This window comes from Oryctolagus cuniculus, chromosome 1 (assembly GCF_051225735.1).
Source record: "Oryctolagus cuniculus isolate XC-2025 breed Fujian yellow rabbit chromosome 1, ASM5122573v1, whole genome shotgun sequence".
Taxonomy (NCBI): Eukaryota; Metazoa; Chordata; class Mammalia; order Lagomorpha; family Leporidae; genus Oryctolagus; species Oryctolagus cuniculus.
In genome coordinates, this window is record NC_142867.1 from 222,806,748 (window position 1) to 222,878,836 (window position 72,089).

Here is a 72,089-nt window from a genome sequence, read left to right on the forward strand (position 1 = left end):
CAAATGGCCACTAAGGCCGGCGCACTGTGCTGATCCGAAGCCAGGAGCCAGGTGTTTTACCTGGTCTTCCACGCGGGTGCAGGCGCCCAAGCTCTTGGGCCATCATCCACTGCCTTCCCGGGCCACAGCAGAGAGCTGGACTAGAAGAGGAGCAACCAGGACTATAACCCAGCACCCTTATGGGATGCTGGTGCCGCAGGCGGAGGATTAACTAAGTGAGCCACGGCGCCAGCCCCCATCTAGTTATTCTTAAAAACAGGTTTCATTCTGTATTGCATTATTGTAAACATTTATAAGAATTTATAAAAACATTTTATTCAAGCTTCTCAACTTAACAATGTAGGATCTCAAGCCAAAGGTATTAAGAAACTTTACTCAAATCACATTGTTAAAGACAAAACAGTACTTAAACCTCTTTGTCTTTCCTTACTGAGAATCCCACAAGGACTACAATTATACCATATTTTTTGTTGTCTTCATTCCCTAGGGCTGATAGTAGTGATAAGATCATGAAGTAAGTACTCAATGCACACTTGCTATGCTACATTTTAGTGATTTTTACATACAGGAGGGGTTTCCAATTGTGCCTGTGCACTAGATTCACCTGGACCCTAAGTAAAATGTTTAGAATCCTGACCAGATTCCCAGAGATTCTGCTTCCATAGCTCTAGAGTAGATCTCAGGAATCTATATTTGCAGTAGATGCCCAGAACGAATTGACATTAATGATCCAAGAAGTAGTGCTTGAGGACCACTGACTAGGATATGTACTCTGTTCTGGAGCATTTCCTGGGGAAAATGTCTACAGTTTTGCTTAGCAATATATTTGGTGTGTAATAGACCTTGTAGCTTAAAAGAAGTTCTTCATAATGCTCTTCTTCATGATTCTCACAACTGCAATTTCCTCCTGACTATCCTGTGTAGAAATGGGTAACAGCTGGTACTTTAATAACTCTTGCAGATTATTATTAAGTTACTTATCCACCTTGTCTTCTCCCAGTTAAATATCTCCAGTGTTCTTAAGTTATCCTAGAGACTCTGTTTCCTCAACCTTCCTTTCTTCCTGAATTGCCTAACTTTTGAAGTAAAATTGGCAGTCTATTATTATGTTGTGCTACATCAGATGTAATGAAAAGAAATTCAAAAATTTTTGAGAAGTATCATATGACTGGTAGGGTTGGGTTGAGTCATATGTTTGGGTCTACATGGATAGAGGCAGCACAGTGCCAGATGTAGAACATCATATAGCCAGACAAGGCACTAATTAGCACTTCTACTAACTGCATATGTGACTCGGAGCCTTTTAAGTTGCCTTTATATTATTTATTTCTTTGCAAGGAGAAGTGGTCTCTGTTTGATTTAAACTCCTAGGTTATTTTGAAGTTTCAATCAGATCAGCATAATGAACTTTACGTAATATGAAATTTAGTCTCTATCCAGACTTAGGGGGTTAGACACACAGTAGGCTGTTTTTATGGAGAATGCAAGAGAATCAGTACAGTATTAGTAATTTGGGAATATAAATTACAAGATTACTAAATAAACTCCAGTGTCTGAAACATAATTAGGGCAAAAAACAGAAAAAGTCATGGCTTCAAATGACAGCCTTCATCCTCCAGCCAGTGAATCAGTGATTTTCTTGTAAGGCAGATGCATTTCTGAGTTCTTATTCCTGCTCTGTCCACTCTGTAAACGCTTTTTCTGTGTGTTCTTCTTCCCCATGCCCAAGTTGTTTTATCATTCCTGCTGTGACATCTCCATTGCAACCTACCCCCAAGCCATTGTGGTATATACCATAATGATTTAGACATGGTTTCAAAGCAAATCAAAATCTATTGTCAAAGAAAAAAATCAGCTGTAGGAAAAAGACTGATTGGCAGCATCACCAGCAACCTCCAAGGTCAGTCATTATTCAATAATAGCTAACATTTACTGAACATAACTCAATAGCTGATTGACCTAGGTGATGAGAATGTCAGGCTGTATTCTAAATGATGCAATATATTATGTCATGTAGTCATCATATAGTGCTATGTGTTTGGATTATAATTATCTCATCTGACTAATTAAGAAACTGAGATTAGAAAGCAGTGAACTAACTTGATTGAGAAACCAGTTAACCGAGCCTTAAAAATAGACCACTGGACTTCCATCCCTGTCTCTTGGACACTGTTTTCTGGTTCTTTTTGGTTGATATAACAAAGCACCATAGACTATGTGGCTTATAAAAACAGATATTTATTTCTTTCCATTCTGGAGTCAGGAGATCTAAGATCATGGTGCCACTGGGGCCATTTCTGGTGAGGACTCTTCTCTGGGTTGCAAATGGCTGGTTGCCTTCACACTGTTTTCTTTCATAAGGGAAAGAGGACGCTATCTATTATAACCACACTGTGAAAATTTAAGGTTGGAGATTTCCCAATAGCCTAATAGAAAAGAAGTGAAACATTCCCTAACCGACTCAAGGAAACCCTCATGATAAATTTAGTACTAGAGATCAAAGTCTTACAGATTGACCCAGAATCCTAGACTTCCCAACATCAAGATCCTAATTTTTCTCAAAGTGGAATTTCCTGGCAAGATACTAGCCATAACCACATTTCCTAGTCAAAGACAAACAAAGCAAGTTCGTGCTTGCTGCTTCTGCCCAAAGGCTCCCCACTCCCAAACTTCCTACTTCACCTTTGTCCCTATTTGTAACAGTCTTTACAAAGCCATTATGGCCAAATCCTAATATTTTCTCAATAAAAAATTTCAGTGTTCCTGATTCATTTCCTGATTTATGATTTAAAAAATGTTACGTTTGAACTCCTCTCTCCTGAATTCCTAGCTTGTTTTTTGATCTTATAACGTCATGTGAAAATACCTTATCACTCTTAGATATCAATGATTTTGAAGCATGTACAATGTGCTATGCACAATGCCACAGGCTTTTCTACCTCTCACATAAATCCTATGGTGTTGGCATTATCATTTCCATTTTATGAGATGGAACTGAAATTCACATAGAGAACACAAGATCATCACACCTCACTTTACATCTAGGTAGTTCTAATAGTAAAACTTGTGCTTTCAATAATCGCACTGTACTATCTCATATTGTTTATAGACTTCTTGAAAACGAAATCTGCATCTTGCTCATATTTGTTTTCCAACACATTACATGTGGCAGACACCAGGCATTTTACTTCCTTTCATTTCTTTGCAAATTGATTCATATTAATTTTTGTCTCAGAGCATGAGATTGCATGAAGCTGGGTGCTCATTCCACACACAGCATAACCTGAAACGTGTTTTTGCCTTTGTTCAGCCCTGATGAGTGTCTTTTCTTTTAGTTACATTAAACTCCTTTATTCATCTCTGCTGTAAACTGGCTCCCCATGTTCTTGCTGCTGAATTGACAATCCTTCATTTCAGCTGTTTGACAGTTTGCACGCCCTGCCTGCCGGCATCAATATTTACTGATGGACTCTTTCTCTTACAGAGGCCGTTTGCAATAAAGAAAGATAATGAAGAAATTACTTGACCCCAGACATGCAGCTAGCAGTAACCATGGCCCGTGTCATTGGGCCTATCTACCATCTGTGCCCAAGTAACGGGGCAGGGTAAGGAGAGGAGAGAGTAATAGAGACAGGGGAGAGAATATCCTAGGAGAGAAAAGGTTGATGATTCAGAAGCAGCAAGAGAACGACATTTTGTAAGTTTCCTTCTATGGCTCAGCCATTTTATATGCATGATCCCACTTAATTCTCAAAACAGTGCTATGAGATTCTGAAAGCGGTCCCTATGAATTTTTTAATGAAAAAAAAAAAAATCCTGGACCAGTATTGTAGTTTATTGAGTAAAGCAGCTGCCTGCAATGCCTAAAGCCCATATGGGAATGGATTCTGCACTGGCTGGTGTACTTCCTATCCATCTCCTTGATAAAGGCTTGGGAAAAAGCAGCAGAAGATAGCCCACGAACTTGGGCCCCTGTCCCCCATGTGGAGACCCAGAAGAAGCTCCTGGCTCCCAGCTTTGGTCTGGCCAAGCCCCTTGTTGCAGCCATTTGGGTAGTGAAATAGCAGATGGAAGTCCTCTCTCCCTCTTTTTCTCTGTAACTCTTTCAAATAAATACATAAATCTTAAAAAAAAAAATACCAGTGGTCAAAAATATGAGTGAATGTTCCAAAGCTACAGAAACATAAGTTAAAATACGAAAGTGAAAACAAAAAAGAATGTGAATTATAATGGCTTAAGTCCCTGGAATTTGATCCAGGTTACTGTCACGAGATTGGTATGTGACATTGAACAAGATGCGTGCATTTGTGTGTAACTGTGTGAGCATACCTGGGGAATTTTCAATATTAACTTTCTCACATGTAATATGAAAATAACAAGGTTAACTTCAATGGTTTACTAGGAGGATTACATGAGATAATAAACATAAAAATTTTAGGCCAAAATGACTGTGGCACATATGATTGGAATTCTTATTTTCATTCTTCTTATTAACACTACAACTAAATGATGGATACAACATTTAATGAGAGCTTATTTCCTGCTGTGACTTCTATGTGACTTGTATGTGACTTCTATGCCATGATAAAGTCTCATCAATTGATAATGAAAAGGAATAAGTAGGAAGGGCAAGCACAAGGTATTGAATACTTCATTTGCTATTTTTAAAAAGATTTTATTTATTTATTTGAGAGGTAGGGTTACAGACAATGAGAAGGAGAGACAGAGAGAAAGAACTTCCATCCTCTGGCTTACTCCCCAAATGGCCACAATGGCTGGAGCTGAGCCAATCTGAAGCTAGGAACCAGGAGCTTCTTCCAGGTCTCCTGCGTGGGTGCAGGGGCCCAAGGACTTGGGCCATCTTACACTGCTTTCCCAGGAGATAGCAGAGAGCTGGATTGGAAGAGGAGCAGCTTGTACTAGAACTTGCACCCATATGGGATGCTAGCGCCACAGGAGAGGGATTAATTTACTGTGCAGTTTTGGCCCCTCCATTTGTTAGTAAAACAGACTTCCTTTGTTATATCAATTGGGATACCCACAGAGCCCTTATTCCCCAAATTTGTACTTTCAAAATTTCAGAGACAAACAGGTTTAGTCAGACTCCATCCTTTTGTGTGTTTGTTGGTAAACTTATATTCACATCAGAGTTTTATAATAAAGTTAGCTCTTTATCAATGAATAGAATATGATCATAGAAGTGGCAGAGCACAGCATATTAAAGTAGAGAAATTAAGCACCTTATTCATACTATTTTGAATTCGTAAACTTCATTTTTTATTCTCTACATGAAAATTTTTCTGATTTTAATTCTTTAAATATGATTCAATGTAAGACATCTAAATATATAATCTTAACAGGCTAGAGTTTAGAATCTACTTCTAACTCAAAATTGACCTTGATCAAATTGCTTGACCTCTCAGTTGGATCTTAACAAAATTTTTAAAATGGGAAAAATGAGTTCCTAATTTTCACTGTCAATTATGATAATACATAACAAAGCATCTTGCATGCCTCTAATTTATATATTTGATGAACATATATCCTCTTTAATTTCTGCTTGTTTATAAACATGACCAGGTTTATTAGTCAAACTTGGCCTTAGTTTGTAAAAAGTGGATGTTGTATAATCAATATTTAATTACTAGGAATGTTATTGTCATTGATTTCTGGAGAATTTGACAATAATAACAAAATCCCACTTCTTAAAAAAGTGCACATGGGCATACGCTCACAGAATGAGGCTTGAATTTCAGTAGAAGTATGCACTCCTGGGAACCCCTTCTATTGCGGAACCAGAGGATTAAAATTTAGTTTACCTCCTCCTTTCTGGCACAGGCTCCCACCAGGAGCCTGACACTGCCATTATTCCACAGCAATTGTGTTAGTTCCTTGATCTGACATTGGTTTCATGAAGAGATGGTGCTCTGTATTTGAACTAGAGTGGGTCTGATTTGGCTGAGAAGCCAGCAGAGAGAAAATGTGGCAAGAGAGTCTCCACAGGCACACAGGCACACAGGCACACAGGTCCCAGGGCAGTGGGAAGCTCGGAACCATTCTAGCTAATGGCAGAGCTCTAGAACATCGCCCAGGAACAGCCATTCAGGTTTGGTTGATTACAAAGAAGCACAACATTCTCAGTCCTCTTGCTTCCAATTTCTAGCAGTCATCTCACACGTGTGCCCTGGACTGCCATGGGAAGATGAACGATTCTGAACCTGGACTCAGTCATTTCTATGATGATGCTAGATTTTGGGTTATTTGTCATGACTTCCAAGTAAGATGGTTTCATATTTAAGATGACATATGTGAACTGTCAGCAAAGCTAGCACAGAGCTATGTATATATGTATATATGTGTGTGTGTACATATATATATATATATATATATATATCAGCTCTGTGCTAGCTTTGCTGACTATATATATATATATATATATATATATATATATATATAGTAGGAGCCAGTGCTGTGGTATAGTGGGCTAAGCCTCTGCCTCAGTGCCAGCATCTTATAAGGGTGCTGGTTCATGTTCCAGTTCTTCTCTTCTGATCCAGCCCTCTGCTATGGCCTGGGAAGGCAGTAGAAGATGTACCAAGTGCTTGGGACCCTGAACTTTCATAGGAGACCCAGAAGAGGTTGCTGGCTCCTGACTTCGGATTGGCTCAGCTCTGGTCATTGCAGTTACTTTGGGAGTTAACCAGCAGGTAGAAGACCTTTCTCTCTGTCTCTCCCTCTCCGTCTGTAACTCTACCTCTCAAATAAATAAATATAATCTTTTTTAAAAATTGCTAATTTTCTTCTAAGCTTTTTCCTGATAATCCTCCAAGAATAATTTTACACCGTCTTGGGTAATGCTTCATGGCTCCTATCAGATCTCACGAACCTTCTTCCTTTATGCACCTGCCTCCACTGCCTTCTAACTGTGTATTCCCAGCATGATGCAAAAGGTCTGGAATAGAACTGCCACGAAATAAACCATGACTGAATAAGGCCATGAAGGAAAACCGGTAAGCAGATAATGTCTGTGTTTTTCCTGATACTGCAGTTGTAGAAAACTCTTGGCGAACGTCTCTTCCTCACAGAGGCCTCCTTTGCCCACGTAATGAATGAAGCACTCCCACTAGGTTACAGTTATATGTTTCTTTCAGTTATTTCTAAAATATTTTCTCTCCTACAAATCATACAAAGGCAGTGATACTGTATTATAGTTGCTGCTATTTAATCGGGAAGAGTGCCAGTCTTAGAGGAAGCACAGTGTCAGGGACAAATCTTGGTCCTTAATATACGTGCAGAGAAACAAGGAGCCAGATGCTTCTTCCTTCAGTCTTCCTTCTCTCCTTATTTTCTTCTATTTCTTCTATTTCCCTCTATCTTTTCTTTCATACTTCTTATTAGTCCATCTCACATTCTCAAGTTTATTCACTTTTTAATTTCTTTGTTTTTTATTTTAATTTCTTTGTTTCCTTTTGTCTTTCCAGCAAAATGAAAGAGTAAACTTGAGGACAAATAAAAGGAGATGATGATAACGAAGTCACTAGTAACCACATTTTACCTATACTTACTTACTTAATAGTTCAAAAAAATCCTGTGATCTAGGTATTATTCTAATCCCTAGTTTAATAAAAAGAAATTGAGGCTTGGAGGGGTTAAGCTGGTACTCAAAGTTATGGAAACAATAGGAGTCAGAGCTAACTACAAATCAGGGTGTTCGACTCCAGAATCTAATATCTTTAACCATTGAGATACACTTCCTCCCAAAAGCCTCAAAGGCCTTAAATAATATATTTTAAGAATATTTGCAGAGATTTGGATTTAAGGGTGAAGTAAGATCAGATGTTTTTGATTTTTTTCTTTGTTACTCTTGCCAGTTTCTTAGAAAATTCACTTCACATTATCAACTTGAAAATAGATCTGACTGAACTGAAACTCTGAAACACTCTGGCCTCCCCTGCTGTCAGAGGCAACCTGACAGCCTCCATAGTTCTTAATCTGGGGAATTATGGGAGAATCTTGAACCTGTCATGATGCTTGACCAGGCCGTCATCCAGTGGATGAATGACAGCAGCAACATTTCTGCCTCTACTTGATGTTCTCTCTTGGAGAGCTTTGAGCAGGATACATGCAACCAATGCCCTCATTTGAATGCTTATGTTATCAACGAAAGTGGGCATGGAATAGGAAGATCACTGGTGGGGAGTCATCATACCTGAGTTACCATCATTCTTCAAGATCCCCAGCTGTGTGATATGGGACAAGGCACTTAACATTTCCAGACGTCCATTTTCCTAATTAGTATCTAAAGGGAGTTAGCTAGTCCATCTGTCTCAGTCTCATTCAGCTTAAAAACTCTGAAAAATGATTTAAAACAACCACAACAGAAGAAAATCAAAATAAAGAATTGCTAGATCAGATAGTTTGACCCCAATGTGGACAGCTGCAGCTCTGAAACATGTCTCAGAGTCTAAATAAAATGATCTTCTCCTCTCCAAAGGATGCTCCTACTGAGTATAGAATAACAAGAATAATAAGCTAGGGCTTATGCAGGCCAGTAAAACAAATGAAAATCAGCTGTGAAGGTGAGTCAGGCGCTGTGAGGTGGTGGGGATCTGTAGGGATTAAGTATTAAATGAGGAACAATAAAGAAGAAAGATGGGCCTGGTGTGATCTGAGAGATGGAGTCAGAGACTTTATGTAGACAGCCGGTGGTGAGTGGGGCAGAACTGACCCACGTCTGAGGCTGGAGGTGTTGTTGAATTTGGCTTTTAGGAACAGTCCTCCCAAACTGACCCAGAGAACAAAGAGGATTTATTAATTCATAAAGCGGAAATCCAGAAGTAGGAAATTCTTCTGAGGCATTTGATTCAGAGGCTCAGGGTTGTGTATGAGCAAGCAGTTCCCTTCAGTTTCTCTTCTCTGCCTCCTTTGCCGATTTCAATTTCATTATAAGGCTGACTCTAAACTCAGGGTCAAAATTTTCAAGCACTTTCTCATATTACATTCCCTAGGAACCACTAGAGACATGGTTTTGGAGAGCTCAGCCAGAAGAACAAGGAACTATTTCTCAAAGCCCTTAGAAACTCTCATGATTAGTTGACCTAATATCAGTCTCATTCCCACTCCTAAATCAGGGTTTCTGGACTGGGCACAATGTCTTATGATGGGCTTAAGGCTTTGCCAAAATCAATTAATATATATATAATTAATTTACCAAAATTAATTACTATAACAATGGGATGATGGTTCGTTTTTGGACTAGATAAATTATGAGTAGTGCAAGAGCTAGGGCATTTAATATTCCTTAAACTCTTGGCTTCTCCACAATGGAGGAGCGATAACATTGTATATTGTGAGGCACATGAAAGGAGGGACAGGTAGAAGTTGGTAAATTATTGTGTTCAAATACTGACTTCAATAGAATATGTCTAATATTAGCTGAATACATACTTTTCTACAAGGCAATCTAGCATGTATTTATTTACTCTATTTAGTTTAGTCTATTTGAGATTAGGGTAGAGATTGGCTATATCAATAAAATTTCAACCAGGAAAACAGGAACAATTCTGAGAGTAAATGTGGTACAGGAAACTTGCTACAGTAACAATGGAAGAGGTTAGAAGTCAATGAGGGCTAGTGAGGCAATCCAAGGTCAACAGACAGAATATTCTGTCATGCTTAAGCTTTAAAGGGATAGAAGTGGTGTTGCAAGACATGGGGTCAGGGTCTCATGATACCAAAGTTAATCTGTTCAGTTGAGCATTTGCAGGGAGAAAGGAGACAAAGTTATTAAAATGGTCACATCCAAGGTAAAAATGGTGGTAGGGGTTGGAGAGAGAAATGCTGCAGGTTCATTTTTCTTCTCATCCTCCTCCAATCCTATTTGAATGCTTCATTGGCTGAATATATATTCTTAATAGTTCACATGGAAGTTGAGAATGTTCTGTGTGCATTGCTCTAATGTGGAGGAGCAAAGAATAGATCTCAGAAAAAAAAAAAAAGACAGGACTAACAGAAGAACAGCCATAATAGCTACAATTTGTTACTTACTCTTTGCCAAGAACTATGGTAAATGTTTTTCATCTTATTTTATCTCATCCTCCCAGCAGACATAGGAGATAAATTCTATTATCATCCCTATTTTTAATGAGGAAACTGGCTTAGAGAAATTAAGAAACTTTCTCAAATCATGTATATTGTGAGAAACTGAGCCGAGACTCAAATCCACGTCTGTCAGTCTGTCAGATCCCTGTTCTCCACTCCAAGTGGAAAGTAAGCTGATGCTTAGAGCTATGGGAAAATATTCACATTATTCAAGGCAGATGGCAGAAGTTCTCACTGGGCAAATACAGGAAACAATCATACAAAGTAGGGTACAGAAGTTCAAAATTGAGGCACAGAAATAACTTTCACCAAAAGAGGATATGATGGTGATGGAGAGTGCTTCATATACTGATGAAGAAATGAGAGGGCAGCACAGAAATGAACAATGATAGAATAAGGCAGGACACTTTATCTTTTATCCCTTTTTAAAAAGACTTATTTAGTTAATCGAAAGGAAGAATGAAGGAGAGAGGGAGAGAGAGAGAGAGAAAAAGAGATAGATTGATTGACCACGTGCTGGTTGACTTCCAAGTCACTTTAACAGCCAGGCTGAAGCCCTGAGCCAAGAACTGCATCCTGATCTCCCACATGCGTGGTAGAGGCCCAACCACTTGGGCTATCTTTTGCTGCCTCCTGGGCACATTAGTAGGAAGTTGTATCAGAAGCAGGGCAGCTGGATTCAAACTGACATTTTGATATTGGATGCTGATGTCAAAGCAGTGGCTGTTCCAGCTACATCCCAATACTGGCCCCAGATAATGAAGGACATTTTAAAGAAAGGTGGCATATGTCATCTACAGCAATTGTACAGAACAACATACAAAATATATTCTGAATTTAAGCTTAGAGGACCTCTATTCATATTTTATAATTATTTTTACTATTTGCATAATTCATAAACCTCTTATAAATACATTATGTAAGAACTAGCATTTGAGGGCACTCAGACTATTATTCCTGATTAGGGGTGATGACATTGAGGCTAAAGAAATGTACATAATTTGTCAACTATCACACAGGAAGACTTACAGGGAGGTCCAGGGCTAGAATTCATGTTCCTCATCTCAGATATCTTCTCAAATAGTCCAGGTGATTTTCTAAAGAAATTCTATATCTGTGGTTTCAAAACATGGAAACAAACTCTATGAAACTTAAAATAAAAATAAACTTTATTATGAGCACTAATGAGAAATTTCTGAATCCTTAAGCCAAAGATGAAACTGACACATAGCACAGTAGTAGGTCTGGGAAGAAGAAACCATTTTAATTCTACCTTAGTCTATTTTATCTTCTTCCTTCTTCCAGCACAAAATCTTTCTTTACTTTTACTTTTCCATTTCACTCAGAAAGAGAAAAAAGTTGAAAGATTCTCCCATTATCATGGAAGCTTAGCTGTCAATTCTTTCTCTCTCTCTCTCTCTCTCTCTCTCTCCCTCTCCCTCTCCCTCTCCCTCTCCCTCTCCCTCTCCCTCTCCCTCTCCCTCTCTCTCCTCTCTCTCTTTCTAATATCTATATCTATATCTAGAAAGAAGAGCTCTACTGTCAGGTGGAAGACAAAGCCATGCTCCAACTTATCAATAAGCAAGCACAGAAGACAATCAGGATGCTCATTTGCCCTGATTACCTGATAGAACAGGCCCTTCAAACAGAGTAGAGAGGCAGTCTTCAGTTCTCTCCCTTATTTTTACATTCATCCTGGTGACTTTGAATCCTCCAGAGTGTTTTGCCATGCAAGAGGAGGACTTTCACCCGACGGTGATTAAGAGAATTCACTTACACTTTGCGATTTCATTCAAAGACTGGAGAACTGGGATCTCTGCGGTATACCACTCTTTAATAAATGTAGAAACACTACTGTTTAGGTCATTCAGGGATCAATGTTCTATAATAAAAATACCTCTTACGTGTATAGAGTTAACAAAGCACCTCTATTGCCTTGATCCCACTTGATTCTTGCAGCAACGTTTTCATAATGGGAAGAGTAAGAAAGGTTATTTGTTTCCCTATTTTACACACGAGTCTCGGAGGCTTGTAGAGGCTCATAGCATCACAAGGTAGTTTGGTACCATTTCGATTAGATGTCAAGTCGTTTTATTCCCAATCCAATGTGCTTTCCTATTATGCCATGATTTTCACTTTACAAGATCTCTGTTGTATTCCCTCCTCTTCTTAAATTTCATCAAGCATCCCTCTTTGGCCTCTCTTTATCATTTGAAATGTCTTTTTACTTTTAGAACTCCAAATTATTTATTATAATTGAGTCTCTCCATTTACCACAATGGTCTGTCTGTCATTGTCCATTTTGTCATTTGAGAATACGTTTGGAGATACATGGTTAGTATCACCACAGACATTGACTTGTCAACACTTGTGAAGAAGACCACTTGGACAATTACAATTCCTGACTTAAAAAGACAACCAGTATGAGATATGCACTAAGGAGTCACCCCTCAACCCCATTATTGGGTAATTTACAATATTATTACTTAGATTCATTGCTTACAATTTTACTCTTCATTTATAATTTTATTTTGGTATAAGCATTGTTCATATTTTTACAGTTGCGATCTGAAGTAGAGGCATTCAATATTATAATGTTCAAATTCTGGTTTAGCTTTGGAGCATACCTTTTCTAATTCACTGTCACACAGAGCTGTTACCATTCCCAGGCCATAGGAAGGTAGTTCTTCTCCACAGATCTCTTTAGACATGTACACTATTGAAATTTGCATATCACAATTGAGGGAGACAGAACTTGACTAGTGGGATTAATTTTCTGAAAGGTATAGAGAGTCCAAATAATGAACACACAATGCAGAAACAAAGGCATTGTAGGTGTTTGTATTAACCAGAATAAAGTTTGGAATTCTGAACTTCCATACTCGGAAACAACAGCAATGATCCCTCAGTTTTGTGCCACTGGGGAAACTGAGGTAAAGTAGAGCATGGGGATTGGAGACAGTCTAGCTGCAGAACAGCCTCAGCATCCCCAATCAGCAGGCCATCTAGGAAACTTGCAGTCTCCCTTTAGTTCACGGGCTGCTGCACCATTATGTTGAAAATGAAGCTTTCAGGAGGACTTGGGGAAATTATCTTTGGAACTTTCCAGCTGGGTTGCAGCCTCTTAATACTAGGGTGAAAATCACAGGGTGGGTGTAAAGAGCATTTCCAAAGGGCAGGCTGCAGGGGCGGTGGCGTCAGAGGGAGGAAAGCAGAGTGATGGAAAGAAAAGGTCTTTGTAATGAGACTCACTGGGAGCCAAACTCTTTCATCAAGAGGAGTTTGAGGTAGATTTAATTCTCAGTAGCTATTTAAATGGGGAGTCATGAATTCATGGAATGGTATAACCTTCTCCTTGTCCTTCGGTCAGCAGGAACAATGAGGAAGTGAGTGTGGGGAGGTAGACGGGTGAGGGGGTGAGGTTTAACACAATTGTGAAGTCTTCCAAGACTTCCAGATCTTTCTGCTGAACGATCAGGGCATTTCCTGGGAACCAAAGTGGGCTTGAAGCTGTGCAATACAAAGACTATTGTATCTGGAGTCAGATCCATAAATGTGGACCTCAATTCATAATGAAGGAGTGATGGGACGGTCAGTTTATGAGGGTGTTTGACAAAGTTTGATAAAAAAATTAAAGGTCAGTTTATTTTGCTGCTAAAAATAGGAAATTGATGCATGGCTTTTAAAATTACATTTGTTTCCTTTATTTCTTTTTTGATGATCCCTCATATTATAATATTAACTAACAAACTCAGAGACTATTTTCTGGACATTGTCATTGGCACTTGACCCTAAATTGTCTCATTTACTCATCACAGTTACATTAACCTTATCTACGGAAATTCTGTTATTCCTGTTATAAAAGTATATCAGATCAGAAAAATGACTACATTGCCAAAGTTACAAAGCTACTGAGAGAAGAAATGGGGTTGTATTCCAAGTCAATCGGTTTCAAGGACTGTGGTCAATAACTGGAATAAATAACTTTACAGTGTGATTGCATAAAAGAAATAGCGTGTTAGAGCCAAATGCAAATTCTGACCCAAAGCTGCACTTCAGACTACTATTCCACATGATCCTTTGTAAAAACTTTTGATTTAGAAACCCAAATCACCCCCCAAAACATACCAGCAAATAGGAATCAGACAGGGCTTGGTGAGTAACAAAAAGAGTGAGACGAAAAGAATGAAACAAAATGCTTGGGAAAGAACTGAACAGTGTGGAGAAGCCAAGCAAGCAAGCTGAGAATAAAAGCTCACAGTTATGACAAAGAATTCACTTTAACAAGCTTGTTTTTCCATTCTCTCCCCCCAACTGATCTGATGACAATCTCATTCCAACTCAATTCTCTTGTGTCGTACATCTCTGTTTTTCCATCTCATTTTCCTCTCACCTATTTTATTTCCATTCCATTAAACACCGCCTCCTCTCCCTTCCTGACCACTTCATTTTCTGCCTGATCTCAAGATGCTCCCCAAGCACCAGACTCCCTGCCACAGCTCGTCTTCTTCCTTTGCTGGGTGACTAATAGCTTTATGCTGATCTCCTGGCCATCCCAGGTCAGGGCAGCCACTATCCCCACCGGACCCAGGAAAATAAACTGCTGGGAGTGGCAAGAGGCAGGAGAAAAAGGAGGAAAGAAGGAAGAAAGGCCAGGGAATAGAATAGGGAGATGCCAGAAAGAAAGAAAATGAATGCAGCGGGATGGGGGAAAAGGAAAGGATAAATATTTAAAAAGCCTGTATTCCAAAAATGAAGGAAGGAATATAAGGAGAACAGCATCATGGCAGGGAGAAATTAAGAAGAGAGAAAGCATGAGTGATAGAGGGAGGAGAGGAAAAATGGAAGATAATAAAGGAATAAAAATAAGGAATGGAAAGGGGACCAAGGGTGGGGAAGAGTGAATCTAGACTGAAGGGGATGAAAGAGTGACCTGAAATATCAAGCAAGTTGGAGAAACAGAGAGAAGCACAGACAGTCAGCAGGAAGACCAACAGATAGAGAAAAGGAAACCAACTCCAGCAGGAAGAAGATAAATGTAAGCAAAACAATACTGAGGGAGATTCTTAGATAAAATGAAAAGACTATTTTTTAAAGGCTATCTTTTCCTTTGCCTCTACAAATATGTCATTTCATTTAATAACAAATGAGCACATTAAAATAGCTGAAAAACGAGAAATTCCATAGAGCTGTGTGTGTAGTGCATATAATTTGGTCAGTGATGTCTCTTAGGAAACCCCAGGACTTCATTTAAGCTTTAGGAACTATGCAAACATCAACATAATAACTAATATTAACATAAAACTGAAAATGCATGATGCACTTATTCTGTTTAACACAGATTTTGCACATATTATTGCATGCAGTTCTTAGAATAATTCTGATATAATCACTATCATTTTCTTTGGTTGGCATAGGGAGATTTGTTAACTTAGAGGGGTTAAAGTAACTTGCCAAGGCCAGCGCCGTGGCTCAATAGGCTACTCCTCAGCCTGCGGCACTGGCACACCTGGTTCTAGTCCCGGTTGGAGTGCTGGATTCTGTCCCGGTTGCCCCTCTTCCAGTCCAGCTCTCTGCTGTGGCCTGGGAGTGCAGTGGAGGATGGCCCAAGTGCTTGGGCCCTGCACCCACATGGGAGACCAGGAGAGGCACTTGGCTCATGGCTTTGGATCAGCGTGGTGCGTCAGCTGCAGCGCGCCGGACGCAGCGGCCATTGGAGGGTGAACCAACGGCAAAAGAAGACCTTTCTCTCTCTCTCACTGTCCACTCTGCCTGTCAAAATAAATAAATAAATAAATAAAGTAACTTGCCAAGATTGGGCAGTTTTTGAAGCCATACTCAGCACTGAAACCAGGCAGCTCAGCTCATGCTCTTTATGATAAATTTAAATACTGACTAAGCCCCACTATGTACCTGACATACTGATGGTGGTGGTCAGGGGATCATCAATGATAAGTGAACTAACCTTGACTCCCAGAAGAGTAATAGTTTAGGACTGAGGACAAGAAATGTAAATGCGTGAATCGCGTTATGTAAGAGTAGCTCTTTCCTGGAGGCGAGAGTTAAATGCTCTGTGGGTATAGATGTGGAACGGCATTTCGTGGGCAGAGTATGAAGGAAGGGTATAAGTTCTCAGGAATTATTTTCTCTAAAGGCAAACAATAAATATTTATTACTTTGTGGGCCACACATCCTTGTCACAACTATTGAACTCTGACTTGCTAGCACTGAAGTATCCACTGACAATATGAACCGATAAGCAATTGCACACGTGTTCTAATAGAGCTTGTACGAAGGGTAATGAAATTTGAATTTCACCTGATTTTTCATGTGCCACAACATATTATATTCTTAAAGTTTTTCAATCACTTGAAAATGAAAAAAAGATACCATAACATTTTTGGCATTTTAGTTTATGGCTGGTTAGCTGGATTCAGTTTGGGGGTTTTAGTAGTCCAACATTTATTCTGTTAAAAAGAGAAAAATATTCACAGCTGAGACAAGCATGATCAAAATCCAGATAGGACTTGGAATTTCCCTAGAATTTCTGTTGTCTGTCTCAAGTGCCAGGTGTGGCTTGGGACCTGATGGAGGCAGGGCTGAAGATGTGTCAAGAGCTTAGCCTGGATTTTATGATGATTTTGCAGCCTTTGAAGTGGGTTTTAATAGGATCTTACCACAGCTCAATTTAATTTTAGACATAAAACATTAACAGAGCAACTGGAAGCTTTGTAATAATTCAAGAATGAGTTTACAAAGGCCTCCACTAGTGCAGAGGCAACAGGTGTGGAAGCCAGGGAAATTCTGACCACTGTTTAAAAGGTGACTTTCACTGGTGCTTATGGAAGAAATAATCTAAGACCAATAGTGTATAACTGTTCCCTTTTATCCAAATTCTCACCAACACTTGTTATCTTTAGGGCTTTTTTTTTGTAAATCATTCTATTCCAACAAATGTGAAGTACTATTTCATTGTGGGTTTAATTGGCATTTCCTTGATGATTGGATTTGTTGAGCATTTTTTTTTCATATACCTGTTGGATATGTGTGAATCTTCTTTGGATGAATATCTATCCTGGTCCTTTGTCAATTTTTTCAAAAACTTGTTTTCTTGGTATTAAGTTCCCCATATATTTTTTTTCCCTTTGGACCTCAGCTATCATTTTAGTCATTTTAGCATGAATGGATTAATTCAGGTAACACCTGTCAACACCTTGCCTCAAATATGCATTAGGTACCTCTCTCCTTCTGCTCCAAGGCTTCTCTGACTACATAAGAAGGAACTGTGTGAAATATTCTGCATGTGTTTGTGCAACCTATAAACCAGAGCATTATTGCCCAAATAATTGACTTGACCATTGGAGCTGGGAGGAGTTGTACAAATGATTCTTCTTTTTGTATCATAAGTGAATTATTCTGAGATTAATTTATAAATCTGCTCAGATGTCCTGGTGGGATTGAGCACCAGCTGCCTTCAGTGAGGATTCATTCAATAATGTATACTTATATGGCTCATGTCATTGATTTCTCATACTTGCTCCATAGAACAATTGCTAAAACAACTATCTGCTGCAAAACTCATTTTATGTAAGCCTTATTCTAAGTAGAACTCAGTGGTAACAGATTAACAATAGATACTTTTTTGCTCAGATAACCAGAAAATACAGGTGTTCTTATTTTAGAAGGCAGCTAAATCAGTGGCTCCATTAACTCTAGGACTTCAAAACCTTTTCTGAAGGACAAAGTGGATAGAGAAGTTCTTCTTGCTCATTTAACTATACCTGTCCTCCCTTCTCACATTCAAGAAACAAGCAAGAATTAACATGTACATGGGACTGGAAAATATTCCTAATAAATTACTTTTCTTATTAGAATGATACACTATAGGAGGAAAATTGTGTATTTGGGGAGATGGTTAACCACTTATATTTCAATGTTAAACATGGAAAATTTAGAAACTAAAGAATTACCAAAAAAAAAAACCAAGTTGAATACACTTATAACCCCACAATCTAGAGACATCCATTCTTTCATATTAATGCATTTTTATCTAAACTTTTTTCTGTTTAGTTATTTATATGTTTAGAAATGTATGTTTGTGTATGTGTATATATAAATAAAATATTTCAGTGATTACAGGTTTATATCCTCTTCAATTAACTCACTATTATATTTATTCATTTCATTTTATTCCTCTTTAAATGCCAGAAATGCTCATCTGATCATGTACCAAATAGAAACAAATACCTACATTCTCACATATGACTCACAGTCTATACAGGGAAGAACTAGAAAGACCTACAAACAAACAAATACATGTTCTATTACAGTAAGAGTTAACTCATTAATTGATGGGCTCCTGAAATATGATCACTGAAGACTGTGTGGCCCAAGTCTTGCCACTTCATCTATTATTCTGTCTTTTGAAAGCTCAGTGAAAATAAGTTAATACTTTTTTTGACATTTGACATGAGGAGAAATGAAAGACCAACTAATATTTAATGAATATTTCAATTACTATGGCTACTAGCCCAAAATCTGTAATATATCCCCATAGAAAATTGGGAAGAGAAATAGGAGATATCCCCAAGGCAATATCCCCATTTATACACAATGGTGCCACTCTGAAGAGAAAAATCTGGTCAGTCATGGGATATAGGAGGAGAGGACTAATCCTCCATGAAGCTAAGAATAGGATAAAGAATATCTATTTCTAGCAATAACCAAATGCCTAAAGGCAAATAAAGTATTTTGCTTGGGGCAAGCATTTCTTCTTCCTTCTTATACTTTTGTAACCAATGCAATATAAACATTAATATTCTCACTGAATTGCCTATCAATCTCAAGTAGAGCTAACCAATTCTGGGAAGTTTATGCTGTCTCTCCTATTTGCCCCAAAACTGTTATGCAAATAAATATTCCAAATCTTCACTCTGGGAAAGGAAACTTCCACTATTGTCCTAAGATACTGTAGCATAGATTAATTGTCATGGGAGAATGAAAGAGGAAACTACGACTTCTCAGAATAGGGTTTCGTGGAGATAGTAGAACCTACAGGATTGCAAGGTCCAGTTAATGTGTAATTATTTCAAAACAGTAATGGATATTTAAGAATTTACTCTACAGACAAATTTACTGGATTTGATACCAAATGTGATACTAAGAAAGTGACCCTGGCAAAGTCCTTAACTTTTTTGCAAGTCCTTTGAAATGGTGCTAACAATATGAAGTAATCATGCCATTTCTGTGAGTAATGTGGTAATAAAGCCTGTAAATTATCTAGCACACAGGTTTAATAAAGCATGTAAATGATCTGTACTTGGCTCATAATTAGGGCCCCTTATATGTTATTGACTTTTGCATAGTGCTAAATAGATACTGAGTGGCATTTGCAAGATTGTCTCAAATCCTAGAATAACTGGGAATTTAACATTAGCTTTAACATTGGTTGAAGACTTTGACAAAGTTTTGAAAAACATACTTAGGACAATAAAAGTTTTACAAAGACATAAGGAAACTGTTCAAAAGAAGAGCAAAGGAGGACTCTTCCTAACAGTCAAGAATCTGAAATTGGGGCTGGCACTGTGGCGTACCAGGTTAAGCCGGCGACTGCAGTGTTGGCATCCCATACAGGCACTGGTTTGAGTTTCAGCTGCTCCACTTCCAAGCCAGCTCTCTGCCTTTGTCTGGGAAAGCAGTAGATGGCCCAAGTCCTTGGGCCCCTGCACCCATGTGGGGGACCTGGAAGAAGCTCCTGGCTCCTGGCTCAGACCGGCATAGCTCTGGCCATTGCAGTCAATTGGGGAGTGAACCAGTAGGTGGAAGACCCCTCGCTCTCTTGTGTAACTCTGATTTTCAAATAAATAAATAATTTTTTTAAAAAAGAAGCTGAAATCATAGTTAAAAAGCTTAAAATGGGAGATTCAGCAGCAGTGGGCAAACAGCTTTACTGGATGGGAAGTGATTCAAATATTCTTGATAAAGGCTATGAAGATATTAAAATCTCACCCATTTAAAAGTGACCATTTAGTATATGATGGGAATGGTTTTCCAAATCAGTGGGGGAAAGGATACAGTATTTGATAGATGGTGCTGAGAAGAAAAGTTCACCAAATATAAGCAAATAATGTTAAATCACTTTCAGGATAGACTGGGGATTATACATAAAAGAAGAAAAACATACTATAGAACCTTTTTTATTTTTTTAACTTTTATTTAATAAATATAAATTTCCAAAGTACAACTTCTGGATTATAGCAGCTTTTTCCCCCCATAACCTCCCTCCCACCCACAACCATCCCATCTCCCACTCCCTCTCCCATCCCATTCACATCAAGATTCATTTTCAATTATCTCCCAAATTATTAACTATAAAGTTTGTAATATGTGTCTATTTTTGAATATCAGAATTACAGATTTTGTTTAGTAAAGTGACACCATAGACTAGGCTAACAGATGAACTACATTTTGGTACATGGTATTTGAAATGACAAAACATGTTGACTAAAAAAATCTCAATTTTAGAAAAGTCAGGTCCCCACACTAATCATATATTTTCCAAGAGAAATTTGGAAAAATAAGGAATAAACAAACAAATGCCCATGAAAATATATGTGGGAGAGCCCTAGAGCAAAGAAGGAGCAGAAACTCTCAGAAGCACAAAAACCAAAGGTGACCCCATCAAATAGGATATGAAACACATTACCTGAACACCATCATCCCCGATTTGGGAACAATTCCGGCTAGGAGGGATCCCGTCAAAGGAATGACTTCCCATGAGCTGGCGCCGCAGTTCACTAGGCTAATCCTCCGCCTTGCGGCGCCGGCACACCGGGTTCTAGTCCCGGTCGGGGCGCAGGATTCTGTCCTGGTTGCCCCTCTTCCAGGTCAGCTCTCTGCTGTGGCCAGGGAGTGCAGTGGAGGATGGCCCAAGTACTTGGGCCCTGCACCCCATGGGAGACCAGGGTAAGTACCTGGCTCCTGCCATCGGATCAGCATGGAGGGTGAACCAACGGCAAAAGAAGACCTTTCTCTCTGTCTCTCTCTCTCTCTCACTGTCCACTCTGCCTGTCAAAAAAAAAAAAAAAAAAAGGAATTACTTCCCATGGAGAAAAGAAGAGGAGAAGTAGTGCAGCATATCCCATCACTGCTTTTATACCCGGAGTTTTCACACTGGGGATTGTATAGTCTTCCCAAATGCAGAGACCAGCAGAGCGAGCTACCCAGAATTCCTGGCCTGTGTTTGTCCCAGAGAAGGGGATATGCAGTTACCTACTCTCCATGATCATAGATGATGCAATGCCCATCACCCCAGGGAATGGGCACTGATCCACGTATCTCAGGTCCAAGCTGCCACAGAGAAGCTGCAAACCAGGGGCCTGAGTTATTGGTCTGCCATAGGCCTTGAGATTCAAGTTTCTATTGTGTCTCACCGACTTTATGACTTTACTGCTACTGCACCATATTCCTTAGGATCCGAACTTTTACAGAACCCTGCCATCCCAGGAATCAGAGTTGCCAGTACACCTTTCCCTCCAGGGTCTAAAACACAACTTCAACATTCCTTTGGGCCTAGGCTGCTGGGAAATGCTCAAGAGTCATCTACTTCATTTCTGTAGAAAATCTGTTTTTTCATACACCTCAAGGAGTACTCCGGTGCCCAAGTATGCGAGTGTCTATAGTATTTCCGGAAGGCTCTGTGTCCAGAGCTCTGGCTTCACAGATACTCTGACAGTTTGTGCCATGACACCTGGTGCCACTGTGACTGTCTGAAGACAGAGTCAGAATAGTGCCAAAAAGGATAGCTTTGACCAGGATCTCTCCACATAATGAAAAGGAAAAGAGGAGGAGCCATAAAGGTTCACCACCAAAAAGCCTGCTATTCTTTGCCATGACTGCCACCACATAATACACAGATCTGACTGCCAAGGATCATCTTCTAATACTTTGTTAATGCTGGCCTAAACCTTGGAGTTGCTTCTTTTAAAAAATATATATTCATTTTATTTGAAAGGTAGAGTTACAGAGAGAGAGGGAGAGACAGAGACAGAGAGAAAGAGAGAGAGAGAAAAAGAGAGAGAGATCTACCATCCACTGCTTTATTCCCCAAATGGTCACAATGGCCAGAGGTAGTCCAGACCAAAGCCAGGAGCTATCCAGGAGACTCTTCTGTGTCTCCAATGTGGGTGCAGAAGCCCAAACACTTGGGACGTCCTCCATTGCTTTCCCAGGAGCTTTAGCAGGGAGCTGGATTGGAAGCGGAGCAGCCAGGAATTGAACCAGTGCCCATATAGGATGCGGTGTTGCAGGTGGTGACTCAACCCACTATTCCACAGCACTGGCCCCTGAACCTTGGAGTTTTGTATTTTTGTTTGTTTGTTTAGTTTTTGGGTCTTTTAAAAGATTTATTTATTTATTTGAAAGTCAGAGTTACACAGAGAGAGAATGAGAAGAAGAGACAGAGAGGTCTTCCATCTGTTGGTTCACTCCCCAATCAGCCACAACTGCCAGAGCTACGCCGATCTGAAGCCAGGAGCAAGGAGCCAGGAGCCTATTCCTGGTCTTCCACGCAGGTGCAGGGACCCAAGGACTTGGGCCATCCTCTACTGCTTTCCCAGGCCATAGAAAAGAGCTGGATCTGAAGTGGAGTAGCTGGGACCCGAATCGGCGCCCACATGCAGGCGACGGCCCCTCCCGCTAAGCCACAGCGCCAGCCCCATAACCTTGGCGTTTTGTGCAGAGACTGCATTGCTGTAGAGACTGCTTTGCTGGCACTGTTAAACTGGAAACAACAGCACATGCAAAAATCCTGGAACATGCACAGAGTATATATCTTTTCCCACTGAATCCAGCATCTAAAGTCAGGAAAAAAAATACATCAAAAAATGCACATACATCAACAGAAGACCACAAGGAACATGAAAAAAAAGCAATGAAATATGACATAGGAACATAAAACTTACCCAGGAATCAATACCAAAGAATTGGAGACCTATTAATTCATTGATAAAATTAAAAATAGTAATTTTAAAGGTACTCAGCAAGATGTAAGAGAATATATATAGACAATTCAACAAAATTGAGAAAAACAATTAAACAAAACAATTCATCCAACTGAATCATAAAAAGTAACCAAGAGATCTTAGAGTTGAAGATTACAATGAATATAATTTTTAAAATGCAATAGCACACTTTAACAGTATATTTGGCAAAATAAAAACAATTAGGATTGAATACAGGCTTTCTGAAATTTCTCATTCAGAGCACAAAAAGTAAAAATCATCAAAAAGAGTGAAGAAAGCTCATGAGATGTAAATGACTTGAGGCAGACTTACTCAAGTTAAATCTACACAGTTTTGTTTATCTGAATAATTTTTTTATTTCTCCTTTTCTTTTGAAGGATGATACCACTCCATGTAAATTTATAGGTTAGTGAATTTTTCTTATTTTCATCACATTATTTCGCCACACTCTTCTTTTGTTTCTTTTCTTTTTTTTTTAATTTGAAAGGCAGATTTACAAAGAGAGGCTGAAAGACTGAGAGAGATCTTCCATTCCCCAAATGGCCACAAAAGCTGGGGCTGGGCCAAGCTGAAGCCTTGAGCTTCATCCAGGTTTCCCATGTGGGTGCAGTGGCCCAAGGACTTGGGTCATCTTCTGCTTCTTTTCCAGGTACTTTTTAGTAGGGAGCTGGATCAGAAGTGAAGCAGCCAGGTCTTGAACAGGCACCCATATGGGATGTTGGCATTGCAGGCAGCAGCTTAACCTGCTCTGCCACAGTTCTCACCACTGTTGCATAACTTTTAGTGAGAAGCCAGTTGTAATTATCACCCTATTTGTGCATAAGTACTTTTGAGACCTCAAATACAACTTTTTAAAAAGTTATCTTTGTCTTTGGCTTGAATGTTTTGTGTCTCAATATATAATATTATTATTGCTATTTATTACATATCATACTTTAATTTTTGGGATTCCTAATCTCTGATGTGCTGTCATTAATTTTAGAATATTTTCAGCAACTATTTGTTCAATCACCTCTTTTACATCTTTCTAGCCTTCTCCTTTGGTATTCCAATTATACTTAGGTACCTCTGTTGAAATTGTGCTATTTCTTGTATATTTCTATTCCTTCATGATCTAAACACCTTGAAAAGGCTACCTTTCTAAATACTGTTGCATCAGTAATAAAATTTCCAACGCACCATTTTGGAAATTCATTTAAGACACAGTAATTGCTTATTTATGTCATCCATCTTTCCCAAGAGATTCCTTATCTTGTCAGACATAATCATTTTAAACCCTCTATTGGACAATTTCAACATCCGTTTTTCTGAGATTTCTTCTGCTTGCTCTGCCTTTTTTTTTTTTTTTTTTTTTTTTGGACAGGCAGAGTGAAGAGTGAGAGAGACAGAGAGAAAGGTCTTCCTTTACCATTGGTTCACCCGCCAATGGCCGCTGCGGCTGGCGCGCTGCGGCCAGTGCACCGCACTGATCTGAAACCAGGAGCCAGGTGCTTCTCCTGGTCTCCCACGCAGGTGCAGGGCCCAAGGACTTGGGCCATCCTCCACTGCACTCCGGGGCCACAGCAGAGAGCTGGACCGGAAGAGGGGCAACCGGGACAGAATCCGGTGCCCTGACCGGGACTAGAACCCGGGATGCTGGCAATGCAGGCAAAGGATTAGCCTATTGAGCTGTGATGCCAGTCAAACCTAATCGATTTCAACCTGTATGCCTGTCTACTTCATTAGTATTCACTTCTATGGTTCTACCATTTATTTTTGGGTATTACTCCATGATGGCACTTACTACACTGTTTCATAATTATTTAATTACCTTTTTCTCTCCATCTAGACTGGCCATGTATGTTTTTTTGTGTAGATAAATACTAATGCTGTGTTTCTTATATAGTAGGTTCTCAAAAGATATGCTATGGATGAATATGATTTGTGTCCCCTAAGAGTCTACTGGGATTCAAGACTGGTGCTGTTGGAAGACAGAGCCTAGTGAAAAATCCTTAGATTATTAGGAGTATGAGGTTTTTATTGTGCATTTCCTTTTGTGGTTTGTGTGAATGTGTTGCATAAAAGGAGTAAGCCTGGTCCTGACTGTCCTTTCTCTATGTTCCAATTTGGGGTATCACTACTTGCTACTACATATGCTTCTGCCATGATGTGTTATCATCTGTTGCATTCACCAGAGGCCAAACTAATAGTTTCACTCAATCTTATACTTCGAACATGTAAAACTATGAGCTAAATAAACCTTTATCTTTATAAAGTTAGTTGCCTCAGGCATTTCATTGTATTCACACAAAGCTTACTAATACAGAGGTTAAAACCAAAGCAAAACACATATAGTTTAATAAAACAAGAGAGGTGGTTTGTGTGTACAAAAACTGAGAGTAGATGTGAACTCAGGAAAATTATTCACTCTATGTTTGCATGTGATGACTTACATGTACATTGACTGAATTGATAACCAAGAATGAAATCCACAAATCTGCATTTTTAAAAATTTGTTTTTCAGAATGTTTTGAAGTTACCATAGAGGTCTTTTGTTATACTGCGCCTCGTATCTGACTTCTGTTCTTTGTAAACCAGTGTTTCATCCTCCCCTGGTAAATTCCCAAATTACTCCTCTGAATTTCCACAAAAAGACTTGTGAGTGCCCCTGTCTTTCTCCAGTAGTCAAGCCAGCTGCTGGGCATGCCTCATTTCCTGCAGAAGCTCTGCTGCTTGGGTACTTATCAGGAACAGCTGCTAGACAAACTGGAGGGAAGCCAATGATGCTTTTCTTAGGGAAGGGCTGACTAGCCCTGAAAGCAAAGGCATTGGATATATCCAGAGGCAGGGTTAGAGGGAGTACAGGGTGAGAGGGAGTAGAGACAGAACCAGAGACAGGACCAGAAGAGGGCAGCACCTTGGGAATCTGGAGACAAGAGCACTGTGTGTTGCCCAGGCCTAGGGTCCAGGGTCATTGAGGATCAATGATGGGAATATGAAGACACCAGGTCACTATGTTCCTAAATCTTATACATGACATACATAAAATGTGTAAGCATTAAATAAAAAATAAAAATAAACTTTAAACTCTCACAGAAACATAAAACAGTAAGACAAATAAATAAAAATAATGCTGTTTATTGATCTTTTACATAGTTCTAGTTTTACATAGTTCTGACTACAAACTTTAATCTCATACCTCTTTATTTTATTTATTTATTTATTTATTTTGACAGGCAGAGTGGACAGTGAGAGAGAGAGACAGAGAGAAAGGTCTTCCTTTGCCATTGATTCACCCTCCAATGGCCACTACGGCCGGCGCGCTGCTGCCGGCGCACCGCGCTGATCCGATGGCAGGAGCCAGGAGCCAGGTGCTTTTCCTGGTCTCCCATGGGGTGCAGGGCCCAAGCACTTGGGCCATCCTCCACTGCACTCCCGGGCCACAGCAGAGAGCTGGCCTGGAATAAGGGCAACCGGGACAGAATCTTGCACCCCGACCGGGACTAGAACCCGGTGTGCCGGCGCCGCAAGGCGGAGGATTAGCCTAGTGAGCTGTGGCACCGGTGTAATCTCATACCTCTTAAGAAGCCTATTATGCAATCATTTTATAAAAGGAGGACCTGATGTTCATAGAATTATTTTCTTTCTTCAAATTTATTAGATTGTGGGTAGCAGAGAAGCAAATAGAACCCAAGCCTGTCTACTTCTCTCTTTTAAAGTTAAAAATTCTTTAATTATTTTTTTATTTCTGGTACTACTACCACAATTTACAGGCCAATATACCTGATATAATGAAAAGAAAAAGAAAAGACAAAGCTACAACAGACAAAACATATATCTAATTGACACTACATCGCATTAATCAATAGCTGTGCTTTTTTTTTAAGTTTTTATTTTATTTTTTTTTATTTTTGCCTGGCAGAGTTAGAAGGTGAGAGAGAGAGAGAGAGTTAAAGACAGTGAGAGAGAGACAGAGAGAAAAGTCTTCCTTCTCTTGGTTCACTCCCCCAATGGCCGCCACGGCCAATGCTGTGCCGATCCAAAGCCAGGAGCCGGGTACTTCCTCCCGGTCTCCCATGCGGGACCCAAGCACTTGAGCCATCCTCCTCTGCCCTCCCAGGCCACAGCAGAGAGCTGGACTGAAAGAGGAGCAACCGGGACTAGTACCCGGCGCCCCAACCAGGACTAGAACCCCGGAGTGCCAGCGCTGCAGGCGGAGGATTAGCCTAGTGAGCCATGGTGCCGGCCCGATAGTTGTGCTTTTTGAAAACTGTGGCTATGACAGTCCTGCACAAGAAGTGTTTCCTGTTTAAGCTTCAGTAGCTTTTCTGACTACGGATCATTGTTTTTTCAGTAGCAGGTTCTTGCAGTTTCTCTAACGCATTAGGGATGACTGTCTCAAAGTAGCCTGCAGCTTTCCTGACAACTCCTCACTCTCTCCTACTAAGAATGGTAGCCCTGTCTGCTGCTTTCAGAACCTTCTGCTACCATATCCACCGCTTCTCCCACCAGATCCATCACCACCACCATAGGGACTGCCTGAGCTTCTTCTAACATAACTGCCCCCTTTCGTGGGTCTATGATTTGATTGCTGTTGTCCACTATAATTACCAAAATCATTGCGATTTCTACCACCTCCTTCACTGTAAGCATCATACCCTCCTCCCCCACCATATCTACCACTTAAGTTTCCATATCCTGGTCTACCACCCCCACAGCTTCCTCTGCTACTCTAACCAGGATATAGTTGCCACCATCACCTCCAAAATCATTATATCCACCATCACCTCCTCCATAACTTCCTCTGCTGGCATGACAGCCACCTCTTCCACGAAATTTGCACCACAACCAAAATTATGTCCACCACCTCCGAAGTTCCCTCCACGATCCATAAAGTTGCCAGATCCCCCTCCATGGCCTCATGGTGACCCAGCAGCAAACTGCATCTTTTGCTTAGAAAAGCTGTTTTTCATTTCACAACTATGCCCATTAATAGTGCGGTATTTCTGAACAACAGTTAATCAACTGTATCATGATCAAGAAAAGTTACAAAACCAAATCCTCTTTTTTCCCCACTCTGCCTGTCCTCCATAACTTCTATGGCCTCAATCTTGGCATACTTCTCAAAGTAGTCCCTCAAATGCTATTCCTCTGTATCTTCTTTAATACCACCAACAAAAATCTTCACTGTGAGATGGGCACCAGGCTTTACCGAATCTTCTCTAGAAGCAGCTCTCTGGTTCCACAGCACATCCATCAACCTTGTGTAGTGGAGTATATATCGCTGCATCTACGTCTTCAGACAAGAGCAAGACCAAACCAAAGCTCCTGGGATGATTCATTTGGGGGGGGGGGTGTCTTATTACCACACAATCCGTGAGTATGCCCCATTTCTCAAAATGTTCTTTCAAACTACCATTGGTAGTTTCAAAGCTCAGACAACCAATAAATATTGTCTTCAACTACTCTCTTTCCTTTTTTTTTTTTTTTTTTGGACAGGCAGAGTTAGTGAGAGAGAGAGAGAGCAAGGTCTTCCTTCTGTTGGTTCACCTTCCAAGTGGTAGCTACAGCTGGTGCTGCACCGATCCGAAGCCAGGAGCCAGGTGCTTCTCCTGGTCTCCCAAGCGGGTGCAAGACCCAAGCACTTGGGCCATCCTCCACTGCACTCCCAGGCTACAGCAGAGAGCTGGCCTGGAAGAGGGGCAACCGGGACAGAATCCAGCACCCTGGCTGGGACTAGAACCCCAGGGTGTCAGCACCGCAGGCAGAGGATTAGCCTAGTGAGCCAAGGCGGTGACCTTGCTCTGTTTCCTATCATGGCCCCTCTTCCTGCACCCCAGGTGGTGGCAGCGACAGCTCGAGTCAGGCTGGGGGCGACCTGGCGGCGGTTTTACCTCGATTTTGAGACCTGACTTGCCTCTTCCAACTCAAGTTCAACATCGCCTGTCTACTTCTAATACCTCCTTTTTAACCATTTGATTATGCCACTTCCTCTAGATAGCAAAATTTCCCTATCTTTGATGATAATCTGAGGCCTCTATTAATGGCAATCTCTCACAGACTAATGATTTTCTGGGTGCCCTGTGCTCTTACTGCATCTTAAATGCCTCATTTAATGCTCACAATGATCCTTTTAAGTGGTTATTATCACTCTCGTTTTATGAATGCAAAACTGAGAAGCAAAGATACTGGATGTTTCCCTTGGTCACTCACCTAATAACTGGCAGGACCAAGTACCTTACCAAACTTGGGTACTAAGCAGTGATCCACTCTGCTTAGTCATCTTACACTGCTCAAGATGAGGCTAAATTATTTGCTTTGGGCCTCAATACATGTAAAACCTGCACTTAAAGTTCGCTTTTTTAAAACCTTAATTAATTCTATTTCCCACGCCCACATTGTTGATCATGAAAAATCAATTAACTGTGTGGGTCTGTTTTTACAATTAGCATTTCTAGTCTTATTTTCTCATCCATTTGTACTTTCTGTATAAATAGATGTTTGCTATGCATGTGATACTAGTTACTAATTATAAAGCAGTTTTGGACAAAACTATCTGAGAAAGAGAACTTATGCTTCAATTCTGACATAGGGAAAAAGAGACTCAAGTCCAGAAGAGTTCCCTTCCCTAAAATAGGGAAATAAATTGGTAGCAAAAGATGACTTTCTCCTGCTGAGTTCAGATTCAGCTCTTGAACTCTGCAAAAGAAAATGAAGGAACGAATTTATTTCTGAAGCACAATTTGAAAGGGGAGCAATCTTTCTTTCTTGGATTTGTTTTAAAGCAATGAAAGAGTTCTTAGACATATAGGGAAGACAGGGTCAATCATTCGAACTCCCATAATTTGTTTCTGTCTTCCACACATCTTGTAAGTAAGGAGTTTTGCTCAAAAAGCAGAGTAGAATATAAAGCAAGCTGAGAAGTCCAATGAATGAACTGTCCTTCCAGAAGGGTTAGCTTAATCCTTGTACTCAAAGACCCGGGACACTGTTCTCCCTATCACAATGAAGAAATCGGTGGGTCAGGAAATCTGGGTGATTTTCAGTTTCTAATTCAGTGCTTCCCACAGGGTGAATTTGCAGTCATGGTGTTCTCCAATTGTTTGTATGCAATACTTGTGCTGGTTGAAAGGGTTCTCAAAATTGGAAGGAGTTCTCTATAGTCTGCCTGCTCACTTCAGATCTCATTCTGTAAACAACTGTGCTTTACATGGTCTATTTGGTGCCGCGTTTTTCAAATTTTTGTATTTCTTGTTAGCGATTTTGATCTTGAAAATGGCTTGTTTCAGATTTCATACTGTAAACAAAGTGTCATTTACAAGTGTAAGTGTCACATTGTTCCAATTTCTGTGTTTTTATTAGTGATTTTGATGTTTAGAATGACTCAAATGCAAAGCACTGAGGTGTAGTCTTGTGTTCTTAAGCACATGAATGCAGCGATGTGCTTTACAAAGAAAAAAAAAAAACTGCATAGAATGATTCAACAATGCATATTAAATGAAGTGTCTTAGAACAAAAACACACATTAAACAAAATTACGAATTGATTGATTGATGACATTGTGTGACCAGAGGTTCACAGGAACCTAACCCTGTATTTCTCCTAGGCATAATGGTTCCGTATTCCCTATTGTTTGTGAACATGTTATGGAATGTAATTACCATCAATGAGAACCAATTACATTTCTATTTTAAACATTTTATTTGAACCTTGCATTTAGAGTGGCACTGTTTAAATTATTCTTTTTTAAAAAAATTATTTATTCACTTTGAAAGCCAGTTACAGAGAGAGAGAGGGAGAGACAGAAAGAGAGAACCATCCTCTGGTTCACACCCCAGATGGCCATACTAGCCAGAGCTGGGCCAGCCAAAAACTTCATCTCGGTCATCCAGGTGTGTGGCAGGAGCCCAAACACGTGGTCCATCATCCAAGCTTTTCCCAGGCCTTTAGCTGGGAGCTGGATTTGAAGTGGAGCAGCCAAGATTTGAGCTGATGCCCAAATGGGATGCTAGCATCATGGACACCCCTGTTACCTGCTGTACCACGATAACATTCCCTTAAATGATTCTTTTTTTTTTTTTTTTTTTTTTTTTGACAGGCAGAGTGGACAGTGAGAGAAAGAGACAGAGAGAAAGGTCTTCCTTTTGCCATTGGTTCACCCTCCAATGGCCACCGCGGCCGGCGCGCTGCGGCCAGAGCACTGCGCTGATCCGATGGCAGGAGCCAGGTGCTTCTCCTGGTCTCCCATGGGGTGCAGGGCCCAAGTACTTGGGCCATCCTCCACTGCACTCCCTGGCCACAGCAGAGAGCTGTCCTGGAAGAGGGGCAACCGGGACAGAATCCTGCGCCCTGACCGGGACTAGAACCCGGTGTGCCAGAGCCACAAAGCGGAAGATTAGCCTAGTGAGCCGCGGTGCCGGCCCCTTAAATGATTCTTTAGAATGCATGTATACATTTAAATTAAAAAGCAATTTAATTTATATTAAAACTGACTTAAAAATAATAGTTTCATTATTTTTATTATAGCCCAAATCTGAAAGCACTTAAAGAAAAGTCTAAAATCTATGGATCAATTTTCCCACAAAATCTTTTGGAATAACCTTGTCAAACATTTACTTGATCATTGCGTTTCAGTGTCATCTCTAAAAAGATTATCCTTTCTCACCTCCTGGGTGCTTGAGGAAACAAATGAAAGTGCATTGCAAAGCCTATAAAGAACCTCACCCATGTGAATGAGGAATCACCCCAATCATTGTTATTGCCTCTTGCTGACAAATTGTGGGGATTACCAGTTATTCTGAACACTTCTGCTATTGCAGTTCCATCTGTCAAAGAAAAAAAAGTAAGTACATTTGATATGCCCCTCCTGTCCCCATTACCTACTAATAATGAAAAAATAACGACCTTTTCCTCACATTGGTGAGTATTTTCCCTGTCAACTGTGATGTGCTCATAATGTGGGCAGATAGATTATTTATGACCAGGGAAATTAAATATTATTTCATTTCTGCTAATACAATCTGTGGCGTCTCCCTGCTCTCAATTCCTTCCCATTAAAGTTATTGTCTTTTCTGCTCCAATTGGCCGTGTGCTGTTGGGTTGTAACAGCACTGGCAGAATGCTGGGAGCATAATGGAGGTAGGAAAAATGGTGTAATTTACGAGCCTGCCTTCCTCGTCTCATCTAAATGAAGACATTTGGTCCCTGAAAGTCAAAACTCATTTTGATGAATCTGGATGTATTTGGACTAATAGGAAAGGACAGCCACAGTTACAATGGATTTCCTGAACTGGATTTTCTTTCTCGGGATCACAGAATTTCAGAATTCTGAAATTCAGAATTGGGGAAGTGATTGAAGTCTGTCTGTTTCAAATCTCTCAGTTTGCATACGGGGAAACTGAGGAACAGAAACGGAAATTTGTTTAATGAGGATTTTGATAAGACACCACTTTTTTCACTGCCAATCTTTGTTCCATGTTCTCATAGTTAGAGCTTAGGTCCTTTTTACGCATGCTCTTTTCTGAGCACTCAGAGAAGTGAAGGCCTTTTCCAGTGTCCAGATTCAGGAATCCATTCCACGCATGGAAGTCTTTTTTTTCACTGTCTGAAGGTAAATTGCAAGACTGGAAGAAACTTCGAAAGTTACAAAACCCAGGGAGTTTTCCTCTCTTGGGAGCCTCTCTCCACACCACTCTGGTTGGAGGTCATTGATTCTAATAAATACTTGTAAATCTCAACAAAAAGAAGTTACAAAATCCAAAATTTTCCCAAGAATTCCCCATGCCGCAGTGCCTTTGTTTATTCTTACTCTTTCAGGTGATTTAGGCTATAGCATTCTTCAAGGTGTGGGCTGTGGTTTTATGAAGCCTACAAAGCAGCTTGAGTTCTCCCTCTATCCAATCCTGCTACCCTCTCTCATTTCCATAAGTGTTGATTCCTTATAACATACTCTGGAAATTCAAATCTGTTGGAGGAACACTCAGTCTGTGCCATAGAGAAGGTGAAATGTAAAGTGAGTTTTTCCTTTCCTGCTTTTGTGTTTATTATCTACCTCCCAGGTGTCAAAATTGATAAAGGACCAGTGTGCAAAATTTTGTTCCTACCTACTTAGATCTTCCATCTGGTCAGCAGAGACAAGCAAAAACAATTATGTTAAATTACTGCTTAATCCAAACCACTATTACCTCTTGACCAGACTACTAACCAAAAGCTTTTCCTGATATCTTACATTTCATCTAACTCCCATTTATTCATCCAAGAGGAACTTAAATCTGATCATGTTACTCCTTGGCTTAAATCTCTTTAGTGAAATGCCATTGCAGTTCAAATAAAGCCCCTGTTTCTCATGCAACCCTTTTTAATTTCCTCAATATCATTTCTTTATATTTTGTTAGGCCTTACTAAGATGAAGCTGATTTCAATTGCTCAAACTTCAGGCTCTTCCTTGTCTTGGGGCCTCCATGGCTGCTTATTCTTCCATCTAGAGAATTCTTCCTCTACTGTCTGACTGACAAATCCTCATTCATGACAATGTGTTTTCTTTGTTATCTCCTTGAGGCTATACCATTGAGTTTAGTAAGCTGAAAACTTCAGAGCCTAAGGGGTGCCTTTCACATTGCTAGTCATCTCTAATTTCTATGTTTACTATGACAATTTGATGGCAGTTATCAATAAGAAACTTAACAAAGGAATGTCTTTTCTAATTTGCGCAAAGGTCCCGAGGAGGCATAAGTTAGTAAGTGGTTTACTCCTTAATCACCTACTTTGATGGCTAAATCTGGTTTATTATTACTTTCACGATATATATTATTATTTTAATTATATATTAACGTACTTATTTATATTTGTTTTCTTCATCAGAGTACTTACATATGTTTGCATATATATATGCTATATATATATATATCTTCACCCACAAATATACTATGTGCATCATTTCACAATGTCTGATACATAAAAAAGCACTCAATAAATATTGTTGAGTGAATATGTGGCCTTGGAGCTGAACTATGAAATAAGTATAAAGTTTAAATACTGTTCTGTGAAAGACTCGCATTTTTGATATGGGGGAGAAGGGACAAAACTTATCTAAGAAATGGCACAAAAAGCACTGTCTTAAAGAAATGTGCTCACAGGTGTCAAGTGCTAGTAAAATGCCCAGCATGGAATCATTCAAAAACTTGTCTATCATCATTAGCTTCACTCCTTTACTATGGTAAATAAACAACAGAAATATCGCCCTCACGCATTGGCTAGAAGATATACTATTATTCTACCAGTTAGTATTAAAAGACACTAGTCTTGTTTATGTGATCCCTTTGACTTTTAGTCCTATCATTCTGATCAATTGTGAACAGAAATTGATCACTTGGACTAGTGAGATGGCATTGGTACATGCCACCTTGATGGGATTGAATTGGAATCCCCTGGCACATTTCTAACTCTACCATTTGGGGCAAGTCCAATTGAGCGTGTCCTAAATTGTACATCTCCTCCCCTCTCTTATTCCCACTCTTATATTTAACAGGGACCACTTTTCAGTTACATTTCAACACTTACGGATAATTGTGTATTAATTACAGAGTTCAACCAATAGTATTAAGTAGAACAAAAAAATACTAAAAGGGATAAAGTATTAAGTTGTTCATCAACAGTCAGGACAAGGGCTGATCAAGTCACTGTTTCTCATAGAGTCCATTTCACTTCAACAGGTTTCCTTTTTGGTGCTCGGTTAGTTGACACAGATCAGGGAGAACATATGATATTTGTCCCTTTGGGACCGGCTTATTTCACTCAGCATGATGTGTTCCAGATTCTTTCATTTTATTGCAAATGACCGGATTTCATTTTTTTTACTGCTGTATAGTATTCTATAGAGTACATGTCCCATAATTTCTTTATCCAGTCTACTGTTGATGGGCATTTAGGTTGATTCCAGGTCTTAGCTATTGTGAATTGAGCTGCAATAAACATGAAGGTGCAGACAGCTTTTTGTTTGCCAATTTCATTTCCTTTGGGTAAATTCCAAGGAGTGGTATGGCTGGGTTGTATGGTAGGGTTATATTCAGGTTTCTGAGGAATCTCCAGACTGACTTCATAGTGGCTTTACCATTTTGCATTCCCACTAACTGTGGGTTAGTGTCCCTTTTTCCCCACATCCTCGCCAGCATCTGTTGTTGGTAGATTTCTGTATGTGAGTCATTCTGACCAGGGTGAGGTGAAACCTTATTGTGGTTTTGATAAAAAAGGGAGAGAACAATCCAACATGGGAAGCGGGATACACAGCAGACTCATAGAATGGCAGATGTTCTAAACAGCACTCTGGCCTCAGAGTCAGCCCTTAAGGCAAACAGATCTAGCTGAAGAGCCCATGAGAGTATTTTAGGCAAAAACAAACAAACAAACAAAAATAAACAAACAAACAAAAAGACCCTATACGAAAGATCTCTGAGAGTGAGATCCCAGTGGAAAAACGGGTCATCAAATAAGGAGGTACCTTTCTCTGAACGGAGGAGAGAACTTCCACTTTGACTATGACCTTGTCTAAATAAGATCAGAGTTGGTGAAATCAATAGGCCTCCATAGCCTCGGCAACTCATGACAAGAGCCTAGGGTGATTACTGATGCCATAAACAAGAGTGTCAATTTGTGAAGTCAACATCAGGAGTCATTGTGCACTTACTCCTCATGTAGGATCTCTTTCCTTAATGTGTTGTACTATGTGAATTAATGCTATAACTAGTACTGAAACAGTATTTTACACTTTGTGTTTCTGGTGGTGCAAACTGTTGAAAGCTTTACTAAATATATGCTAAACTGATCTGCTGTATATAAAGAGAATTGAAAATGAATCTTGATGTGAATGGAAGGGGAGTGGGAGCGCAAGAGGGGAAGGTTGCAGGTGGGAGGGAAGTTATGGGGGGAAAGCCATTGTAATCCATAAGTTGTACTTTGGAAATTTATATTCATTAAATAAAAGTTTAAAAAAGAAAATATACTATTATTAAAACATATAAAAATACAAAATCAAAGTTTATAATTATGTCGTATGGTTTGGAGAATTCTATGAAGGATTTTGGATTTTATAAATTCTGAAGTTCTTCCCAGTCTTGAAATTTACTTTCAGACAGTGAAAAAATAGGCTTCACACACAAAAAAATCAAGCATATCACACAGCCCAGGATACTAGGACAGGGATTGAAAATAGGACCCACATTTCTCTCTTATAGATTTTTCCCCTCCCATCATTGCCATGATCTGTTGAACAAATGCCCCTAGGAGGCCAAGGAAGTTGGACCATGTCTACATCACCATCTTTAGTAGCTCCTTTTAAACAGCCCATACCAAAGGAAGAATACTTGATGGTAAGTTTTCAGCAATTCCCCTTATATCTCTAGAGCTAAGAAGTCATTGGTACTTCTTTTCAAAAATACTTTTGAAATATCCCCTGCTTTAAGAAGAAAAACATACCCAACTTCAAAAACCCAAGTTCATGACCAGGACTCAGTTGAGGTCATCTGCTATTTTCTTGCAGATAACTGATCACTTTTCTATTTCTCACATTTTTAGGTCAGTGGATTTTTTTTTGTATTAAATATATTCAGCTACTGTATGGTACTTTCCAACACCAATAAACAAGCAAACAAAAATAAATGAGGTCTCACCCACTTGCATTTTTCCATAAAAAATAAGAAGCTATTAGAAAAGTTGTGTGTTACTAAATGATTTTAGAATTAGAGAAAATGCAGCAGCACAAAAGACAAATACAAATTCAAAAGTTATTAAATCACCTATTCTTTTCATCAGAATACTTTCACCTATTTGTTTTCTTACAACTAGATTATCTCATCTTAGACAATTAAAATATAAGACATTTAAATCTAATAGTGTCTCTTTGTCAAGTTAAGATGGGGCTGTCTACCCGAGCTGAACTTAATTTTAACTCTTCCCAATGGAGAAACATGCCTTTCAAGAAACCAAGTGGCATCTACTTGATGACAAAGTATTTTGAATAATACTTAATTCTCCACTGCAAGCTCTCTGAAAACTTTTAGATATCATAAAAGCTTCAAACCCTCTATTCATGTGGTTTCATCTCTCTGATAAAAAATTATTTTTAAATTAACCTGGGGCTTACAGTCATTCCCACCACTAATATATGAATTTTTTTTTAAAGTATTAAGTGGTCAGACACAAAGTATTCTGTTATACTTACACAACAACTTATAAATGGCGATATTTTTCTCTTTTATTTCTCTCGTTATTTCTTATGTAGTCAATAATTGGTGATTTATGATAAAGTTTCATTTTAATTAACTTTTCTAGGAAAAAGCACAAATATATCCCTTTTATCTCTACCAATGAGAAGAAAATATTTTATTTTCTAGGTGTAAAATTTAGAAGCATGTCTCATTTCTTTTGATTTTATTTCTTTATCTGCCAGATAGGATTAAGAGAAGAAATAGAGCATGATCATCCCAAGACCTTCATGAAACTGTCAGAGTACCAGGATATACCAGTCTTTGATCATCTGTGCTTCTAACTTCTTAGCAGATTGGGTGATAGGTTAGAACCTGAACCTTCAAGGAGCTGGTATGTATTATAGAGAGTAGTTTAAAAAAAAGAAAAGAAAGAAAAATTGTGGTTGAAAATTAGGTCATCCATTCTGATACAACTTTATCTCCAATAACATTGATATTTTGATGTCTGTCTGTCAATGACCACACTCAGAACAATAAAAACTTGGTATTATTTGTGAAATACCTAAAAACTTCAAGTCATTCAATCTGTGGCAGCAGTTTTATTGCATAAGTCCAACTCTATTCTCTAATAGACAAATTATCAGCAAATGAGTAAATGAAAGACATATTCACACAGGAATATCACATATAATTGTTGTTTGGGACAAGACACATAAATCTTCCTACTTTTTCATTGACGTAGTTTGCTCATCTTACCTAAATTTGTTCCTGCAAAGAAAGGAAATCAGTTTTAATTATGTGGTAGGTATCAGGAGGTTCCTTTATGGAAAATATAAGAGGAGACTGAACAAAAGTTCTCCCAGAACCTTATGTTTGGAGGTTCCCAGGAACGAAGTAACTCTAACCAAATACAAGATTGTGCTAATAAGGTTCACTCAAATAAACCTGCTTCTGTGGTATGGCTCCTCCAATCAAATGATGCCTTGCATTGAGGTTTCTCTCACTGTTTCTAGACTTCTTCTTAAATATGGTTGGCATGGAAAAACTCCATTATATCAATACAATATTATTTTCCTATAATAATGTAGCTTAATTTCATTGCATAAGCTATGCTTGAAAAAGGAGAAGACAATTGGTTTTAAGTGGTATTATTTAAGAAGACTGATGGATAATTTGTACATGGGCAGAGTAGTCCTTTAATCTGAGGTTGTACTTTTTAAATATCCAAACTACATCCAATTAACTAATCCACATATCCATCTATTCATTCAGTTATCATTCATCCAATTCAAAAAGTTTGTTAGCAGTCGACTTGGTTTTAGATATTTTTATAAGTAATGGAGATACACAAATCAACAAAACAGACAGGAATATTCAATTTGAGTCAGAATAATTGGCAATGAAATATTAACAAGTAAATGATATAGTACTTCAAAGGCAATACATTCTAGAAAACATGCACAACACATGACATATGTAGATTATTGTAGACATACGTAGATTATTGGAGAAGTAAGAGGGATTTAAAGTTTTAAATAGAGTGGTCATACAAGGCCACGTTGAAACAAAGACTTGAAAAGTAGAGAAGAGTCATGCATATATGCGAGAAAGGGTAGCCTAAGAGGAGGAGACAAGTTTAAAAGCTCTGGGCCAAAAGCATGTCTTCAGTGTAAATAATCTGAGGTGATCTGATTGGAGCTGTGTGGGTAGAAAGAAAATTACTAGGAAATAAAGCCAGAGAGATAACTGGAGTCCAGATAATATGAGACTTTAGAGCTATTGCCTTTGGAATTATAAATATTGAGATAGAAAGTCACTACAGGGCCGGCACCATGGCTTACTTGGCTAATCTTCCAGCTGCGGCACCGGCACCCCGGGTTCTAGTCCCGGTTGGGGCGCCAGGTACTAGTCCCGGTTGCTCCTCTTCAAGTCCAGCTCTCTTCTGTGGCCCGGGAGGGCAGTGGAGGATGGCGCAAGCTCTTGGGTCTCTGCACCCACATGGGAGACCAGGAGGAAGTACCCAGTTCCTGGCTTCTGATAGATGCAGTATCGGCTGTGGCGGCCATTGGGGGAGTGAAGGAAGACCTTTCTCTCTGTCTTTCTCTCACTGTCTATAACACACACACTCTCTCTCTCACTGTCTAACTTTGCCTGGCAAAAAATAAAAAAAAAATTAAAAATTAAAAAAAGAAAGTCACTACAGGATTCTGTACTTTAACTTTGGTTAGTATGAGACAATAGACGGAAAGGAATTGTTCAATTAAGGATAGAAAGGACCAATTAGTATGAAGATGCAACAATGCAAATGTAGTGGTGTGGATGAAGTTGTTGTCATTGGATGTATCAAAACACATTCATGGGGCTGGCACTGTGCCATAGCTGGTAACGCTGCTGCCTGCAGTGCTGGCATTCCATATGGATACCAGTTTGAGTCCTGGATGCTCCGCTTAGGATCCAGATCTCTGCTATGGCTTGGGAAAGCAGTAGAAGATGGCCCAAGTACTTATACCCCTGCACCTGCGTTGGAGACCCAGAGGAAGCTCCTGACTCCTGGCTTTGGATAGGCACAGCTCTGGCCATTGCAGCCATCTGAGGAGTGAGCCAGTGGATGGAAGACCTCTCTCTCTCTCTCTCTCTCTCTCTCTCTCCCCCTCTCTCTCTCTCCCTCTCTCTCTCTCTCTCTCTTTCTGCTTCGTTGTAGCTCTACCTTTCAAATAAGAAATAAATCATTTTAAAAAACATTCTGGATATACTTTGAAGATTAAGACAACAAAGTTTGTTGAAAAGAATATAATAATCATAGAAGCTTGTTCGCATGGTAGGATTAGGAGTTTTAGTTTGGAAACAATATATTACAGACATCAACTAACAGGAGACAAAGAAAGCTTGATTTCAGAAGAAGGACAAGGCTTTTGATATGCATTTGAAGATGGTCAGCATAAAAGTGGTCTCTAGAAAAGTGAGCTCACCTAGTATTCAGTAAATAAAAGAATGGGGAAAAAAGATCTGTTCATAAAATGCCCATAGGACAGCTGACATGATATGGACACTGGCTACCTTATTTAGTGATGTGGAAGTCACTGGAGACATTGACGATACAGTTTTCTGAAAACGTGTTGGTGAAAACCTTGTTAGCATGGGCATGTTGGAAAAGCAACAGATAAATTAGGGACCCTGATTCTCAGGTTTTGCTGGTCTCCTTTCTTTCACAGCCTTATATCTTCGTCAGGGTAGACATCAGTCTAGTTCACCAATATTTCTGAAATGTCTTTTCGAGCTCCCAAGAGGACCATCTCTCCTCTCTATTTTGAAATTAGGAATGATTATTTGCATTGTTTTGGCAAATTAATTACCATCAGAAGCCATATGTATCAATTTCAAGAGAAGCATTAAAATCTAGTGTGCAACTGTACATCTTTTTCTTCTTCTAATACTTTTTGAATGTTCTACATGGGAGGAACTTCACCAAACATGTTCTGATAAGGAATACATCCCTAAATGTGTGTTGTTCATGCATTGTAAATACAAAGACAAGCTTTGTTTTTCAAACCAATACAACTTGGGGTTCATTGGTTATTGCATCTTGATCTAGCCTTATTTGCTTCACATCCGTACTCTGTTGTCATTGTGCCTGCTGTCATCATTGTGCCAATACTGACAGAATGGCTATTGCCTGCTCAATGAGTATTGGCAAGTCTTAAGCTCTTGAGATGAATGGTCCCTGCCTTCCTCATTGGAGGAACTTGGGATGGCAAGTATTATCAATCTTTGCTCTTCCCTAGATAGGGTACCTATTTCTTTCTCACCAGTGGGTGGTGACAATAAAGCATGTTTTAGTGTCACTTATCTGGGGAGGAAGATGGCCTGCACATTCAGTGTAACTGTCTGGAAAATTAGAAGAAAAGAAACTCTTCTTACCAAAACAGGGTCATATATAATATGCACTCAGTAATTGCTATTATTTCTGCTGTAATCATTGTATCATTGTCATAACTTTTGTTTCTTAAGATGATGATTGTCATCATCATAACTTGATGGTCACAGTGACATTTATTATCAAAGTAAATGTTTGTGTGTGTGTGTGTGTGTGTGTGTGTGTATGTTTGAACAACAGATTAATTCCCAGCTGGCTTTATGTACCAGGGAATAGTGAAAGTGAAAATCCAAATTCATTGCATATTTGTAAGATGTCTGTTGCAAACTAGGCTTGTATTCAGAAGACTAATGTTGAACAAGCTATGTTCTAGCTCATTCTTCCACTTCAACTCTTGGAGGCATAAAGTCACTCATATGAAAGGGAAAGCTCTCCATCAACCCTATCTACCTTCAGAAGGGAACAGTGTAGAAAAGCAAATTTTCCCATACCAACACATTGATGGTGAATTTTCTGTAGGTTTATGGTCCACTGATCACCAATCTGTAAGTTTGGAAATTGAACTCAATAGGATTATGTGTTTTATAAAAGCTGAAATGTTGAGAGACAAATAGATTGGAACATAGTGCTAAGGAAAAAAAGAGGAAAATAACTACCTATGCTTTAAAAATGAGTTTATTTCCAATTAGGTAGTTCTTCATTGTGCAAGCAAATGCACAGTTCTTACAATACATTGAATTTTAAAAAACTGCAGTAATACAAGGAATTGTTGCTGGTGGAAATCCTGAACAGCATGCCAAATGGATTTGAGTTCATTTTTGTTCATCTTTTTCTTCCATAAACTGCACCCAGCCAGACCATTCAATTCAGCCAGACATCAAGGACTGTGAGATATTACATCATTATAATGCTGTATATATAATTCATTCACCATGTCAATGAAATGGTGATAAATTCAGGACTTACTCACAAGGATCATTTCACATATTTCATCTCAAGACTTTTTAAATAATTTTTATTTTTTAAATTCCCATTATGACTTACATCAGCTGATCAGCCACATCATCATTAAAAAAAATTACTCGGCTCCCAAAAGTGATGTGGCACAGTGAAATCTGGGTAGATTGCTACCAAGCCTCGGTTTTTTTAATGCATGCTAATCTCAAAGGAGTAGAAGCAGTACATGGGCCAACATTTATTGTGACTTGTGTAAGAATTGAAATAGCAATTTTCCTTATAAGGTTTCTGGTGAAGAAATTGCAAATAAAATATATTTTATTTCCAAAGTTAGGTCTCACTAGATACATAAGGCTGGCAAAGATTTGATTTTTTTGTTTGCTTTTTTATTCAACAAGCATGTATTATCTTGGTCCATGTTACATTGCTGTAACAAAATATCTGACACTGGGTATTTTATAAGGAAAGTTTATTTCATGCACAGTTTTGAATGCTAACACCTAAGATTTGGTATCTCCATCTGTTTGGCCTCTGGTGACGACCTCCTGTATACAACACAACATGGCAGGTGTTATCAAGTACTAATAGCATGTACAAGCGCAGCAAGTGGTTTTCGCAGAAGAGACAAATATGTTGGTGTCCTTGCTTTAAATAACTCACTCTTGTGATAATCAAGCCAGTCCCCCCAAAACCTAACCAACAACCATGAGTTTAGCCTTAGCCACTACTGAAGGTAGTGGCCCATGACCTAACTATCACCCACTAAGTCTCACTATTTAAAGATTCCACTGTACCTCAATATTATGCTTCATACATGAACTTTTGAAGAGTAAACCATATCCAAACCGTACCATACATGGAAAAACTACTTGCCATAATCCATCTGTTGGAGGAAACTGCTAAGAAAATCATAACTGAACAACTCCATACATATGAGAAGTCCTTCAATAGTGATGGGAAAATTTATTGTGAAGGAATCAGGCACAAGAACAAACTTGGGTTGGATTCATAACACAAAGGGTTAAGCTGCAATTTGGGATGCCTACATTCCATATCTGAGTGCCTGGGAAGCAGCAGGTAGTTGAGCAGCTCAAGTAGTTGAGCCCTGCCACCCACATGAGAGACCCAAATGGAGATCTTGTCTCACGGCTTTTGCCTGGCCTAGTCCTGCCTGTTGAAATGTTGGTACTGGCTGTTGTAGGCATTTTGGGGAAGAGAACCAGCATATGGAACATTCTCTCTCTTTCTCTCTCTCTCTCTCTCTCTCTGTGTGTGTGTGTGTCTGTGTATTGCTCAGTTTTTCAAATAAATAAAAATTAACAAATAAGCTTTTTTTTTTTAAAAAAAGTGACATACTTATTCTAAGGCTCTCCAAAAAGATTGCTCCACAAATTTGGGTCATTTTCTGGGTCTTGAAACATATTTCAAAGAAGTTTTATTTTGGGAGGAAAAGAGAATAACTTTTTTTTTTAATTTTTTCTTTTAAAATATGTATTAATATAAAGGGAACAGATTTTATGTATTTTGTAAGTACAATTTGAATAAGGTAATCATACTTCCTTCCCATCCCATCTCTCTCTCTCAATCCCCCTCCTTCCTTCCTTCCTTTCTTTCTTTAATTTTCTCAAAGACATAATTTCAATCCACTCTATAATCACAGACTTGATTCATCTAATTGTAACATTCAACAAGTAAAAAGTATAAAGACCACATTTCCTCAGGTTTATAAACAAGGGTTAAAGACAAAAATCAAATCACAAGATGTCCATTTCACGCCTATACATTTTTTTGTATTCTATTATAACTACTACATATCAGAGAAAACATTATATCTGGGACTGGCATATTTCACTGGCATCCATTTTGTTACAAAATACAGGACTTTATTCTCTTTTATGGCTGAGTGGCATTCCATAGTGTATATACCACACTTTCTTTATCTAGCCATCAGCTGATGGGCATTGGGGTTGATTACATCTTAACTATTATAAATTAAGCTACAATAAAGATGGAGGTACAAATAATTATTTCATATGCTGATTTCATTTCATTTACATAAATTCTCAGGAGTGGGATGGTTTGGACATATGGTAGATCTGTTTCAGATTTCTGAGTAATCTCCATGCTGTCTTCTATAATGGTTGTACTAGTTTACATGCCCACCAACAGTGTATTAGAGTACCTTTTCCCCCCACATCTTTGCCAGCACTTGTTATTTTTTGATTTCTGTGCGATAGCCATTCTACATGGGGTGAGGCCCAACCTCATGGTGGTTTTTATTTGCATATATACGTCTACCAATCCTGAACATTTTTTCATGTGTCTATTCACCATTTGTATTTCACCCAGAAAAGGGAGTAACTTGCTCAAAGTCACAAGTTTTGGAAAGCCATTGCCACATTCATTGGGTTTGTTTTCTAGGGCCATTAAACTGGTGGCTTGAAACAACTGAAATTTATTGTGTAGCATTGTTGGAAAAATTTAGTATGTCACAGTTCTAAAGGACCAAAACCAAGTGATCAGCTGGGCCACATTCCCCATAACACCTCAAGGAGACTTTTCCTTGCCTCTTCCGGATTCTATTAGCCCAAGCTCTTTTTAACTTGGACAGCATAATTGCAATCCTTGCCTCCTTCTTCATTTGCTCATCTTCTCCCTCTCTTTTTCTGGCTTTACCTAGAGTTTTCTCTGTGTGTATTTATGCCCAAGTTTCCCACTTTTTGTAGACACCAGTCCAATTAGATTAGGGTGCAGGCTAACAACATCATATTAACTTAATAACATCTTTATAAAAAGACTCTACAAATTAGGTCACATTCATTGATACCAGGTATTAGGATTTCAACAAATCTTCCCTTTTCGGGTGGGGGGGGGGCATGAGAATAGGGTATAACTTTAACCACTCATATTCATGGAAAGTAAAGTCTCACAGAGAGAGGAAATATTTTGGGGAAGGAGAGCAGACGGCTGGAGCTGGATTGGGAAAAACAAAACAAAGAAACCACTATGTGGAACAGCCTTCAGGCATGTTTCAGCAAAAGAGTGAACACAGCAGCTTTCTCTTATGATGATAATTCTTACGGCAATGACCAAATGGATCAAATGGAAGTGACAGTTGTTTGTCAAGTTCTCAATAATTGTCCACATGAGTAGTGGGGAAGCAAGGAGAGGCCAGAGCAAGGGGAACTTTGTCAGATGTGATGACAGTTGGTCCCACACGGGACAATCAGAAAGAAGAAAAAGAAAAAGACCTTGATTTTTCTTGCTTTGGGTACTTTTTATCTGGCGAGACAATTTATCAAGGATGAACCAAATGTACTAGAGTTTATTGAGAATTAGAAAATGGAGGAGCAACTGAATTTTCTCAATTCAACCTCACAATAGTTGTACAAATTCCATTCAATAAACATTCCTATCCTTGGCTATGTGTGTTGTAGAAGGTCTCTATACAAATGCTAGTAAACTGCAGTTCTTATTTTTACCCAGCTCAAGGTTTAGTTGGATGAAATATATTGATGATATCATTTTACTTAAGAAAAACAGAGCACAGAGTAGGGAATTACTGATCAAGCACTACACATACTATAGAAGAGCTCACTTGTTTCAAATCATCCTCAGTTCATCCTGAAAACAGGACAAGAGGAATCGTGTCTCTAATGCGAACGACTGGGTTGCTTCCTAAAGCTCAGAAGAACTTTGTCAGAAATTCACATCTGGAAAGAGAACGAGGTTAACTAATTGCCTTGCTATTCAGACAGGAAAAACCGTTCTGGAATCAGTGAAAGAGAAGAAATTTAGAGGCTAGGGAAATCAAAGTAGAGATCCAGATTCTTCATTGTTGGCCCCCAAAGAACAATACTACTATGGAAGCAGATGCCACAGACATGATCAAGTAGTTATGAAAATTGTGCACCTAGTATTTAGAGGGAGAAACAATATCCCAAAATTAACCAAATAGCTTTGTGATGGCAATAACTATGTTGAGCTAAATTAACTCATTGGTTTTCTTTTTGGAGAACTACTTTACAAATTTCAATTGTATACCATTATATTTTTATATTTCTTACTTCTGACTGGCCTGGGCTTCCATCACCTACATTCTCCAGTTTGAGAGGGAAAATAAAGTGAGCTTGAGAGGGAAAAATAAATAAATAAATGAAAAGGCTGAAGTTCCCTACTCTGTCTCACAATTTGAGAAACAGTTTTCTTTTTCCTTTTCATCAATTTATTCAACTTCAGTAATGATTAGGCAAAGGGAGTAAACTGCCTGCTAATTAAATTTGCAGATGGTATTCAATAGTGAGGGTATGTGAGGATAAGGGAATAATGCAAGAGGCCTCACAAGCTTTTCATTCTTTGCATTAGAGAATATAAGGGCATGGAGTCAGTGAATACAATTACAACTGGCAGTTAGGAAAGGGACAGAAAGGAAGCTGTTAGAGAAAAAGCAATTGGATAGCAGTGAGAAGGTATTTGTGGGAGGAGCAACAGATGGATTCAAAAATCTGTAAAGTATCAGTGAACAATCATTTCTGTTTGAGGTATTGTCTGAATTAATATACAGAAGACCTCCCATGTATGTAATTCTAGAGATAAGTTCCTAAAACTGCATCCCTAAATTAGTTATTTATGTTGGCAGAACATCAACCCCATGATACATCTCAGGAACACCATGGCTTCTGAGTTAGCAATTGGGGTGCTATTCATTTGCAAAACAGAATAAGCTTATTGACCATGCTACGTGGCCATATGCCAGAAAGTACAAAGCCAGATGATATGCATGGCAAATATTTTTCAATTAGTAGTTCTTCTCATAGTAAATAATTTTATAATGTATTTTTGTGTTAAAAAAAACAGACATCCTGTGGACTTTGAGACATAATACAAAGACTTAAAACAATTTCTCCCTTGCAGTGAATCATCTTGGGTTACCTCTCTAAGTCTCTCCAAGGGTGCATTACATGCTTCTTTGAGGTTAGGTGGAAAAAGTTATGGAACACAGTACATTCAAAGTATTGAATAGCATGATATGAAAAAATTATAATCAAATGCATTAATTTATTAAATATTAATTAAGTACCTTATTTGTACCAGTTTCTTCTGTTAGAGTGAAGAGGGCTAAGCTGGAGTAAGAAACAGACCCATATTCTCAAGAACTCATATTTGAAAATCTCTATTGCATTTTATTTTTGGAATCCTTCACGTATAGTAATTTAAAATAATCATATTTAATGTTTTATTCATTGGTATCCATCTATTTATTTACTTTGCAAGCATTTATGGGGCATTTCCCATGTGCTAAGCACTGTCTTAGGCAATGGAACTAGAGATGCCTATTAAAACCTACCCTCTATTCTAAAATAGCTGAATTCTAATAAAGATGACTGTCCATTCAGAAATTAATTCTAATAGCATGTGAACATTTTTATGCAAGTGAAGTATAATCTGGTGTGGAATTACTTAGTATGGGAGTCTCATCAGCATTGAGCTACATAAACATCGTCTTATAGGAAATATATTTAAACCAGGAATATATGTAGCAGTTCATCAATGGACAAGGTAGGCAACATTGTATTTTGCATATTGGAATAGCATGAGATTTAAGTGGTATGGGGAAGCATGACTTACTGCTGGGAATGGAAGAAACAGAAAATTGTTCAAATGTACCATGAGAAGCAGCTATGAGAAAATGAGGTCATGGATATAGAACTGATCATGGAGAAACTCATAGGCCATTCCATGGATTTGTACCATATCATAAAGATGACGGAAACTGCCTGAAAGGTTTCAAGTGAGGGTAAAACATGACCAAAGTTGTGGTTTTAAAATGGCCACTGTGGCTTCAGTGTGAACAATGATTATAGAAGGGGCAGAAGTGGAGTCAGAGAGACCATTTGGGAAGTCACTGCTAAACACAAGAAAAAGAAAATGCTTGTTAGGCATTGGGTGGTAGCAGTGGAGATGAGTTAAAGTGATATATAGATGAGTCAGAGGTGTCATTTATTTATAAGAGAGAGAGACAGGAGAGAGAGAGAGAGAGAGAGAGAGAGAGAACTTCATTACTTCATTCCCTAGATGCCTGCAAAAGAGTTGTGGCTGGGCTATACTGAAGCCAGGAGTCAGGAACTCCATTCCTGGGCAGAATCCAAGGATGTGAGCCATCATCTGCTATCCTCCAGGATGGATATTATCAGTGTGCTAGGTCAGAAGTTCAGCTTAGAATTGTACCCTGACGCTCTGATAATACCATGCCAATGCTTGTCCCAGGATTTCTCAATTGGCTAGAGATTACTCAAAGTCCAGAAGGCTGAATGTGGATCTCGAGATTGGAGTAGGTATTAAGTTGCAGGTGGTTGGCAAGTTAGTATAGGAGAGAGATAAAATTGTTTTTAGGTATCTCGAATATAGAATAACTTGAAATATTTAAGTGGCAGTATGCAGTGAGTAGTGCAGAGGCACTTCAAAAAAGGCAATGTAAAATGAAGTTAAAAAGAAGTTTAGGGGCCGGCGCTGTGGCATAGTGGGTAAAGCACAGAGCCGGCATCCCATATGGGCACCGGTTCAAGACCTGGTTGCTCCGCTTCTGATCCAACTCTCTGCTATGGCCTGGGAAAGCAGTGGAGGATGGCCCAAGTGCTTGGTCCCCTGCACCCATTTAGGAAACCTGGAGGACACTCCTGGCTCCTGGCTTCAGATCAGCACAGTTCTGGCTCATGTGGCCAATTGGGGAGTGAACCAGCAGATGGAAGATTTTGGAAAATTTCTCTCTCTCTCTCTCTCTCTCTCTCTCACTGCATCTCTTTCTCTGTGTAACTATGTAACTCTGACTTTCAAGTAAAATAAATAAATATTTAAACATATAAGTTTATTTGGGCACATAAAAGTTAAATTAATAGTTTTTTTTTCATAATACACATTTCCTATGATCTTTTTCATGATCTCTCATAAAACTGGAACCTAGAGAATGGGAAAGGCTGGACCATATCTTTACAGATTTTGGTGATTTGGGACTCTGTAGTTGACAAGGCAATATCCTAACTTGTTCTGTCTATTGGATTGAACTCCTCCCAAGAAATGGAGCTGGGATTCTTCCTGTTATTACAGTTTGAGGTCATGCTCACTGTGTCATTTCTTTGAGAATAATTTCAACCTTGTCTTGAGATTCTAATAAAGTGATTTTCACAAAGACTTGCAGCCCACTAGTGAAAGAATGGGGACATGAAACATGGTTCTCCATACTACCAGACTAGTATGCTCCTTTTTTTTTTTTCTATTCCAGAGCCCCAGCATCACCCCAGACTAGGAAAGCCTACAATATCCTCAGTGTCTATGGAGACTCTCAGTCTTATTCTATTTTCAAGTGATGGAAGTGTCCACATTTTTTTTTCTGTGTAATGACACAAGCTCCCCCCATGAGAGCTACTTCTTCCTGCTAAAGAGAGCCAAAGGCCTATTTGAACATGAGCCCAATTTCTCTCCTACCAAACATCACTGTCATAAATTGACCACTTTGGCAGTGTTACCAGCTAAGAGCAGACAGGTTGACTGACAGGAAGCACAGATCTGCCGCTCATGAAAATCTAGGTAGTCAAGGGATGGAAAATAGGTGCACTGGGCCTGTCTGGCACCGACAGCTTCTGCCACACCAACATTTCAATCTGCGCCATGTTAAGCCAGCCCATGTGTCACTCAAAAATAGCTCCAGGGGTGGCATCTTGGGAGCCAACTGAATCCCTAGGCTGCTTCAGAGAGAAGGGTAACTGGGTCCATCAGCGGCATCTGCCACACCTCCTTTTCTTGCCAGACAATTAGGATACAGTCCAGTTGGGTGACTTTAACCGGCTTGAAGAAGTGACAGCTTATACTGGGCAGGCAAAGGAGATCATGCTATGGTTTATAATGACTGTCCGAATTGGCAGCAGATATCTGCTATACCCAAGAAAAGGTGGGTTTTGTTTTTTCTTTCTTTGGAGAAAAGAGGAAATAGCAAGGCACAAATGTTGTAAAATGTCAGTCTAAGAACAAGGTCATCTAATTACAGATACAAACATCCTCCTATTCATATGGATAGACACACACCTTTACAATACTTAGGCACAAACCTACTTGTCCATAAGCAGACTCATTTAGTTATAAGCCAGGACCACTTGAACAGAAATACATATGTACAAATACTCATATATTAATGTGCATGTGTATAATCACAGATATACAAACTTGCATTTGGAAACACACATTCAGAAAACATAGAGTACAAATAAATGCATTTGCTGCCTATGTGAGTGCACACAAATAGACCTCAATATACAAATGCATATGCTGATAAATGAACTCCTACAAACACAGGCAGGGAAAGATAGTTATATATGTGAAAGAATAGTAGCACAAACTCACCCATGCACACTCTTAGAAATGAATTTAAAGAGAAAGGAAGAAAGACAAAGAGCACTTATGCACTGGAGTTTCTACCTGTCATCACTCAAACCACTTTCAAGTTGTAAAACAGAAGAGGGGAAAAATCAATTCCTGATGGGAGAGGTTCAAGGAGCTGTGAAATCAATTATATTTTATTTTCAAATATCATTCAGAGAAGTTTACACTCTTTCAGAAAAGTCTGATCTCGCCAGGGGGCAAAGACCTGGCTGGAAATGGTAATGGGAAAGGCACTGCAAAGTTCAAGACAAAGGTTGGGCCTCAGGTCAGAAATGACACTTTCATCTTCGCTGGCAGGAGAAGGGGGCTGGGAAGGTTTCAAGTACCCTGACTCAAATAATGGCCAAGAGGGCTATCTGATGTGACACCAGTCACCTCATTGATTGCTAAGTTTGACTTGGTCAATTCACATTAAAAAATAAATGTATGTGAAAGCTGAAAAGGGCCTTAGAAAGCCCCTCTTTTTTATTTTAATACAAAGAGACAGAAAAGGCATGACATGCCCAACATCACCCAAGAAGAGTGTGCAGAACATGAGACTGAGCCTAGCCAGTAGTTTTTCCAGCCCTGACTTTCCTGTTTTCCATTAGACATCTACACTCAGAGCTCCCTCCCTTACTGGGCAGTACTTTAATTTCTCAAAGGCCTTTATAATCATGCAACTAATAAACTCATGTAAGTATCTGGAGTGTTTAATTACAGACATCAGATTGGGAGCAGGTGACTGCCCAGAGGTACCACCAGGGCCAAACCCAGGTGGTCTGTGCTCAGAAGTAGCACAGTTTTCCATATGGATAGCTACCTGTCTGTGGATTTCTTTTATTCCCAGTCTATACTGATGTTGCTGGGTCTATGATGACTTGGGCTGGACTCCAGATAACAGAGCAAGAAGCGGTGGAAAAAGCAGCACACTTTGAAGAACAGAAAAAATCATACGCAAATGAGCTCAGCAGGAAGTAAAAGGGTTTAGAGGAGGGGAACAGAGAAGGTGATATTGGGAAAGTCATATTCTACCATTAAAAGTTTCATTTTTCTCATTAAAAATGTACAAAATACAGTTAACTTTATACTCATAAGATTAACTTTACACTAAGAGTCCAACAAATAGTATGAAGGAAAAAAAACCAGTTCGCTAAAGGGGATTAGGTTAATGAAAGTATTTGAAAATACATTGTAAATTGGACAATTGTAAGATATGTTGCAATCTGTAGTTGTAATGAAGGACAACATAGCCCCAAATCTTTCTCTTATGCTGGTATCCCCACTACAAATGTCCATGCTGTTCACTGCATTGAACTTGAACCTACCTTTGAATATTAGCTGAGTGAGTTGACCTAAGCCACTACATGTAAGAACCATGGAGCTGAAAGAGTCCTCAGATGTGATTTCCTGCATTATTCCACACTTGTTCTGAGACATTATGCTAAGGGATATTACTCAATGGCATACAACAACAGCTTTTGTAGCAAAATATTTTGATAAAATATTACAAACACGATTTTGCTCTTATATATTCACAAAATGCAGAAGCATCTTCAAAGTACTGAAGAGGTTCTTCAGGAAGGAAATCTGCTCAATTTCGTCAAATGTGTTTCAGAAGTAATTTTGTCTTGTGCCCCCACACTGTTTGAGGTTTTGGTTTTGTTTTGTTTTAATGTAGCATACAAACCAACATTGCGAGGGAAATTTTCTACAGAATTTGGGGAAGTGTTCATTCAGGTTCAATGTTTTCATTTAATAGATGAGGCAGCAAAGTCAGTAAAAGAAATGAGTCAGCAAACAAAACAGAGCAAACGATCAAATTGTAATTATATATATATATTTATCTCTCTATTGTAATTATATATATATTTATCTCTCTCTCTCTCTCTCTCTATATATATATATAAACATATGGAAAAGCAAAGTTACAGAGAGACATAGAGAGAGCTCTTCCATCTGCTATTTCACTCCCCAAATGGCAGCATCTACTGGAGCTGGGCCAGTCTGAAGCAAGGAGCCAGGAGCTTCATCTGGGTCTCCCATATGGGTTCAGAGGCCTAAGCACTTGGGCCATCTTCCATTGCTTTCCCAGGTCATGAGCAGGGAACTGGATTGGAAGTGAAGCAACAAGGACATGAACCAGCGCCCATATGGGATGCTAGCACTGCAGATGGTGGCTTTACACACTATGCCACAGAATGAGCCCAACATGTAATGTATAATGGTCTTGTTTTTCTCAGAATTCATATTGGTTACAATTTTTTAGGTGAGCATACTCCCTTCTGTCATATGACCCTTTTGCTTATTAAGTTGTCTATATTATTTAGTGAAATGGTATGTGTAAAGTCATCCAAAACATTTCTGGATTATCTTAATTATTCAACAAATGTTAAATATGTATTAATGTATTTGTATGGTTGTCCCAATTAAATCACAAACACCTAACAGCATATTGAGTAATCCTGTCTTAGATGCTTCTACGTATCCCCACAGCTCCTACAGCCCTTCTAGACACACCTACGGCACTCAATATCTGTTTAGTATCTGTTTTCTCATTTACTGATAGGAAATCAGAGACAGCCTGTGTGCTATGCCCATTGGAAGAAAGGAGAAAGGCTGACAATAAAGCAATAAAACGAATCATTTCCCCTACAGAGTTAGTCTAACATTAATAAAAGCTTCATGTTGCACCATTATCCTCTCCCCTTATTATTCTCACGCATTTCATGCTGAATATAAATGTCAGAATGCTTTATCTATCTGCATTTCCATGGGATTTATTGCTACTAAAGGAACACATGCTGTGACTTCTGGCAGTGGAAACCTTGTTTGCCTGGCCTTTCATCTTCACCCTGCGCAAGACTCCTTCCTGACCCCAGGATGATAGAAAGTGGGAAAGGAGCACCGTGTCTGTTGTCATAAGCCAGAGTTCAAAACCCAGTCCTCCTGTCTTCCGATCCTGAAGTTTTGAGCAATTTGCTTCTACTCTCTGGTCTCCTGGGTAGTTAAAACGATGGTTTTGAAGCATCTATTTTCCATTTTGCCATACCTAAATTTCCTTATTAGAACTATAATTTGTTCAGTTATCCATATATCTTCCTCAAGCTCAGATAACTTAAAGTAGAGGATTTTTCCCTCAGAACCAGCATACATTCTGATTAGGCTAAAACACTGATTTTAAGCCTACTATTCATCAAAAATCACCCGGAGGGCTTAATAAACACAGTTTTGTAGCTCTAGCACCTGAGATTCAGATCCCGTTTTGCCTAGGGAGGGTCTTGGTTTTTATAATTTGCAAGTTCCTACATGCTGCTGATATTGAGTCCACACTTTTTGAGTCACCGGTATTAGTGAATTGTACTTATTTCCCCTACTGGTTTGATTGTGACACTTCAACTGTTTTTTCTTCTACCAGAACCCAAGATAAGGATGTGGATATTAAAAGTTTAGTGGGACATGATCCTAGGAATCATTGTGAAGAGTCATGATATAAGACATGGAAGCAAACAAAGCCAGCAATATAGAATTTGTGAATTATACTCTGTGAGCCAGTTGGGGGGGGGTGGTTTGCTGGAGGCCCTCTTATGACTCAGAATTTACCCCCTGAGAAATATGAATGTCAATTTTGGCTCCCATCCTTGCCTTTTTAACACTTGATACTGAGGACTTTAGTTTTCTGTCATTTCCACCCTGGTCCATGCACAGACAGAGCATACTCCAAAGGTGGCTCATAGGCACATTGATGTGGTTTCCTGAGACAGAAATCAGGGACGCATTTACGATTTGGTAAATCACTGGAAAGGGACCTAGGTATACAGGATGGAGTATGATGGCATCTTCTACTGGAGAATACGTGGTGCAAAACTAATTAACAAATTTGTGAGGAAACTGCTGGGGAATCCTGAAAAAAGATTCTTTGTTACTAGTTCCTCTGATTGGTGTCATGTCTTGATAGAACATCGAAACTGCTTTATCCATGCAGAAATAGCTTTAGGATGATGTCAGATCAAGGAGAGCAGATTAGGAAGATGAAACAGCCTGTGTTTTACAAAATTATTGATGTATTAACATATCATGACTGGAGTTTCCTTCCCATTGGATTTGCTATGATAGATGACAAATGGTATCATTGCTTAAGACAGTTGAAATTGAAGTTTTCCTATCACCGGTTTCTGAAACACAGGATAAACTGATTTGCTGAAATTTAAAATTTAGAATTCAGGACTTCACTGCAGAATTCTATCAGACATTTAAAGAAGAACTAACTACAATTCTTCTCAAATTATTCAAAACAATTGAAAGGCAGGGAATCCTACCAAATTCTTTCTATGAAGCCAGAATCAATTTAATTCTTAAACCCGAAAAAGATGCACCAGAGAAAGAGAACTATAGACTGATTTCCCTTATGAACATAGATGCAAAAATCCTCAATAAAATTCTGGCCAATAAAATCCAGCAACACATCAGAAAATCATTCAATCAGACCAAGTGGGACTTATCCTTGGTATGCAGGGATGGTTCAACATTCACAAATCAAACAATGTGATATATCACATTAACAAATTGAAAAACACAAACCATATGATTATCTCGATAGGTGCAGAGAAAGCATTTGACAAAATACAATACCCTCTCGTGATGAAAACTCTAAGCAAATTGGGTTTAGAAGGAATATTCCTCAACATTATCAAGGCAAGTTATTACAAACCCACAGCCAGCATCATATTGAAAGAGGAAAGGTTGGAAACATTCTCACTGAGATCCAGCACTAGACAGGGATGCTCACTCTTACCATTGCTATTCAGTATAGTCCTGGAGTTTTAGCCAGAGCCATTAGGCAAGAAAAATACATCAAAGGGATACAAATTGGGAAGGAAGAAGTAAAATTATCTGTATTTTCAGATGCCATGATTCTATATATAGGGGATCCAAAAGACTCCATTCAGAGACTATTGGAACTCATAGAAAAGTTTGGTAGAGTTACAGGATATAAAGTCAATACACAAAAATCAACAGCCTTTGTATACACAGACAATACCATGTCTGAGAAAGAATTTCTAAGATCAATACCATTTACAATAGCTACAAAAAATCAAATACCTTGGAATAAACTTATCCAAGGATGTCAAAAATCTGTATGATGTGAATTACAAAGCAGTAAAGAAATAGAAAAAGATACAAAAAAAATGGAAAAATCTTCCATGTTCATGGATTAGAAGAATCAATATCATCAAAATGTCCATTCTTCCAAAAGCAATTTACAGATTCAATCTGTTACCAATCAAAATAACAAAGACATTCTTTTCAGATCTAGGAAATATGATGCTGAAATTCATATGGGAACACAAGAGACCTCGAATAGCTAGAGCAATTTTATACAACAAAAACAAAGCCAGAGGCATCACAAGGCCAGATTTTAAGACATTCTACAAGGTAGTTATAATTAAAACAGCCTGTTACCGGTACAAAGACAGATGGATAGACCAATGGAACAGAATAGAAATGCCAGAAATCAATCCAAGCATCTACAACCAACTTATATTTGTCCAATGAACTAAAAAAAAATCCCTGGAGCAAAGACAGTTACTTCAGCAAACGGTTCTGGGAAAACTGGATTTCCACATGCAGAAGTATGAAGCAGGATTCCTACATTATACCTTACATAAAAATCCATTCAACATGGATTAAAGATCTAAATATATGACCCATCGCCATCAAATTAATTGAGAACATTGGGGAAACCCTGCAAGACATTGGCACAGGCAAAGAATTCCTGGAAAAGACCCTAGAGGCATGGTCACTCAAAGCCAAAATTAACAAATGGATTACTTCGAATTGAGAATACTCTGTACTGCAAAAGAAACAGTCGAGAAAGCGAAGAGGCAACCAATTGAATGGGAGAAATTATTGGCAAACCACGCAATTGGTAAATGATTAAAAACCAGAATCTATAAAAAGATTAAGAATCTCCACAATAACGACAACAACAAAAAACATTTAAAATATGGGCAAAGGACTTAAACAGAGATTTCTTAAAAGAGGAAATCCGAATGGCCAATAGGTACAAGAAAAAATGTTCAGGATCACTAGGTGTCAGAGAGATACAAATGAAGACCACAAGGAAATTTTACCTCACTCCGGTTAGAATGGCTTTCATGCAGAAATCCACAAATAACAAATGCTAGAGAGGATGTGGGAAAAATGTATCCTAATCCACTGTTGGTGGGAATGTAAACTGGTAAAGGCACTATGGAAGACAGTATGGAGATACCTCAAAAATCTGACTGTGGATCTACCATATTACCTAGCCATCTCACTCCTGGGAATTTACCCAGGGGAAATAAAATCAGTAAACAAAAGAGCTATTTGCACCTCCATGTTTATTGCAGCTTAATTCACAATAGCTAAGACATGGAATCAATCTAAATGCCCAACAACAGAAGACTGGATAAAGAAATTATGGGACATGTACACTATGGAATACTACACAACAGTAAAAAAAAAATGAAATCTGGTCATTTGCAGCAAAATGGACCAATCTGGAAACTTCATACTAAGTGGAATCAGCCAGGCCCAAAGGGACAAATACCATATGTTCTCCCTGATCTGTGAAAACTAATAGTGCACCTAAAATGAAAGCTGTAGAAATGAAATTGACATTTTGAGAAACAATGATTTCAATAGCCCTCGTCTTGACTATTGTAGCACAGTTCTTTTTATTTTTAGTTTTATTTATTTTTTACTTTTCTTCATACTATATGTTGAACTCTTTACTTAACATAGAGTTAATCATATATATGTATATATATATATATAAAGTCAATTGAAAATAGATATCGTAAAAAATAAGAGGGGATAAGAGAGGGAGGAAGAAGTTTGTAACTGCAAAGCTGTAAAATGCAATGTAAAGTGTAAAAAGCTGTAATTGTTAAAGTGATCATATTAAGTGTTAAAGTGAACTTATAGATAGATTAAATGTTAAAGAGACCATATAAATAGCATCAAGTGCCTGGTAATAATAATAGACAGAATTAAAAAGGAAGGAATTCCTTTAAAATTTAAACACCTAAGAATAATTGTGTATTAATTACAGAGTTCAACCAATAGTACTAGAACAAAAAAATACTAAAATGGATAAAGTTTTACATTGTACATTAACAGTCAGGACAAGAGCTGATCAAGTCATTATTTCTCATAGTGTCCATTTCACTTCAACAGGTTTCCCCTTTGGTACTCAGTTAGTTGTCACCGATCAGGGAGAACATATATTTGTCCATTTGGGACTGGCCTAATTCACTCAGCATAATGTTGCGTGCTCTGTAATTAACACACAATTATTCTTAGGTGTTTAAATTTTAACTGAAAAGTGATCCCTGTTAGGAATTTGGAAAACAGTATGCTGAGTGAAATAAGCCAGTCCCAAAGGGACAAATATCATATGTTCTCCCTGATCGGTGACAACTAACCAAGCACCAAAAAGGAAACCCGTTAAAGTGAAATGAACACTATGAGAAACGGTGACTTGATCAGCCCTTGCCCTGACTGTTGATGAACAACTTAATACATTATCCCTCTTAGTATTTTTTGTTTGTTTGTTCTACTTAATACTTTTAGTTGAATACTGTGGTCAATACAACAGTTATTCTTAAGTGTTGAAACTTAACTGAAAAGTGATCGCTGTTAAATATAAGAGTGGGAATAAGAGAGGGAAGAGATGTGCAATTTGGGACATGCTCAAGCTGACTGGCCCCAAACGGTAGAGTTAGAAATATACCAGGGGATTCCAATTCAATCCCATCAAGGTGGCATGTACCAATGCCATCTCACTAGTCCAGGTGATCAATTTCTGTTCACAACTGATCAGAATGATAGGACTAAGAGTCAAAGGGATCACATAAACAAGACTAGTGTCTGAAAATACTAACCAATAGATTAAAAAAGGGAGAGAACGATCCAACATGGGAAGTGGGATACACAGCAGACTCATAGAATCGCAGATGTCCTAAATAGCACTCTGGCCTCAGAATCAGCCCTTAAGGCAGGCAGATCCAGCTGAAAAGCCCATGAGAGTATTTCAGGCATGGAAAGCCAAGACACTCTGGCAAAAAAAAAAAAAAAAAAATGACCTAAATGAAAGATCTCCGCGAGTGAGATCCCAGTGGAAAGAACAGGTCATCAAAGAAGGAGGTACCTTTCTCTGAATGGAGGAGAGAACTTCCACTTTGACTATGAATTTGTCTAAATATGATCAGAGTCGGTGAATTCAAAAGGCTTCCATAGCCTTGGCAACTCATGACAAGAGCCTAGGGTGATCACTGATGCCATAAACAAGAGTGTCCATTTGTTAAGTCAACAACAGGAGTCACTGTGCACTTACTCCTCATGTAGGATCTCTGTCCTTCATGTGCTGTACATTGTGATTTAATGCTATAACTTGTACTCAAACAGTATTTTTCACTTTGTGTTTCTATGTGAGTGCAAACTGTTGAAATCTTTACTTAATATATGCTAAACTGATCTTCTGTATATAAAGAGAATTGAAGATGAATCTTGATGTGAATGGAAGGGGAGAGGGAGAGGCAAAGGGGAGGGTTGTAGGTGGGAGGGAAGTTATGGCGGGGGGGAGCAATTGTAATCCATAAGCTGTACTTTGGAAATTTATATTCATTAAATAAAAGTTAAAAAATAAAAAGAAAAAAGAAAAAAAAAAAAAAGGAAGGAATTCCAACATGGGAAGCAGTCCATACAGCAGATTCATAGAATGGCAATAGCTTTATTTTTCATAAAGTTTTTTTTTTATTTATTTGAAAGTCAGAGTAACACACAGAGAAGGATACGTAGAGAGAGAGAGAGAGAGAGAGAGAGAGAGAGACAGAGAGAGAGAGGTCTCCGTCTGCTGGTTCACTCCCCAATTGGCCATAATGTCCAGAGCTGTGCTGATCTGAAGCCAGGAGCCAGGAGCTTCTTCCAGGTCTCCCACGTGAGTGCAGAGGCCCAAGGACTTGGGCCAACTTCTAGTGCTTTCCCAGGCCATAGCAGAGAGCTGGATGGGCAATGGAGCAGCTGGGGCTCGAAGCAGTGCCTATATGGGATGCTGACACTGCGGGCTTACAGTGTGTGCCCAAAAAATTGCTTTAAGTAATATTCTGACCTCAGAATCAGCCCTTAAGGCATTTGAATGTGGCTGAAAAGCCCATGAGAGTAATTCAGGCATGGAAAGCCAAGACACTATGGCAAAAAATATCCTACATGAAGGGTCTCTGTGAATGAGACCCCAGAAAGAAGTAAGAGGCCTTCAAAGAAGGAGGTACTTTTCTCTGAAGGAAGGAGAGAACTTCCACTTTGCTTATGGCCATGTCTAAATACTCATGGCGTTTGTTGTCACAAAAGGCTTCCATAGCCTTGGCAGCTCATGGCAAGAGCCTCGGGTGATTACTGATGTCATAAATGAGAGTGTTAATTGTTAAATTAACAACAGAAGTCACTGTGCATTTACTCCCCATATAGGACCTCTGTCCTTAATGAGTTGTACTATGAGAATCAACTGCAAAACTTGTTTTCAAACAGTACTTTTTATTTTGTGTATGTGTGTGTGTGTGTGTGTGTGTGCCAACTGCTTAAATCTTACTTATATGTATAGAGTTGGTCTTCCATATATAAAGTTAATTAAAAATGAATCTTAAGAATGGGATGGGAATGGGAGTAGGAGGTGGGACAGGAGTGGAGGTGGGTGGGTGGTTATGAGGGGAAAAATCACTATATTCCTAAAGTTGTACCTATGAAAATTAGACTCATTAAATAAAAACTCAAAAAAGAAAGAGAATTGGTGGTTGGAAGTCATGCTACCCATTTAAATTATTTTATTACTAATACCTTGGTGCCTTCTTTTATTTCTCTTCTTATTGATTCCTTATTTGAAAATAAGATTACATCAGCCTATTGAAATGTATCCAAATCTGTAACTCATTGCTAGCTAATTACTCTGGGAGGTAATTTTTATGTAGGAGTTAGTTTTCCGAAATATTAATGAGCAATTAGAATTCTATTCTGAAAACAGACGACATTGTGAGTTGAGCCTGAGTAGAGGGAGGTGAAGATTGCAAGGATATACAACTAAACATGGTTATATATTGAGTTACAATGTGTGCTTGCATATTTTTAGGCCTGGCACCTGGCATTTTGGATGAAAGTAAATCAGCCAGCACTGGATGACCCTCATAAACAAATGAATTACCTACTGGGAAAAGAAAACAAACAAAACTCTTCAAAGCAGAAAGCAAGCAAATGACAGGTTCTGCTATCACTCGAGAAGACTTGGAATGTGGATTTAACCTGAGGTATCCCACAAAGCATTATTAATATGTGCTGTTCAGAATTTTGTGGAATAAGATAGGTGTTAATGAAATCAATAGTATTGAGGTCAAATGGACTTGGAAAATGTATAGTAATAATTAAGAGGTTCATAGTCTACAGCATTTTTTATGATAAATCAGAAAGCAAGAGACCTCTCCCTCTCCAGATCTTTGCCAAAATTTCTGAGCATTCTTACACTTCTGAAGCAAAATTTCTTGCATTCTTATCTCTGACTCTACTGTCTTCACAGAGTAGCCAGGATAATATTTTCAAAATGTTAATGAAGACGGATCATTCTCCTTTTCAAAGTTTATTTTATATTTGCATTTAATTTTTTCTGACATTGCTAAAAAACTGCATCCTTAGCTATTATTGGGTTTTCTTTTCATCACCATGGGTGACAACTCCTCATCCTTCTTTGTTTTTTTGTTTAGTACATCAAGAAATTTTTTATCTGAGCTTACTTACATTGTCACATATCATTTTCTTATATGCACATTTTTTCCACTCCTCTCCTTTCTTAGAATACTCTATAGATTTCCTTCAGAATAAGTCACAATTCACAGTGATATTTCTATTTGGGTAATTAGAAGTTTTATAAAAATTTATTTATTTGAAAATCAAAGTTACAGAGAGAACAGGAAAGATAGAGAGAGAGAGGAGAGAGAGAAAGGGAGAGAGAGAGAAATTCCATCCACTGGTCACTTCTCAGATGGCCACAACAACCAGTGCTGAGCCACACCAAATCTAGCAGCCATAAGCTTCATCCAGGTCTCCCATAGGGGTGGCATGGGCCCAAACTCTTAGGACATATTTCTCTTTGCTTCCCAGACCATTAGCAGGGAGCTGGATCGGAAGTAGAGCAGCTGAGACTTGAACCAACTCCTATATGGGATGCTGGAATTGCAGGAGGTGGCTTTACCTGCTACAACACAACACCAAACCCTAATCAGACATTTAATGTTTGTCTCTCTCCTAGAAGAAAATCTAGAAGTAAAAATGCTGCCTTATTCATTTTTGTATCCTAGCATGTGTTTGATGCATGGAAGACAATCAGTAAATATTTATTCAGTGACTGAATACATGGCAATTCAAGGGGTTTTTGAAATACATTTGAACATAGGAACTTTTTTTTTTTCCAACCTGGAAGTAATATTTCGTGGAATAAATTTTGGAGAAATGCTTTTTTAAAGTCAATTCCACTCTTCCTAAGTGTGGAAAGGGGGGATATACATTATAACTTCATTTCAAGCTCTTACAGCCCATGTGAATATAGGCAAATTTATTTTCATCTTGAGACTCACTTGTGGAATGATGCAGCTGAACCAGATAATCTTTGCAATTCCCTACAGCCCCCAAGTTCTTCAGGTCTAATCACACAGAAAGAGCATCACTTTCATGTTGGTTGAAGCATGAGTACTCCAACAGTATGTCAAATCAGACTGACCTTATTACACTCTGGAGTTTTATGGTCTAAGAGGGTAGATCAGGGAAAGAAAATCAAGACAGGCTATTTTGCTTTCCGTAAGCCATTTTACAAAGCCTTCCCTGATGTCTTTGTGGAAAACAGTGAGGAATGGTGAATTAACAAAGGTATGATGGATTGGTTTTGTAACTGATTGAAAGAGCGTTCCCAGGAGTGCTAATTAATAGATCAATGCCAACCCTGAGGAAAGAGGCTAGTGACAGCCCACAGACTCTGTTCTTTATTCTGGCCCATTCAACATTTTTGTCAATGTCTTGGATGAAGAGTGAGAGTTCATGATCATCAAATATGTAGGTGACATGATGGCAGGAATATGTCAGATGACAGAATCAGAATTAAAAGTGATTTGAATAGCCTTGAGAAAGAAAATTTATCTAAAAGGAAGATATATAGTAATATAAAAAGAAAATCCTAGAAATAGGAGCTTTAGTAATTACAAAAATGTATAATTACAAAAAAATGTGTATGTAAGTAGGCAGTGAAGTACATGTATATTAGAGTGTATGTATTGTATATATGCGTCTAGGAAATCTTTTTTTATTTGATGGTAAGATCAAAATAGTAAGATAATATCAGATGGCTGATCGGCCGGCACCGCGGCTCACTAGGCTAATCCTCCGCCTTGTGGTGCCGGCACACCGGGTTCTAGTCCCGGTCGGGGCACCGGATTCTGTCCTGGTTGCCCCTCTTCCAGGCCAGCTCTCTGCTGTGGCCAGGGAGTGCAGTGGAGGATGGCCCAAGTGCTTGGGCCCTGCACCCCATGGGAGACCAGGATAAGTACCTGGCTCCTGCCATTGGATTGGCGCGGTGCGCTGGTTGCAGCGCGCCGGCCACGGCGGCCATTGGAGGGTGAACCAATGGCAAAAGGAAGACCTTTCTCTCTGTCTCTCTCTATCTCTCACTGTCCACTCCTGCCTGTCAAAAAAAAAAAAAAAAAAAATGGCTGATCAACACGAATTCCAGCTAGACTTTAACATTTCTTCAAGAGAAAATACTTCACATGTATACAGGCAGATGTAAATGCTCCTTGTTCAGATGGGGCTCATAGTACCACCTCCAACTTTTAAAAAAAAATTTTTTTTTATTTATTTGACAGGTAGAGTTTTAGCTAGTGAGACAGAGAGACAGAGAGAAAGGTCTTCCTTCCGTTGGTTCACTCCCCAAATGGCTTCTACGGCTGGCATTGTGCCGATCCAAAGGCGGGAGCCAGGTGCTTCCTCCTGGTCTCCCATGTGGGTGCAGGGGCCCAAGCACTTGGGCCATTCTCCACTGCACTCCCAGGCCACAGCAGAGAGCTGGACTGGAAGAGGAGCAACCGGGACTAGAACCCGGCGCCCATATGTGATGCCAGCGCCGCAAGGTGGAGGATTAACCAAGTGAGCCACAGAGCCGGCCTCAACTTCCAACTTTTAAGAAAAGAATATAAATCAGAACATGGTCACAGGAGAAGGAACAACATGAGAGAAAGGAACTGAGATTTAGTTGGAAGGGCAGACAACATAATATTGAAGATTATATGTATGCCACCCTACCCAAGTCAGGATTATATCTACTTCTCTCTGATGTAAATTTTCAGTGCCTAAAACTCTTCTCACTAAGCCATCTGTGTGTCTTTCATGTGGCCAAAGATTCTATGAGAGTAGGATTTGACTCTGTCCATCACAATCAACCTCTGGTAATTAGTCCAGAATTTGGAATATGGAAACTTTGACTTGATAAGTGAAAGAGTGCATGGTTGTGTTTTTTTTTTTTATATCTTTAGTATTAACAGACCATTTACATATGTTCTGTGTAACCCAATGGATTAGAGAAAGCATTATCTGGAAGCAAAATTCATTCCATGAAATAATTGGAAGTTCTCAACATTAGATGGATTATTGGGTCAAATAGTGACTTTCCCATCATTGGAGGCAATCAATTTAAATTTGGAATTTGGAAGATCCATTTTTATAGAGTCAGTGGAGACAGGAGAAAAGTCACACATTCTATTTGGTCTGAGTGCCTTATATATCCCTTAAAATTTGATTTAATTCAAAGATTCTTCACACAAAGTTTACTTCAATTGAACAGAACAACAAATAATTTCCTGAATCTTTTGTCCCATGTTGTTTCTCTGAAACCTTTGTCTATTCTGCCAATGTGTAGCTTGCTTAAGTTCTAGATATTAAAAAAATTCAACTCATTACTTAGAAAGATATTTTACACCTGAAGTTTGCTTAAAACATTTAGTGAAAAACCCACACAAATTAGTCCCTTCCTCCTTTGCCTTGCTCTAGAACATGCATCCCTCTGTTATACGGTTGTGACATTTTCTGCTCTGTGCTTTAGAGGTAGTTGTCTAACTGAATTATTACCAACTCAAAATAGAGAAGCAGTTTATATGTGCAGGTGAATACATATGTCCATCAATTAAGGGCATTTCTCTTTGTGCCACAGTTCTACTCAAACCTCCTAATGAAAATAGAAAGCTAGTTGTCACCAGTCAGGGAGAACATATGATATTTGTCCCTTTGGGACTGGCTTATCACTCAGCATGATGTTTTCCAGATTCCTCCATTTTGTTGCAAATGACCAGATTTCATTGTTTTGTACTGCTGTATAGTATTCTGTAGAGTACATATCCCATCCAGTCTACTGTTGATGGGCATTTAGTTTGATTCCAGGTCTTAGCTATTGTGAATTGAGCTGCAATAAACATTAAGGTGCAGACCACTTTTTTGTTTGCCAATTTAATTTCCTTTGGGTAAATTCCAAGGAGTGGGATGGCTGGGTTGAATGGTAGGGTTAAGGAAACCTGTTGAAATGAAATGGACACTATGAGAAACGGTGACTTGATCAGCCCTTGCCCTGACTGTTGATGAACAACTTAATATTTTATCCCTCCTAGTATTTTGTTTGTTTGTTCTACTTAATAGTTTTGGTTGATTTCTATAATTAAATTCTTAAGTGTTGATACTTAACTGAAAAAATGATCCCTGTTAAATATAAGACTGGGAATAAGAGACGGAAGAGATGTGCAATTTGGGACATGCTCAAGCTGACTGGCCCCAAACGGTAGAGTTAGAAACATACCAGGGGATTCCAATTCAATCCCATCAAGGTGGCATGTACCAATGCCATCTCACTAGTCCAGGTGATCAATTTCTGTTCACAACTGATCAGAATGATAGGACTAAGAGTCAAAGGGATCACATAAACAAGAATAGTGTCTGCTAATACTAGCTGATAGAATAAAAAAGGGAGAGAATGATCCAACATGGGAAGTGGGATACACAGCAGACCCATAGAATGGCAGATGTCCTAAGCAGCACTCTGGCCTCAGAATCAGCCCTTAAGGCAGGCAGATCCAGCTGAAAAGCCCATGAGAGTATTTCAGGCATGGAAAGCCAAGACACACTGGCAAAAAAAAAAAAACAAACAAACAAACAAACAAAAACCCACCTAAATGAAAGATCTCCGCGAGTGAGATCCCAGTGGAAAGAACAGGTCATCAAAGAAGGAGGTACCTTTCTTTGAAGGGAGGAGAGAACTTCCACTTTGACTATGAATTTGTCTAAATATGATCAGAGTCAGTGAACTCAAAAGGCTTCCATAGCCTTGGCAACTCATGACAAGAGCCTAGGATGATCACTGATGCCATAAACAACAAATGATGCAGGTGTCCTAAGCTGTGTCTTACCTGATGTGCCAAATGTCCACCTCAGTATCTTCATTTTCAAAGAATGAGCAACATAGCTATAGTGATGGACATATAGTAGTTATTCAATAGGCTCTTGTTTTGTATACTTATAATGCTTCACAGCCAGGCAATTTTTTTAAGTAGATTCAACTGAAAATTTTCTCTCCACCTCCACATACATTATACTGCTTGGTGTTGAGTTTCCAATTTGTCAATTATGTATGAATGCATCAAAGGGATGAACATTAAATGGCAAAAATTTAAAGATTATTATATATTGGCAATAAGGATATTTGGGGCAAAATTCCTTCAAGAATATCAGTTAAATTCTGATTTCCATTATCTGTCTATTCGAAATAAAGTTTCAGAAATCACATTTTTGGTGGAATGATAAAATTGTCAAGCTTCAAAGGACTTGGAAGTCTTTTATAGCACTCTTAAGCAATGTTTTTAATATTTTTCCTCAAAGGAAAGATAGCAATTTGCTCTTGCTATGCAATGATGTAGAGTTCCCACATTGCTTATTAAACCCCATGAGATTGAAAGCTAGGCACTATTTTGTACATGAGAAAACTAAGGCTCAAAGAAACAAGGATGCTTGCCAAAAATAACTCTCATCAACCAAGACCAGTCCTTACACCTAGATGCCAGACTTCTTGTTCTTCACTTTTTCCCTAAGCACAGTACTTCCCATTTCCAGGTAGGCAAAATATTGTCGATGAATTCCTTTCTTTATCTCTTTCTATCTCTTTTTAGAAACTTTTAATTAGTCCTCAATTATGCCATTATTAGTGTTTGTTATTAATATTATTAGCCATCCCTGTTCCCCTCTCCTCCCTTACACCTCTGCCCACACTTGGAGGCTTCTGGTTTTAATTGTTATATTTGTTCACCAGTGATCAGTCAAGCTTCCCTAATGAGCTCAGCTCATTTGGAAGTTTTATAGCTCCAAAACGGAGCTCCAACAAAAGGAAAAGAGAAGCTTCACTGGGAATTCCCTGAGGGCTCTTCTCCTGCCAAGAACATAACTAGTTTGCTGTTCACTATCTTGCTCCCACATTAAGGCACCCTATTTTTTTGTCTCCTACTTGAGCCAACTGTCCCCCTTGTCACCTTCTGCTGTTATCTCTTCATCACATTTCTAAGTATTGTCTTAGATTCCTATGCATAACAGGTAAGCACTTGACTGCTATATCCTGAAGTGTGAAATAAGTAGGTACATTAACACAGGAAGAAGGGAGAAATAAAGGAAAATTTATGGTCCAATTAGATTTCCCTGGGAATGTGTAAATTTCCTATATTAGTTAAGTGTCTACAACCATGAGGAGGTTTTCTGTGAGAAGAGTCAAGCACAGAATTCTGTTGAGACACTCTTCATGGTCAGACACAGAGTATACTCATAGCAGATTACATTGCTGTGCATTGCCTATATGCCATGCCTGGTCCCAATGTTTGCCTGTACTCAGTCTTTGAAGTTTCACTACGTTCTTATTATACATGTCCTTTTATCATTTTCATTTTGCAGGTGGGTTAATAACCGAGAAAGCCAGGATTCTAACTGAGGTGGTCCAGCTCCAGAATTTGTGTCCTTAATCTTTATAATATGGCAGTATATGATGTAAAGACACATCTCTCAAGCAGTAAGGTTTGTTATGATGCATTTAAACTTTCCAAATTTTAATTTAGTTATTAAAAACAGCAACATAGGAGAAAAAATGCATCATTATCCATTTTTGATTTTGAGAATGAAAAATTAATTTTCGAAGGTTAAGGAGAGGGAAAAACACATGCAGAGAGAAGAAGAATCATCCATAATCACAGGACTTGAAAAGGTAGAACTAGTATTAAAACAGAAGTCTGACTAAAACCAAACCACTCCATCTCATGCTGTCTTGGAGAGACACTCCCTGGATGGGAAGGTTGGCATCATTTCCACAGGAAGGAAACCCAAGCAAGAGAGCTCCAAAATATATCTTCTCAGTGAAATTGTTTAAATCATGTACAGAGGCATCAAGATGTGTGGGGTCTCTGTGGCTGACATTGATGGAGTCCATCAGTTCAGTGTCTGATTAATGAAGAGCATCTAATAAACATGAGGAGAAAGGCCAAGGATTCTAATGCTTAATTATGTGCCCAGTGATTGAAAGTCTAATTTCATTTTCTTGTGCTAGTTTGTAAGGCTTCTATATTTCTCATAAAGGAAATGCTTGAGGCTTTAACGTAGCTGAGTTCATTAAGGTGCTTATTAATCTACACATCCTAGTAGCTTGATATTCAATCAATTGTCAACTCATTTTAATTCTGGTCATGGACCCAGAAAACTGGGAAAATTTAACATTATAAACTGGTCACTTCACTCTGAAGCTAATAGTATAATTATTGACCATAGCTATCATCTGGGGAGTTACCTAATTTTGTTTAATTCTATTTTATTTGGGAATAGCTGCAAGAATCTTATCGTTCACATAGAAATGTAAAAGGCGAAAGACATGCACTTTTACAGATTCAATAAAATAGGTGGCCACAGATGCCTCAGTGGCTACACAAAATTTAATACACTGAATTTAGAAAACCTCACATTAAAAAAACCATCAGAGCAATAGGTGTTTGAAACAAATGCCAGTTAAGGTGCCTGCATCCCATATTGGAGCGCCTGAGTTTTAGTCCTGTCTTCTTTTCCAATTCCATCTTTTTGACAATTTTACTTTGGGGAAGAGCAGGTGATGGCTCAAGTGCTTGGGTCTCTGCCACCCATGTGGAAGACCTGGATTGAGATCCTTGCTCCTGGTTTCAGCCTGGCCCTTCTCTGACAGGTGCAGGCATTTGGGAGGTAAGCCGGTAGATGGAAGATTCTCTCTGTCTCTCGCTCTCGCTCTCGCTCTCACTCTCTCTCACCCCCACCCCAATACAATAAATATATGTTTTTAAAAATAATAACAAGGCATCATTAAAGAAAAATTAGACATCATAGACTATAAGAAAATATGACTCTAAAAATGTAAATGAAAACATTATAGAAAATTTTCCACTTAGAGTATCCTCTAGTTACTGGGAGCCATATCTTAATTTTTAAAGGAAATTTTGAGCCATAGAAAGGAAAAGACATTGGTGTAGGGAATCTGAAGTTGGATAGATTACACTCATTATATGCATTTAGCCTAGGACCCAAAGGGCAACACAGTCACTTCGTGAACTAGGAGGAAAAAATACCCATAGAGACGAGACCATGGTGAGGTTCAAAATTCTGAGGCCTGTCTCCATATTTGAATTCTGCCATTGAAATATCAAAAACTTAGAATTGGGAGTAGAATTAAAGTCTATTGCTTGGCCAGCACCGCGTTTCAATAGGTTAATCCTCCGCCTGAGGGTTCTAGTCCTGATTGGGGCGCCGGATTCTGTCCCGGTTGCTCCTCTTCCAGTACAGCTCTCTGCTGTTGCCCGGGAGTGCAGTGGAGGATGGCCCAAGTGCTTGGGCCCTATAGCCGCATGGGAGACCAGGAGGACCACCTCATCCTGGCTTTGGATCAGCGCGGTGCGCCGGTCGCAGTGTGCCAGCCGCAGCAGCCATTGGGGGGTGAACCAACGGAAAAAAGGAAGATCTTTCTCTCTGTCTCTCTCTCTCTCACTGTCCACTCTGTCTGAAAAAAAAAAAAAAAGTCTATTACTAAACTTCAGTCTCCCAGCCTCTAAGGAAGTAGATATATGTATTAAACTTACATTTTATTAACTTTAATACAAGTGTTATAGTTTCTTAGGTAACTACTAAAAGACTGAAGAGTTCATAACTTCCAAGCTCACAAAGAAGAAAATGAGCCTCATTTGAAAAGAAAAGAGAAAGAAATAAAAAGGAAAATATCAAAATTTGAATAAATATAAAACCTACAAATAGATGTGAATCCAACTATTTATTATTATAATAAAAATGTACAACTCACTACATGTAAAGAATTTAAGGGGCCAGCACTGAGACGTAGCGGGTAAAGCCGCCGCCTGCAGTGCCAGCATCCCATATGGGCACCAGTTCAAATCCTAGCTGCTCCACTTCTGACCCAGCTCTCTGTTATAGCCTGGGAAAGCAGTAGAAGATGGCTCAAGTTCTTGGACCCCTGCACCCGTATGGAAGACATAGAAGAAGCTCCTGGCTCCTGGCTTTGGATTGGCTCAACTCCAGCCATTGCAGTCATTTGGGGAGTGAACCAGTGGATGGAAGACCTCTCTTACTCTGCCTCTCCTTCTCTCTGTGTAACTGTGACTTTTAAGTAAAATAAATATATCTTTAAAAAAAGAATAAAAAATTTAAAAAAAGAATTTAAAATCTATGGAAAGTAAACTCTATCTGTAGCCCATTTACAAGCAAAATCCTGAAACAAAACGTACACACAGATGGAAAGACCATAATGTAAAAACATAACAGGACAATATTTGTGGCCTAGGAGCTGGTATGACTGTTGAAGTTTCAAGTAGCCAGCCAATGTTGTGGCATAGCAGGTTAAGCCATGGCCACAACACCAGGATCTTATATAAGCACTGGTTTCAGTCCCAGCTGCTCCACTTCTTTTACTTATTTATTTATTTATTTATTTTTTGACAGGCAGAGTGGACAGTGAGAGAGAGAGACACAGAGAGAAAGGTCTTCCTTTTGCCGTTAGTTCACCCTCCAATGGCCGCCCTGGCCGGCGTGCTGCGGCCGGCGCACCATGCTGATCTTATTCAGCTCCCTTCTAATGCACTTGGGAAACAACAGAGGATGGCCCTTGTCCTTGGGTCCTGGCTCCTGGCCTCAGATTGGCCAAGCTCTGGCCATCTGGGGAGTGGATTAGCAAATGTAAGACTTCTCTCTCTGTCTCTTTGTAACTCTGCTGTTCAAGTAAATAAATAAATCTTTTTCAAAATGTCTTTAGGAGATCCAAGATGGCTGAACAATGAGAACCCATACTTACCTCAGCCACAGGAAGATACCAGAAAATCAAATGAAGCACCACATTTATAGGGGCGTGATTGAGAAACATTTTCCATGGAGAGTTGATCAAATAGAGGCTCCGTGGAACAATGAGGAGAAAGGACAGACATGATGCTACTGCCGGCCATGGCACCAGTATCTATATGACCAACTCCCAGCTGGGAAATCCTATCCTGCCAAGATAAGGAAGAAAGGACTTGCTATGGCTCCTGCTACCAGCAGCTTTAACTGAGGGAGAATTCCACAGTCCACATTCACTTCAAGTCCAGCCTGGATAGCTGGCAGAGATCTGAGTGACTAATCTGCTCTATGAAGTGAGTCTACATTGCCTCCCTTCTCCCCACACCAAAGTGCCAGACTCAGTTTGCTGTGAGAGTTTCCACTGAACTGTGCTCTGACTCATGGACAGCAAGCCATTCTACTGTTACCAGAAGCCACCAGACAAGGCAACTTACAAGGACAGAGAGCAGGTCTCTGCACCCTGTGATAGTGGGAGTTCTGGGCAGAAGCCACAGAGCCAAGAAACTTGTAAGATGCAGCTTGGCTCCCTTGCATCTGTTCAGTCTGTATGCAGAGACTCAGAACTCACTGCACAGAGGGGATGTGTCTCACAGTGGGGTCTAGGGACACACTATGGGAATGTGTTGGTGCTCTGGGAAGTGTGCATACCTAGAAGAGTGAAGTACAGTGGCACCATGAGCTCACTTTAAACTGTGAATTAGCTGGTTTGCCTTAGCACACAGAAGAAGCTGGAACTTTGAATAAACCTGTTGACTCAATTCCCCCCTCCCTCATTGACTGTATCCAGATTTGCTACACTGTGTCCATCTTGGATGTCACCATGGATACTTGCCCCACCCACAAATGGTGGCTAGATTTCCTGGCGCAAACCAGCACACACCACTGGAGCTCAAGTGCAAGCATCAGGTAATACACCAAGTGCCAGAGCAAATCTCCAGGAATTAAACCTTGTATTAAAATTTCCAGAAGCAATAAAAACAAGAGATCATCAGAATATGCAAAAATCAATGTAGAAACGCAGAACCACGAACATGGAAGACA